Source organism: Oratosquilla oratoria, chromosome 25 (genome assembly GCF_046742065.1).
Source record: "Oratosquilla oratoria isolate Oo_2021 chromosome 25, ASM4674206v1, whole genome shotgun sequence".
NCBI classification, from domain to species: domain Eukaryota; kingdom Metazoa; phylum Arthropoda; class Malacostraca; order Stomatopoda; family Squillidae; genus Oratosquilla; species Oratosquilla oratoria.
Window position 1 is genome coordinate 43,035,323 of NC_134801.1, and position 72,089 is coordinate 43,107,411.

Consider the following 72,089-nt stretch of genomic DNA (forward strand, 5'->3'; position numbering starts at 1 on the left):
AGCCATCTTTTGGTGTTATTGTGCATGTCTGTGTTATATATTTTATTTGTTAGGTTGTGGCGGGGGATAGCATCAAAAGCTTTACTAATGTCTAATGTTATAAGAAGTGTTCTTTGGTGGGGCCTATCTGAATTGATGCCATCTAAAATTCTTTGTGTGAGGTTTGTCAGAAGAGTGTTTGTGGAGTGTAGTGGCCTAAAACAGTGTTGTGAGTCAGCAAGGGGAATATGTGGTGTGACAAGTTTAAGTATTAGGCGTTCAATGACTTTAGAGGGGGTGCAGAGAAGTGTGATTGGGCGGTGCGATGTTGGGATTGTTGGGTTTTTGTTCGGTTTTGGAATGGTGATTATTTTACCATGCTTCCAGATGTCGGGTATAGTGTTGTGTGAATAGCTGTAGTTTGCAATGTTTGTGAGTGCATGTATACCTTGTGGTCCAATGTGTTTTAGGTGGATGGTGCTTATGTTATCAGGCCCACAGGCAGATGAGTGCTTGAGACTATGTATTATGAGTTTTGTCTGACTGTCTATGAAGGGTATATAGTCTGAGTCTGTGGGAAAGTCTTTCTTATGTCGTATGGTGCGTCGGTCGTCAGGGTGAGAAGTGAGATGGCTTGTCTGTGCAAAATGATGTATGAGTGCGTTTGCCTGTTGTCTGTTTGAGGGTAGATTATCTGTTGTTGTGATTATTGCTGCGTGAGAGCATGTAGTGTTATTGTTGGATAGTGTAATGCTGTTGAGTGTTTTGTACAATATGCTGGTGTTTGTTGAAAGTGATGCTGTTTTCTGCATTAATACTTTTCTTGCAGATACTTTCTAAAGATCTCACTCAAAAACACAACCATAACACAAACCCACATGAAACTGGTAAACCTCATGGAAGGCAATCACAAAAGGTTTCATGAATCTCACAGATAAATACTTACACCTCATCAAGAGGACTTACTGAACCTGGGTCTCAGCTGCCATGTCATATCTAAACCTTCTAAATTCCAAAAATGCACTGAATGTGAGCTCCTTATTAACAAAGTTGACCAACTAGTTGGAAAAAGAAAAATCACAGTAGAACCAACGTTAAACAAGAGATGGTGGCTGAGGCTAGTAAAACTAGAGGACACTTTAGGAGCAACATATTGAAGAAAAAACACATAGATGCAGCTAATGAATTGAAAAAAGACCCCAACATTATCATCAGAAAGGCCAACAAAACTGCTGCTTTGGTCATGATGAAAAAGGAAGATTACTTTGATAAACTGAATTCCATTTTAAGCGATACCACTAAATTTAGAAGACTGAACCAAGACCCCACGGAAAACCTAAAGAAAAAGGCCAATAAACTGATTGAGGCCAATAACTCGGCTACCAATGCTATCCATCTCAACAAACTTACTACATACATACATATACCAAGGCTTTTTCCCCCTTCCAAGGGAGGTAGCCACAAAAGGAAAGGCATAAAAACACTCCCACCCATTTCATCCCTAAATACACTCCACACCCTCCCACCCCTCCTCTCATCTGAGCACCTCTGGATGACGGGTCATCCCTGAACCCTGCCCACCGCCCTGGGTCAGAAGCAGTGTCGCAAGACACAGTACATCCACAGCAAGGCCGCTTCATTTAATCGGCGACCCCCCCTCTCCGTCCCCCTTTGCATATAAGGAGAGGACGGGGAGAAATCCCTTCGGGCTGCGTCAAAATTTACGCACACATACTACCCCACCCCCCACCTATTCCTCCTCATGTCGTCACAACAATCATCCATATACAACCATTCTCCACTCACTCTGTCTTGCGTCCTCTCCCTTCCTACCTCAACAGACATTCCCTCTTCCCCAAAGCCCCCTTCACCATCCATCCACCTCATCCTAGGACGTCCCCTCATGTTCACTCCCTCCACATCTGCCTTCCATACCTCTTTTTACTAGTCTTTCGTCACTCATTCTTTCCATGTGTCCAACCATCCTAATATTCTTTCATCAACCCTCTCTCCCAAATCCTTTTTCACCCCTGTTCTCCTCCTCACCTCCTCATTTCTCACTCTATCTAGCCTAGTAACCCCCACCATACTTCTCAGACACCTCATCTCAAACACATTCATCAAACTCCTCCTCTCTTCCTCTCTTGTGTTCCATGTTTCTGCCCCATACAGTGCTGTTGGCACAATCACTCCTTCATACAGTCTCCTCTTCGCATCCATTCCCAAATGTCTGTTTCTCATTACACTCTTTAAACCACCAAGGCATTTACTCGCTTCTCTCAATCTACATTCTACCTCCACCTTCACTCCACCTTTTCCTGCTACACTTGCACCCAAGTATCTAAAAACTATCCACTTCCTCCAGTCGCTCTCCCCTTAATGTTCACTTCCAGTCTACTGCCACTTTCACCCCTTGTACATCTCATCACCTTACTTTTACCCACATTTATCTTTAGCTTTCTTCTATCACATACTCTCCCAAACTCTGGCCACCAGCTTCCTCAATCCCTCCTCTGACCCTGCCACAAGCGCAGTGTCGTCAGCAAACAACAGCTGGCTCACCTCCCACTTTTCTCCATTTTCTTTAACCATCTCCAATCCCTGACTCACTACCCTAGCATTCACCTCTCGCACCACCCCATCCATGTTATAAGTTGAACAGCCAGGGCGACATAACGCATCCTTGACGAAGTCCCACCTTTACTTCAAACCACTCACTCTCTCCATTTCCAATCCTAACACATGCTCTACTACTCACATAAAAACTCTTGACAGCACCCAAAAGCTTTCCTCCTATCCCATAAATCTGCATAACCTCCCACAGTGCCCTTTCTGTCTACCCTATCATAGGCCTTTTCCAGATCCATAAAAGCCCAAAAGACATCCTTCCCCTTTCCTATAGCTTTCTAATATATCTGTATTACTACAAAGATCTGATCTACTCAACCTCTACCCGTCTAAATCCACACTGTTCCTCACCAATTACTCCTTCTGTTCCTCTCCTAATCCTCTCAATTTAAGATTCTCCCATAAGCCTTCCCAACTACACTTAACAAGCTGATCACTCTGAAACTACTACACTTGTCCCCTTTTCCCTTGTAAAGAGGAACTATACAGGCACTACTCCAGTCCTCCGGTACTTTACCCTCTCTCCAGCAAACATTAAATAATCTCACCAACCAGTCCACCATCACTGAACCTCCCTTTTTCAGACATTCTGCATGACATCCATCCAGACCAGGTGCCTTACCTGCTTTCATCATCTTTACAACTGCCTTCACCTCATCCTTCCTTATTTCTCCTCCGTTCTCCTCACTCATCACTCTCATTTTCTTCGTATTTCCCACTGCAGCTATCTTTCCTTCCCTATCCTCCTTCACATTTAGCAACTCCCTAAAATATTCTGCCCATCTTCCCCTCACTGCCATCTCTTCCATTATCAACTCTCCATCTGTACCTTTTACCTTTTCTTCCCTACTTGATTCGCCTCCTCTTCCTCTCTTAATTTCTTTCCAAAACATCTTTTATTACTTTCAAAATTTTCTGTCATACTCCTACCCCATTTCACATCTGCTCTCCTCTTTGCCTCCTTTACCTTTTGCTTTACTTCTCTTTTCTTTTCTTTGTACGTCTCATATGACTCCCCCTGTCCTCTTTTGTAACCAATCTGTGAATGCTCGCTTCTTCGCTTCTACAACCTTCTTTGTTTCCTCATCCCACCATTCACTACCCTTTCTTCTATTTCCCCTTTCCTTCTTGTTCCACACACCATCCTTGCACACTTTAAGACTCCCTCCTTGAACCATCCCCATTCCTCCTCCACACACCATCTCTGCTCTATCCTTTACTCCCTCCCACTCCTCCTTCAGCTTCTTTTCGTACTCCTTCTCCTTTTCCTTTTCATTCAAGGAGTTCACTCTAAGAACCTCCCTACCTTTTGTCCCTTTCCTCCTTCTCCATCTATCCTCCACTCTCAACTTACCTTCCACCAAAAAATGATCTGATATTCCCCCACCTTCTCCCTTAGCACATGTACATCCTTTACTCTTCCTATCATAATCCTATTTACCACTACATAATCCATTAGCGCTCTATTCTACCACCCTTCTCCTCCACCACCCTCTCCCATGTGTACTTATGCTTGACTTTCTTCCGAAACACTGTATTTGCTATCATCAACTCCTCTCTTTCTAGACACATTTCCACCATCAACTCTCCACTACGATTCTTTCCTGGAACTCCACACTTTCCAACCACTCCATCGATTGGACCATTTCCCACTCTAGCATTAAGGTCTCCCAGTACTATTTCATTGACATTTCTACTGGTGAGTATAAACCTGGTTACTGTTATGGTAATGTGAAGATACACAAACCAGGAAACAAATTACGGCCAATAATTGCACAAATTCCCATGCCTACCTACCATCTTAGTAAAAGACTCTGTGCCCTACTCACCCCATACATACCAGCTACCTGTAGTCTTACTTCTGCGAGTGATTTTATAGACATCTTGAAACACAACAACGCTAACAATTTTATTGCTTCGTTGGATGCTGAATCCTTATTTACACAAATTCCTGTAAATAGGACAGCTGACTTTATTTGTGATAGAAGATACAGGGACAACTCCACCCCTAAGATAGAAATCCCTGAGAATATCTTAAGATGGCTACTAACATGCTGTACGAGTGAGGCACCTTTTACTTGCCCACAAGGTAACCTGTACTCCCAGGTCGACAGTGTTGCTATGGGCTCCCCCTTGAGGGTGCTTTTCACAAATTTCTTCATGGGAAGTATGAAGAACTAATATTTCATAGTATGGAAAAAACCGGAGATATACTGCAGGTATACTGATGACATCTTCATTAAAGTTAACAACTACCAAAAGTGGAAAACCTACAAGAAGCCACAGGACTTAAATTCACAACTGAACACAGTGTGGGTAACTCCATGCCCTTCCTAGATGTCCTTGTTACCCAAAGTGGGCATAATTTCACCACCAATGTCTACACCAAACCTTCCAATGAAGGCCAATGTCTCAACGGAAGCAGTGAGTGCCCCAGTTGACATAAGCAATCTACCATTGGGGCTTATGTCCGCCGAGCACTTACGCACTGTGATACCTGGTCAAAAGTCCACCAAGAGCTCGAACGCACTACCCAGGTACTAGTAAATAACGGCTTCAGCAACAAAGAACTTAATAAGGTTACCGAAAATATCTTGAACAAATGGTGCACCAAATCCAACAGTACTCCAAACAATGAAGAAATAAAACTTTTTTACAAGTCACACATTTCTACAGCTTACAAAGAAGATAAAAAGGCCATCAAAGACATCGTCAAAAGAAGCATAAAGCCTATGAATGACAAAACTTCAATCAAACTAATCATCTTTTATAAAAGATAGAAAACCTCCAATCTGCTTCTCCAAAACAACACCCACCAAAAGAGGAATGAGCTGAAAAAGTCTCATGTCATATACAAATATAAATGCACAAAAGGAACTGTGAAGCCCTTCCTTCCTCATACATAGGCATGACGACTATGAAGCTGGAATCCAGACTGGTTGGACACAAATACACAGGAGCCCCAAAGAACCATGCTTTGGCATCACATGGACACCACATTACACGAGAAGAATTAGAACAGAACACAAAAATCTTGGAAACCTGCATGGACCCGAGGAAATTAAAGATAATCAAGGCCCTTTATATCAAGGATAAAAACCTCAATTTGAACATATAGGCACTTGATTTATAAGTGCTACCCAGGATGAGAACACAGGGTAGGCCAGAAGCATGAGATCATTTATGCCCATTTTTCATACTATCATGTGATCTCCCCCGTCTAATAATTTCATGTGGTCAAATACCACTCTCAGTTGACACTTGACACACTCCCTGAAGAAGGCTCAGTTGAGCTGAAATCCGGATCTGAGATTATGTCCGCCTATGCACAAGTTCTACTGAGTTTAGGCCCTGCTACAAGTCTATTAGTGAGATCTTTAGAAAGTATCTGCAAGAAAATTATTAATGCAGAAAAACAGGATCACCTTCAACAAAATTTGTATTTTAGAAGACTTACTGCCTGTATATACTTCATTATTTATCTGTCAATTTATTATCATTTACTATTTACCTGTTTGTTATTTAACTTTACCTATTTATTTATTTTATTTATTACTATTTACATTATAATATTTATTTATCTATTTAGTGATCATTATTATAACTTTTTTCGAATCCAATCTAGTTATGGACCAAAGAGCCTCCTGTTGGTATGCTCCTCCTTTGTAATCCTTCGTATGTAATTGTAATTCTGGAAAGCTCAAATACATATATATACATACATACATGCATTCATATACAGTATATATATATATATACACATATGATTTCCAGATTTCCAGTTGGGGCTGATGACGGGTATGGAAGTGGTGGTTCTGAGAGATGGGTGTCGGAGACCCGTTTCCCCGTCTTCTTCAAAACCCATCAAGACCCTCACCTTCATCTGAATATGATGACACTCAATTTGTGGGTGGGACCGAGGATCCCTCTACATCAATTTAAGAACACATCTCCTCTACTTTCTCACTTAGAGAGCAGACAACTGGTGACTGCTACCCTCCATTCCCACTACTACAAGCCAATGACACAGAACCAATCATATAACACAATAGTCCAACATTTCTTCCCAGAGATCTATGGGAAGGCCTGAGGGCCATTGCCGGCTACTGAGGGGCTGTGGGTTTCCAGTCAGCAAAACTTGAGAGAAAAAAAAATTCTTGTAATGTTTCATAGATATTAACTCTGCCAATGGAATGTACTGCACAACAACAAAACTTTATATCACTTTAAATAGACTGGTTGATGCATGTCATGGAAATATATCATACTATCCATGCTATCATAAGCATAATGCAACTTCATATTAAAATAGTTCATAAAGTCTTCCTACATGTATTATTTATGAAGCAATAACAATAGCTTTTTCTGAGGAAACTGTACTGTACATTTTTTTTTTATCTTTTGCACTAAATTACAGAAGCTTCCTTCATTTTAATTCTAGATATCAGCGTAAGTAATAGCAATAGACTAAAGTAGATCTGATTATCAGTGACAATAAACATTACAATAGCTCAGTCCGCTCGTGACCTCAGCTAGAGACCTCGTTTTTCTGCACAGACACCAGCTAGTGAATACCTGTGAATTTTATATCTCCGAATAGTGTTAAGTGATTGTGTTGTGTTTTTGTAATTGTATACGTATAGCGCTATACAGTTACAGATATAAGATAAAGTGCAGGGTTCTATTTAATTTCAAAACAGTTTTCTGTTACCGTATTCCAAAGGTAGGAGAAATAGTATAAGGTAAGCAGAGTAAGCTTCGCGTATTTAGTTTATTAGAGACCGCTTTGATTTTTTGTTGTTGTTGATTTGTATTTTCTCTTTGCCGTTTTTATTGCTAAGGGGGGAGCGAAATGGCTTGTGAAGGTTGCGTGAACCTAGAGGTCCGTCTCAGGATGTGTGAGGAGGAAATTCGGCTTCTCAGGAGTGCGCTCCGTGAGAAGAGTGAACCCTCCCCACAACCCAAAGAGCGTTCCACTTCTTCACCTACTGTCACTGCCATGAGCGAGTGGCGCTCTGTGGGGTCCCGTTTGTCGAGCCCGCGTTCGGTAGACGTGTGCCCTGTGGAGCAACCGCTGGCTCTAGTCAATCGTTTTGCTCTACTGGAGGATGAAGTGGCTGAAAACCAGGAGTTCTTGGTGGTGGGGGACTCCATGGTTCGAGGCTATGACGACATCCTGCAGCGAAAGACTAAGCGACGTTGCAAGCTTGTATGTCAACCGGGCCGTGGGATCGTTGATTGTACCCGGTCCATCAGGGAGCAAGGACGGAAGAACACGGTTACGATTGTACATACGGGTAGTAACAATGTAGGTAGGGTGAGATCAGAGGAGCTTGTTCGGAATTACAAGGTCCTCCTTCAGGAGATGAAGGAACGTGGGAGCCGTCACGTAGTCTGTGGGATCCTCCCGAGGATCTACGCAGGTTCGTGTTGGAACAGTAGAGCCACAGGGATCAATGATAGGATATCGCAGTTGTGCACACAATTGGGATACCACTTTCTTGATCCTTGGTATCTCTTTTCTAGGCGCCATGACCTTTACGCTTCTGATGGGATCCACCTTACCCGCAGAGGCAAAGATGTTCTTACAAACCTCATTGTGGGAGTTTGTAATGAACCAGCTCCTTTTTTAGGGTAGAAGGCCAAAGGGAAGGGGAAATAGAATGTACTTGGGAAAACAGTGTAGAGTATAGCATTAATGTAGAACAATGTACCAGTATAGGACAAAATATAATTTTAGGATATAATGTCGCTAGAGGACGAAATGTCACATTAGGATATAATGTCATAGGACAAAATGTCGCAATGGGATATAATGACAGTGGAGGACAAAAGATCACGATGGGAAGTAATGATAAAGGAGAACAAAATATCACGATAGGATGTAATGATAATGGAGGAGAAAATATCACGGTAGGATATAATGTCATTGAAGGCCAAAATGTAATTTTAGGAAGGGATACCGGACAGAATGTCAATGAAGGCCAAAATATCATGATAGGATGTAATATCGCTAGAGGACGAAATGACACATTAGGATGTAATGTCTTAGGACAAAATGTCACAATGGGATGTAATGACAGTGGAGGACAAAAGATCATGATGGGAAATAATGATAGTGGAGAACAAAATATCATGATAGGATGTAATGATAATGGAGGAGAAAATATCACGGTAGGATATAATGTCAGTGAAGAACAAAATATAATTTTAGGAAGAGATACAGGTAAACGTCGACTTACGATGGCATTAGGTTTCGATAGAGCCATCGTAAGACGATCTCATCGTAAGTCGATCCCCACTCTGTTCCGTGGTCACTGTACCTAGCCAACCTGTATATTAACCACCAGAGATACTGAATATAGCCTATTAAACATGTACAGTAGTTTATTTAATCATTTTTATCCTTTTTACCATATTCAAACACTATAATATGTATTTTCAGTACGGGACTTAAATCTCGCGGGCAGCAGCCAATGCCAGCCGTACGACGTGACGTAATAATACTCGCATCATAAAATATAGTCACCGCTTATATCCATCGTTCTCTCTTTCACCCGCGAATTTTGAAAACCACAGAGAATGAATCATTTGAGAGAATGTAAAAACACAGGGGCGACTACAATAAATATAATCAAGACGCCGATATGGCAGCGTCGCGAATCCACTTGCTCCTCATGACGCATACGTGTGCGGCACCGTATGGAAGGGGTTAAATTATCATATCGTCGTCGTCGTCGTCGTCGTCATCGTAAAGTCGAACAATCGTAAGTCGCGGCCATCGTAAGTCGACGTTTACCTGTACTGGACAGAATGTCAATGAAGGCCAAAATATCAAGATAGGATGTAATGACAGTGGAAGACAAAAGATCACGATGGGATGTAATTATAGTGGAGGAAAAAATATCACGGTAGGATATAATGTCACTGGAGGACAAAATATAATTTTAGAAAGGGATGCCGGACATAATGTCACTGAACGACGGGAGGCCGGCGTGAATCACGGTGACGTAGGGGGACAAAATGTACAAAATAGATCGGATGACCATAATCGACCAGATGTCCGTGATGGGGGAAATGTTAATTTTGATAGGAGAAATGTTAATGAGGCATTACATGTCAATGAAGGACCAAATAATAATAATATAGAGCAAGGCATAAATAAAAAACAAAATGATAATATAAGACATGATATTGAAACTCAAAATGTGTCAAAAAGAAATAATCAGGAGTTTCTTAAAACTATGTACTTTAATGCTCGTAGTATTAGGAACAAATTTCAAGAAATACAGGCGTATGTCAAAAGCGAAAATCTCGATATGATAGGAATAACTGAGACATGGTTAAATGGTACAGAGTTCGAAGCTGAATTTAAACACTTTCATCAGGATAGAAACCACAAGAAAGGTGGGGGTGTTCTATTGTACGTTAAAAACAATGTTCATGCTTGTGTTTTAGAGAAAGTGAAACAGGATGCATATGACAGTTTGTGGGTTGAGTTAACCCAAACAAATGGACAAAAAATGAATATAGGTGTAATATATAGGCCAAAGACATTATCATTAGCAGACGACAAACTGTTATTTCAAGAACTGTCTAGTTTCTGCAACCGGGATTTATTGATAATGGGTGATTTCAATTTTACTGACATTGATTGGATGACCCTTGAACATGGCCATATAGGTAGTCGCTTGATTGATTTTCTTGGTGACAATTACTTAATTCAGCATGTAAAAGAGCCCACAAGATATGGAAACTTACTCGATTTATTGATCACTAGCCGCGAAAGCATGGCAACTGATGTAGAAGTCGGTGAATCTGTTGCAAATAGCGATCACAACTTAGTCAGATTCAAACTCCTAAACAATTTTAGAATAGATACTTGTGCTTCTAAAATACCCGATTTCAGTAAAGCTCAGTTCATAGAACTACGTCAGGAGCTTCAGCTTACAGATTGGGAGGAAAAATTAAACAAAAGGCCTGTAGATCAGATGTGGGAAATATTTCAAAATACGCTCACTAAGATGATTCAAACTTACATTCCTTTTAAGGACAGACGTCCCCCAAATCAGGCTCGCCCAAAGTGGCTCGACAAAGAAACTGAAAAAAGTATTGCTAAAAAGAGACAGGCTTATAAGAAATATAAGTGCTCGGGTGCATCTAATGACTATGAAAGTTATGTATCAATACAGAGAGATTTAAAAAAGACAATAAGAAAAAGAAAACGACAATACGAAATGAACATCGCTGAGAAATCCAAAGAGAATCCCAAAGAATTCTATAGTTACATTAGAGATAAAAAGGTTGTTAGGAATCACATTGGTCCACTATTATCTGCTGACGGTCAACTTGAATATTCAAATGAAGGAATGTGTAATCTCTTAAACAATTATTTTAGCTCGGTATTCGTAAACGAAACACCTCAAAGTGAATTCCAAACTGAAACCTGTGAAAAGTCTGGGGTATACTTACTCACTACGGTAAATATAACAAAAGAAACAATTAAAAGGTGTATAGACAAACTCAAAGTTAATAAAACACCAGGGCCTGACGGTTGGCATCCAAGAATCTTAAAGGAAATGAAAAATGAGATTGTTGTTCCATTAGAAATTATTTTCAAGAAATCCATCATATCCGGAGATGTCCCAAGAGAATGGAAGCTAGCTAACGTTACTCCCATATTCAAAAAAGGTGACAAAAAGAAACCAAATAACTATAGGCCTATTAGTTTGACTTCGATCGTAGGAAAAATAATGGAAACTATCATCAGAGATGCTATCGAATATCATTTAGAAAGTAACCATTTGATAAATGATAGCCAACATGGTTTCAGACGGAAACGTTCTTGCGTGACTAACTTACTCGAATTCTACAACACAGTTGTCTCGAATTATGACAAAAGAAACAATATAGATTTAATATATCTAGACTTTGCAAAAGCTTTTGATACCGTCCCACACGAAAGACTACTTACTAAATTAGCTTTGCATGGAATAAGTGGTAGCCTATTAGGTTGGACTAGTAATTGGTTGAAAGGTCGAAAACAGAGAGTTGTTTTAAATGGAAAAACTTCTGGATGGAAAAGTGTTGCAAGTGGAGTTCCTCAGGGTTCCGTTCTTGGGCCACTTCTATTCATAGTATATATAAATGATATAGACCATGGACTAAAATCTACTGTTTCCAAATTTGCTGATGATACAAAACTGTGCGGAGTGGCAAATGATCACTCAAACCAATTAGACATTCAAGAAGATTTAGATAAATTACAGCAATGGTCTGAAAAGTGGCTAATGAAATTTAACACAAGTAAATGCAAGGTAATGCACATAGGTAAAAATAACAGTAGGTACGATTACAAGTTATTTGGAAATTCGTTAACAAAAGTGGATAGTGAAAAAGATCTCGGCGTAATTATCAGTAACGACCTCAAATCATCCAAGCAGTGTATTTCAGCCTCTGAGAAAGCAAATAAGATTCTGGGATTGATTGCGCGATCTTTTGATTTCAAAAGTCCATCACTCATTAACAAGCTATATAAATCGTTAGTTCGTCCACATTTGGAATATGCTGTTTCCCTATGGTCACCGAATCTCATTAAAGACATTGACAGACTGGAAAAAGTACAACGGCGAGCCACAAAACTGATTCCAAATATCAAAAATAAATCATACGAAAATCGACTTAAGCACATGAATCTGTTTTCCCTAAAAAAGCGTAGACTCAGAGGTGACTTGATACAGGTCTTTAAGATTTTAAAGGGAATTGACAACATCAAAAGTGACAAAATTTTTACATTGAATGAGAATCAGACAAGAAACAATGGTCTCAAACTGTCCGGAAATAGATTCAATTTGGAAGTAGGTAGAAACAACTTTGCCAACCGTGTAGTTAATGAATGGAATAAACTTCCTGCACAGGTAGTGCAATGTAGTTCAGTTCGAAGCTTTAAGAATCATTTAGATAAATACCTAAGTAAGATGCTGTAATTATTATAATTTATGTTATATTATTTGTTTTTGTTTTGTTATAATTTGTCTGTCTGATTTTCATTTATTATTAGTTATATGTCAATTTATTATCATTTACTATTTACCTGTTTGTTTGTTATTCAACTATACCAATGCATTTATTTATGTATTTTAATTGTCATTTACATTGTTATAGTTTTAATTTATTATTAATATGATTTTTTTTTTTTTTTTGCATCCGACCTAGATATGGATCAAAAGGTCTCCTGTCGGCATGCTTTGCCTTTGTAATCCTTTGTAACAAAAGTCAATGGGTAAAATAGTTTATCAAAATTAGTATGAGAGTACATACCAATACTCCAACCACAGTTCCCAAGCCTCTCTTATTGAGGAAGCATCTGCATACAAACAGCTGTGATTCTCACAGATGATGTAAATTATAATGTTAAAAGAAAAATATATATATAATGCCACAGTCAAACTGAGATGTGATGCACCAAACCTCTTGAGTTTATCAAATGTGGTGAAAAGGGTTCCTGGCAGCCTCAAACCTGGGGAGAATAATTTTACATTCAATATTTTTTTCTTCTTTTCACTCTGTTCAATTACAAAAGATACATACATACATATACCAAGGCTTTTTCCCCCTTCCAAGGGAGGTAGCCAAAAAGGGAAAGGCACAAAAACACTCCCACCTATTTCATCCCTAAATACCCTCCACACCCCTCCCACCCTTCCTCTCATCTGAGCACCTCCTGGATGACGGGTCATCCCTGCACCCTGCCCACCGCCCTGGGTCAGAAGCAGTGTCGCAAGACACAGCACATCCACAGCAAGGCCGCTTCATTTAATCGGCGACCCCCCTTCTCCGTCCCCCTTTGCATATAAGGCGAGGACGGGGAGAAATCCCTTCGGGCTGCGTAAAAAATTACTCACACATACTACCCCACCCCCCTGCCCATTCCTCCTCATGCAGTCACAACATCATCCATATACAACCATTCTCCACTCACCTCTGTCTTCCGTCCTCTCCCTTCCTTCCTCAACAGACATTCCCCTCTTCCCCAAAGCCCCCTTCACCCCATCCATCCACCTCATCCTAGGAAGTCCCCTCATGTTCACTCCCTCCACATCTGCCTTCCATACCTCTTTTACTAGTCTTTCTTCACTCATTCTTTCCATGTGTCCAAACCATCCTAATATTCTTTCATCAACCCTATCTCCCAAATCCTTTTTTACCCCTGTTCTCCTCCTCACCTCCTCATTTCTCACTCTATCCAGCCTAGTAACCCCCACCATACTTCTCAGACACCTCATCTCAAACACATTCAAACTCCTTCTCTCTTCTTCTCTTATGTTCCACGTTTCTGCCCCATACAGTGCTGTTGGCACAATCACTCCTTCATACAGTCTCCTCTTCACATCCATTCCCAAATGTCTATTCCTCATTACACTCTTTAAACCACCAAGGCATTTACTCGCTTCTCTCAATCTACATTCTACTCCACCTTCACTCCACCTTTTCCTGCTACACTTGCACCCAAGTATCTAAAACTATCCACTTCCTCCAGTCGCTCTCCCTTAATGTTCACTTCCAGTCTACTGCCACTTTCACCCTTTGTACATCTCATCACCTTATTTTTACCCACATTTATCTTTAGCTTTCTTCTATCACATACTCTCCCAAACTCTGCCACCAGCTTCCTCAATCCCTCCTCTGACCCTGCCACAAGCGCAGTGTCGTCCGCAAACAACAGCTGGCTCACCTCCCACTTTTCTCCATTTTCTTTAACCATCTCCAATCCCTGACTCACTACCCTAGCATTCACCTCTCGCACCACTCCATCCATGTATAAGTTGAACAGCCAGGGCGACATAACGCATCCTTGACGAAGTCCCACCTTTACTTCAAACCACTCACTCTCTCCATTTCTAATCCTAACACATGCTCTACTACTCTCATAAAAACTCTTGACAGCTCCCAAAAGCTTTCCTCCTATCCCATAAATCTGCATAACCTCCCACAGTGCCTTTCTGTCTACCCTATCATAAGCTTTTTCCAGATCCATAAAAGCCCAAAAGATGAGCTGGCTATAATGTGAGTGAAAGGATGCACACATACCTGCTGTTCCATTTGCAGTTCAAGTGGTTCATCCTTGGAACCTCAAATACTTTCTATGCTGTACAATGAAGCATGATAAAGAAGCTGGCTCCTGTTTGATTAAAAAAACAAGAAAAAGAAACTGTACTTCAGCTAATACTCCTGTAGACATAAATCATTTCTGTTGCAGCAATACACAGATATTGATTTCCTTTACTCATCAGCTGATACTGCTCCATACATCTAGGGGTGTGCTGATTAATCGGCATAGGCAAGAATTAGCACTTTTTTGGTGAATCAGCATTTTTTTTAGAAAGGAATTCGGCATCAGCAATGTTTTGCCGATGTCAATGCCAATTCAGTAATTCACCTATCATTCCTTGTTATGGTGGCTGCAGAGAGCCATGCAACATATTATGTGCTATATGAGATACCACTACCAAATAATCATTGCTTTATTTTATTTTCACATAGCAGCATCACAACTGTGGGGAATGAGGTGGCTTTTTTTATGTATTTTGACAAGTAAACACATAACGATACATCTTTATGCTTTTTGACAATGACAGCTATGACTTTGACTCCTGTTTAGACAATTTGCTGTCAAATTCACAATCACATGAGTCAAATTTGGACATAGTCAAACTTCAAAGAAAAAAAAACATATATCTTCATCTGTTCTGACACTACAAAGCAAAGTTGATCAGTTTTACCCCCTCCCACTGGAACCACAAGACTCGGATTCCTTGAGTTGATGCAGGGACAACCACAACTCATATCCTGAACTTTGAAAAAGTTGCCAACAAAATGCTGTGCTGCTCTCCACCATCTTCAGTGAAGAGTGAACGGCTCTTCAGCATTGGTGGTAATGTCTACACCCCACACTGTAACCACTTGACTTCAGAATCAGGGGAGTTGTTGTTGAACTTCAATTTGTGAATGTTTAACTTTGACTATTAACCCATGGAATGCAGCAGTACAGCATGTTGAAAATTAGGAGAGAGAGAAAAAAAAAAAAAAAAAAAAAAAAAAAATCCTATTTGGATTTTGTGCCCCGACACAGGTTTTGAAAAAGAAAGGAAAATAAAAATTGGCCATTTCCCACATTCCATGCATCAATCATTATAAAGACTGAGTTAAGTTTAGGCTTCACTGTTATGTTAGGATTAAGAAATGGATTGATACATGTGCTTTAATAAAATCTATGAAAAAGGTAATATTTACCTCTTTTTCAACCAATAGAAAATAATACAACCATCCATACATTGATAATCATAAAGTGGTCAATCAATAAGCACTTCATTAACTTCATTCAATCATCAGCATCCAACAGCTCAACAACTGGCAGGTATAAATCTACACAGATTATAAAGCAAGTAATTATATAAAGTGGAACTGGCATTGGCAACTAAGAGTGAATAGGAATTGGGATTGGCATCAGAAAAAAAAAATGTATATATATATATACTGTATATACATACATATACCGGGGTGCGTAGCCAAAAAGAAAAAGGCACAGAAACCACTCCCACCCATTCCATTCCCCTCCACCCTCCTCCCTCCCTCTTGGCACCTCCTGTCCACTGCCCTGGGTCAGAAGCAGTGTCGCAAGACACAGCACATCCACAGCAAGGCTGCTTCATAAATTTGGCGACCCAACCCTCTCCATCTCCTTATGCTGAAAAGGAGAAGACAGGGAGAAATCCCTTTGGGCTGTGTCAAATTTGTTCTCATACATACTTCCTCACCCCCCATCCCCCCACCCACTCCCCCTCATGCATCACAGCATCATCCAAACACAACCCCTCTCCATTCACCCCTATCTTCTGTCCTCTCCTGTCCTTCCTCAACAGACATTCCTCTCTTTTGTAAAGCCCCTTTCACCACATCCATCCATCCATCTCATCCTAGGAGGCCCCCTCACGTTCATTCCTTCCACCTCTGCCTTCCACACCTCTTTTACTAATCTTTCTTCACTCATTCTTTCCATGTGTCCAAACCATCCCAATACTCTTTCATCAACCCTATCTCCCAGCTCCCTTTCCACCCCTGTTCTCCTTCTCACCTCCTCATTTCTCACTCTATCTAGCCTAGTAACCCCTATCATACTTCTTAGACATTTCATCTCAAACACATTCAAACTCCTTCTCTCTTCCTTTCTTATGTTCCATGTTTCTGCCTCGTACAGTGCTGTTGGCACAATCACTCCTTCATATAACCTCCTCTTAGCATCCATTCCCAGATGTCTATTTCTCATTACCGTATTTTTCGGACCATAAGGCGTGGACAAAATCCTTAAAATCGGCCAAAATCGGGTGATGCGCCTTATCGTGAGGGGCACCGTGTGGCTTAAGTGGAAAAAAAAAAAAAAAAAAAAGCCTCGAACAGTGACGTACTATTTTGACACGTTTCGTAGCTAGCCTGCTGACAGCGACAGTGCATAGGCCTAGCAAATGTTACAACCAAGTTATAACCAAGATGCATGTATCTTGACAAGAGAATTGCGAAAACTTCGACAGTTTTCGAGTCCATACCACCGCATTCATTCACGCTATCATGGCTATGACATGATAGCGTCCACAACACAGACAGCCATTTTGCATTGGTCTAGTCTTGCTCCACTCCGACTGTAGTCATTTGGGTATTTTTATAGTTTCGACCATGGGCACAATATAGCAATAGAAAATTAATGATTAATTTTGTAAATTAAAATGTATCAACGTAATGTGCAATTTTGTGGGCGGAAATGAAAATAAAAAATACCTTGCTACAAGCAAATATGCTAATGAACGAAGTCGGTAGCATAGGATCGGGACATCGTCTTATCTGTCAATTGACGGCCTTGGTACTAACGACAGTACCTTGCCAGGTACATTTTCTTGAAAGAATGTTATGGAGCAGAGATACATGCATTCCTTCAAGCTGCAAGAACTTTGTATACCCCGCAATCTGAGAGAGTGGTTGAAAAGCCCGCCAACGTCTCTCACGACGACGACAACGAGGATGAGCCGGATGACATTTAATTTGCAGATAATGATTTATTGAACACAGGTTAGGTTAGGCGAATTCATCATCCTTTCATTTCTTCAATGTCGGCATCTATCATAACAAGCATGGCGTACCATTCGTCCTACATGGCTTCATTACTTACGAAATCTGTTTTAGCACCTTTTGTTTTGTTTTTTATTTCCGCTTACAAAATTGCATATTATGTTGATACATTATGATTTACAAAATTAATAATTAATTTTCTATTGCTATATTGTGCCCATGGTCGAAACTAAGAATTTACCGTCATTTGTAATAAATCTTGTGTTTTTAAGTGAATAGAAAATTGCAGGAATAAAACTGCTAATGTTGGTTTTATTCCCCACAATTCCCGTAACGTGTTTATGTTGTTTTTTAGGGGTATTGGTAGGGCAGACTGTCCATGGAGGTGGTCTGATTTCACTGACCAAAATAAAAAAGTATATAATTTATTTTTGTAATTTTGCTAAATCCCAACCGATTTTTCTCATTCAACAACGAAAATGTTCAGTTCTGAATGCACTCACATATGCATGATTATCCAATGACGAGACCAGGTGTGCCTTATGTAAGGACGGAGAATAGCAAATTACGGGTGCGCCTTCTGGTACGAAGCGCCTTATGATCCAAAAAATACGGTACACTTTTCAATCCACCAAGGCATTTACTTGCTTCTCTCAATCTACATTCTACCTCCACCCTCACTCCTCCCTTTCCTGCCACATTTGCACCTAAGTATCTGAAACTATCCACTTCCTCCAGTTTCTCACCCTTGATGCTCACTTCCAGCCTACTGTCACTCTCTCCCCTTGTACATGTCATCACCTTATATTTGCCCATGTTTATCTTCAGCTTTCTTCTTTCACACACCTTCTCAAATTCTGTCACTAACTTCCTCAGTCCCTCCTCTGATCCTGCTACAAGTGCAGTGTCGTCAGCAAACAACAACTGTCTCACCTCCCACTTTTCTCCATTTTCTTTAATCATCTCCAACCCCTGACCCACTACCCTTGCATTCACCTCTCACACCACCCCAACCATGTATAGATTAAACAGCCAGGGTGACATAACACATCCCTGACGAAGTCCCAACTTTAGCTCAAACCATTCACTCTTTCCATTTCTAATCCTAACACAAGCTCTATTACTCTTGTAAAAACTCTCAACTACTCACAGCTTCCCTCCTATCCCATATATCTGCAGTATGCAGTGTCTTCCTGTCTACCATGTCGTAAGCCTTTTCCAGATCCATAAAAGTCCAAAAGACATCCTTACCTTTTCCTACAGCTTTAACACATATCTGTCTTACCACAAAAATCTGATCTACAGAACCCCTACCTGTCCTAAACCCACACTGTTCCTCACCATTACTCCCTCTGTTCCTCTCCTAATCCTCTCAATCAAGACCCTCCCAACTACACTCAACAAGCTGATCCCTCTGAAACTACTTCACTCACACTTGTCCCCCTTTCCCTTGTAAAGTGGAACTATACAGGCACTCCTCTGGCACTCTATCCTCTCTCCAGCAAACATTAAATAACCTCACCAACCAGTCCACCATCACTGTACCTCCTTTCTTCAGACATTTTGCATAGCATCCATCCAACCCAGGTGCCTTACCTGCTCTCATCATCTTAACTGCTGCTTTCACTTCATCTTTCCTTATTTCTCCTCCATTTTCCTCACTCATCACTCTCATTTTCTTTGCACTTCCGACTGCAATTATCTTTCCCTCCCTATCCTCCTTCACATTTAGCAACTCCCTAAAATCCTCTGCCCATCTTCCTCTTACTGCCTTCTCTTCCATTATCATCTCACCATCTGCACCTATTAACCTTTCCTTCTCTACTTGATTCACCTCCTCTTCCTCTCTTAATTTCTTTCCAAAACTTCTTTTTATTACTTTCAAAATTTTCTGTCATACTCTTACCCCATTTCACATCTGCTCTCCTCTTTGCTTCCATTATCTTATGCTTAACTTCCCTTCTCTTTACTTTGTACCTCTCATACGATTCCCTTGTCCTATTTTGTAACCAATTTCATGCCTGGAATAAAAAAAGGGAAATCAATTGATCCGTTAATACAAATGCAGTACATTTGAAGAAGCTGAGGAAACGAAGTTCTGATGCAAATTTCATGTCTGCAGGTCACAAGAGACGAACAAAATCTCACCTCCAGAGTCAAGCGTCTTTCTTCTGGACCGTATTGATGCACCTCGACTATCAGCAAACTTGAACCAGACTCTCATTTTCCTGAAGACGAAAAACAATGGCAGATTTCTTCAACCATAATTTCAAACAAGGTTCTTCCATTAGAATATATGGCACACTCTCTTAAAAAAAATAAACAAATGATAAAAACAAATAAACAAATAATAATACATACATACATATACCAAAGGCTTTTTGGCCAAAAAACAAAGGCATAAAATCCATTCCCACCCATTCCATCCCCAACATACTCCACTCCCATCCACCCTCTACCCTCCCTCTTATCTTGGCACCTCCTGGATGACGGGTCATCCCTGCATCCTGCCCTGGGTCATAAGCAATGCAGCAAGAGACAGCATATCCAAAACTTGTTGGGTCATCCTAACAACTGCCTGCAATCAATCACGTCTGGCGACTGGTGACGGCTCTGTCCATCTGCAGAGGGCAGCTGACTCTCTCTGTCCTCGGTGGCTGCCGTCTGCAGTTGTTCGTCCATACGGCAGAGAGTTAATCCACAATGGACGAATTCGAACTTACAAAACCATTCCGAGACCCTCTACCTTACCTTCACGGTTGTCATCACACGCTCCAACACACGGTGCATCTGCCGAGAGGCGAAGGAGGGTTTGACCTCTTCAATACGAGTCAAATATTCGCTTCAACGTCAGGTTGCCTGATGTACAACGATGCATCACAATGCATGTATTATAAAATACGTAGTGGGCACATGTAAAGTATGTTGTATTTGTACATACATGCATAAATACATATACCAAAGGCTTTTTCCCTCTTACACGGGAGGTAGCCAAAAAGAAAAAGGCATGGAAACCACTCCCACCCATTCCATCCCCACATACTCCACTCCCATTCACCACCCCTCCCTCCCTTCCTCTTTTCTTGACTTCTCCTGGATGACAGGTCATCACGGCATCTCACCCATTGCCCCCCTGGATCAGAAGCAATGCAGCAAGGCCACTTCATTATATCGGCGATCCCCCCTCTCCGTCCCCTCAAGCAGAAAAGGAGAAGACGGGGAGAAATACCTTCGGGCTGTGTCAGATTATTTTTCACACATACTCCCTCACTCCACCATCCCCCACCCATTCCCTCTCATCCATCACATCATCATCCATACACAACCATTCTCCATTCACCCTTATCTTCTGTCCTCTCCTGTCCTTCCTCAACAGACATTCCTCTTTTGCAATGCCCCTTTTACCCCATCCATCCATCTCATCCTAAGTCGCCCCCTCATGTTCACTCCTTCCACCTCTGCCTTCAAAACCTCTTTTACTAGTCTTTCTTCACTTATTCTTTCCACATGTCCAAACCATCCCAATACTCTTTCATCCACCTTATCTCCCAACTCCCCTACCACCCCTGTTCTCTTCCTCACCTCCTCATTTATCACTAAATCCAACCTAGTAACCCCTACCATACTTCTCAAGACACCTCATCTCAAACAGAAAATTAAATAAGTAAAATAAAGAGTCATTTTCCACCTTATTGACAGGACCCTGCCTGTCCATGAGCGTCATTTCCTCCTGATAAGCAGCAATCCAGCCCAGATGGTGCTGTACAGTGACGTCGCAGTCATCCTGAAAGCAGAGAAACATTCTTATTCGACAGTGTGGCCACTCTTTGGCTTTTTTCCCAAGATCTTGGGATTTTTGCCATCATCTTGGAATCTTAGATATAAATGGTAAAAAATGAACAAATCTTGGTGAAAAAAATAAAAGATGTTACTTTTTTACAATTTATATCCAAGTTTCCAAGATGATGGCAAAAATCCCAAGATCTTGGGGGGAAAAGCCAAGGAGAGGCCACACTGTTATTCGGGACGTAATATTCAGAATGTCTCCACCCCCGTTCCTTGTACTGACTTTCGCCCGAGCAAACAAGAGATTTTCTTCACGTATTAAGTCGCAGACATGCAGATTATCCTTTTTCTTTTATTTATTCAATTATCATATTTATTTTCTAAATCCTGCCCTAGCTACAAATTCATGTGTGGTTTCATCTTGGTTTATATCTTTAAATTCCAACAGTCATATCAAGATTTGGGTTATATCATCTAAGTTATTCCAAGTAGAAATATTTAAGGTATCAGTCTGGGGGTATTTGCATTTGGGGACAGAGATGATGGTGGTGGTGGGGGGTACTGTAAGTGAATTGGCCCTGCTGCATATGTGCTGTGCCTTGCTGCATTGCTTCTGGCCCAAGGCATTGGGCGGGAGACAGGATGACCCGTCATCCAAGAGGAGCCAAGATGAGAGGGAGGAAAGGGTGGTGGAATGGGTGGGGCTGGGTGCGTGCCCTTTGATTTGGCTACCTCCCTAATAAGGGGGAAAAAGCTCTTGGTGTGTATATATATAGATCAAACTGAGTAAATACAACAGGCATGATAGTGGGTAAAAAAAAATAAATAAATAAATAAATAAATAAATCTACATTGGCCAGGGGTCCAGGGGCAGGGGCAGAGCCTCAGTGGGGGTCAGGGGGTCTGTGGGCCCAGGCTGAATCCCTGGGGGGCTGAATCACTAGGAAACAAATGCATGCAAGCTGTTCCGTTGATGTTGCTATCGATATAATTCAGCCAAAATAAAATCTACCCCAGTCATCACCTTGCTATACATACACATGCGCACCACACCACGTAATGCTCCACAAAACGAATCACTTGCGGGCCAGCACAAAATAAACTGCTTACACACAGGTACAGCTGACATACGATTCGCCCAAAACTTCACATCAACCAAAAATCATTCGACCACAATTTTTTTTTTTTATCAAGATCATTTATTAAAATCATTAATGACAATCAGGAATTAATGACAAAAAATCGAGCTCATTGTCAGGAAAAGAAAAAAATCGGAATTCCTGTATATATGTGTATGTATGTATGTGTGTATATATGTATATTTGTGTGTAGATGTGTATGTATGTATCATACTAACATGTAACAAAAATTAATAAATAATTTTTTTCCCTTAAAGGGAGAGCAACTCCCCATAAGCTTTGCTTCTCGCTCTCCCTTTTCAACAACTAATTTTGTAAAAATTTTGTATATATGTATGTCTAAATTGTATTTTATATTGTTGAATAAACCTTAACTAACTAACTAACTAAATCGGAAGAATATCATGCCTGATACAAGATGAGTCAATAACCCACCATTGGATAGCTCTGTAGAACTCTGTGCCCTAGGTCCGTGGAGGTGTAGCCAAGCCCTTCCTTACATAATTATTGTATATATTTATTGTATATGTATCTAGTAACCCCCACCATACTTCTCAGACACCTCATCTCAAACACATTCAAACTCCTTCTCTCTTCTTCTCTTATGTTCCACGTTTCTGCCCCATACAGTGCTGTTGGCACAATCACTCCTTCATACAGTCTCCTCTTCGCATCCATTCCCAAATGTCTATTCCTCATTACACTCTTTAAACCACCAAGGCATTTACTCGCTTCTCTCAATCTACATTCTACCTCCACCTTCACTCCACCTTTTCCTGCTACACTTGCACCCAAGTATCTAAAACTATCCACTTCCTCCAGTCGCTCTCCCTTAATGTTCACTTCCAGTCTACTGCCACTTTCACCCCTTGTACATCTCATCACCTTACTTTTACCCACATTTATCTTTAGCTTTCTTCTATCACATACTCTCCCAAACTCTGCCACCAGCTTCCTCAATCCCTCCTCTGACCCTGCCACAAGCGCAGTGTCGTCCGCAAACAACAGCTGGCTCACCTCCCACTTTTCTCCATTTTCTTTAACCATCTCCAATCCCTGACTCACTACCCTAGCATTCACCTCTTGCACCACTCCATCCATGTATAAGTTGAACAGCCAGGGCGACATAACGCATCCTTGACGAAGTCCCACCTTTACTTCAAACCACTCACTCTCTCCATTTCTAATCCTAACACATGCTCTACTACTCTCATAAAAACTCTTGACAGCTCCCAAAAGCTTTCCTCCTATCCCATAAATCTGCATAACCTCCCACAGTGCCTTTCTGTCTACCCTATCATAAGCTTTTTCCAGATCCATAAAAGCCCAAAAAACATCCTTCCCCTTTCCTATAGCTTTCTCACATATCTGTCTTACCACAAAGATCTGATCTACACAACCTCTACCCGTCCTAAATCCACACTGTTCCTCACCAATTACTCCTTCTGTTCCTCTCCTAATCCTCTCAATTAAGATCCTCCCATAAGCCTTCCCTACTACACTCAACAGGCTAATCCCTCTGAAATTACTACATTCACACTTGTCCCCTTTTCCCTTGTAAAGAGGAACTATACAGGCACTACTCCAGTCCTCCGGTACTCTACCCTCTCTCCAGCAAACATTAAATAACCTCACCAACCAGTCCACCAGCACTGTACCTCCCTTTTTCAGACATTCTGCATGACATCCATCCAGACCAGGTGCCTTACCTGCTTTCATCATCTTTACAACTGCCTTCACCTCATCCTTCCTTATTTCTCCTCCATTCTCCTCACTCATCACTCTCATTTTCTTCGCATTTCCCACTGCAGCTATCTTTCCTTCCCTATCTTCCTTCACATTCAGCAACTCCCTAAAATATTCTGCCCATCTTCCCCTCACTGCCATCTCTTCCATTATCATCTCTCCATCTGTACCTTTTACCTTTTCTTCCCTACTTGATTCGCCTCCTCTTCCTCTCTTAATTTCTTTCCAAAACATCTTTTTATTACTTTCAAAATTTTCTGTCATACTCCTACCCCATTTCACATCTGCTTTCCTCTTTGCCTCCTTTACCTTTTGCTTTACTTCTCTTTTCTTTTCTTTGTACGTCTCATATGACTCCCCTGTCCTCTTTTGTAACCAATCTGTGAAAGCTCGCTTCTTCTCTTCTACAACCTTCTTTGTTTCCTCATCCCACCATTCACTACCCTTTCTTCTATTTCCCCCTGTCCTTCTTGTTCCACACACCATCCTTGCACACTTTAAGACTCCCTCCTTGAACCATCCCCATTCCTCCTCCACACCCATCTCTGCTCTATCCTTTACTCCCTCCCACTCCTCCTTCAGCTTCTTTTTTTTTTTTCTGAGAAGTATGGTGGGGGTTACTAGGCTGGATAGAGTGAGAAATGAGGAGGTGAGGAGGAGAACAGGGGTAAAAAAGGATTTGGGAGATAGGGTTGATGAAAGAATATTAGGATGGTTTGGACACATGGAAAGAATGAGTGAGGAAAGACTAGTAAAAGAGGTATGGAAGGCAGATGTGGAGGGAGTGAACATGAGGGGACGTCCTAGGATGAGGTGGATGGATGGGGTGAAGGGGGCTTTGGGGAAGAGGGGAATGTCTGTTGAGGAAGGAAGGGAGAGGACGGAAGACAGAGGTGAGTGGAGAATGGTTGTATATGGATGATGTTGTGACTGCATGAGGAGGAATGGGCGGGGGGGTGGGGGGTGGGGTAGTATGTGTGAGTAAATTTTGACGCAGCCCGAAGGGATTTCTCCCCGTCCTCGCCTTATATGCAAAGGGGGACGGAGAGGGGGGGTCGCCGATTAAATGAAGCGGCCTTGCTGTGGATGTGCTGTGTCTTGCGACACTGCTTCTGACCCAGGGCGGTGGGCAGGGTGCAGGGATGACCCGTCATCCAGGAGGTGCTCAGATGAGAGGAAGGGTGGGAGGGGTGTGGAGGGTATTTAGGGATGAAATGGGTGGGAGTGTTTTTATGCCTTTCCCTTTTTGGCTACCTCCCTTGGAAGGGGGAAAAAGCCTTGGTATATGTATGTATGTATATGTATCTCCTTTATTGTATATGTAACACTTCTTTATTATACATGTGTACGTAATATCATCATATATTCATTGTAAATGTTTTGTATAAGTAAGCCTATGTAGTCATTACATTATATAAGTGCCCTATACATAATTATATAACCGAATATATATACGTCATTAGGCGTACGCTAAACGCGTATGCGTCTATGCCAATTGTACACGTCATAGAATTAAGGTCCTAAATATATGTTACCCTTAACCCTTTTGCATGCATATTCATCAGTATATGTGATTGTTCTCTTGTTTCTGAACATTCTTATGTATATACCTAGATATGTTAGTATGCATTGTTTTGCTCAATCTTTTTCCCGCCTAGCAACAATGTATCAGAAACTAGGCCACGGGCGCGTCTTAATGCCCAAGCTAGGCCCCCCAAGCATTCACTTGTGACAGATCACTTCCTGCCATACTTGTGTGTAGACCTCCGCAATAAACTCCTACCAAAATACTGCGTGTTTGGCACTTACCACAGAGGAACTTGTCGAGTACCTCTTCTCCAAGTTGTCCCACTCCAGTCGAAGATTCTGCTGGTACAAACGGACCTCCCTGTGGCTCAGGATTTGGCTCGTGCTGTACGGAGAACCACAAGAATTATAAGGCACCTTAACTTACACTCTCTGGAAAGATGCAGAGTGCAGGGTGATCTAATAGAGGTGTTCAAGTGGATCAAAGGCTTTAACAAGGGTGATGCAAACAAAGTCATCATATCTTAACAACAGGGCAGGACTCGCAGTAATGGTCATAAACTGGACAAAATTAGATTTCAGAAGGAAATAGGCAAGAATTGGTTTACTAATAGGGTGGTCGACAAATGGAATAGACTTAGTAACCATGTAGTGAGTGCTGAAACTATCAATTGTTTTAAGAAACGGTTAGACAACTTTATGGATGGGGATGACAGGTGGTGATGGATACGGAGCTGCCTAGTGTAGGCCTCATGGTCTCTTGCAGTCTCTTTCATTCTTATGTTCTTATGAGAACGATGCAGATTTGCAAATAAATACAAATGCACTTTGGTGTGGCTCGGCTTTTGGCTCATGCTGTCGGAGAACGTGATAAGACAGAAGATCCGTATATTTCGACCACTATCTGTGGTCTTCTTCATCGATCTGCTGAAGAGGACCACAGATAGTGGTCAATATATATGGATCACCGGTCTTTCTTATCTCATTCTTCAACATCGGGTTAACGAGTCTCGAGGACAAGAATGATGAATATTTGCAATACCCTCAATCCCTTCCACAAAACGGCAAACTTTTGCGGTTTAATCCAATCCAGCTTACGAGACAGCAATGACGATATGGTTTAACATCACAAACTTGCCCCCTATCAGGAGGCTAGGACGGGGCCCTGTAGTGGACTTTGTAGCGTGGAATCTAATGAACCATGCCTTTGCTTCAACTCACCCTACACCTTCCCAAATTCTGTCACTAAATTCCTCAATCCCTCCTCTGATCCTGCTACAAGTGCAGAAAATGAGATGACAGAGAGAAATCCCTTCGGGCTATGTCAAATTATTAGTCACACATAATATATATATATATATATCGTATACTGATGAAACGTAACTAACCTCAAGGGAAGAACCTGTGGTGTAGAAAAAGGTACGACTCACCTGACCTCCAATCCAGTTTCTTGTACGGTACGGTACACTTCGGAAGACTGCCTTTCGTTACCGCTGGCTCCTGAGACTGGGGTCACTGTTGCGGTAGGTGCCCCGTGCCAGCCAAAGAGTGGTTCCTTGGTAAAACCCTGAGGTCTCTGAGGATGAGTCAAGTGTCTGCCTGGTCCCTTCTTCCCTTTGAAGTTGTACCTGGCTTTGGTTGTCTTGGGTGAGGCCTTCTGGCACGGGGATGTGGATCGCACTCGAGAGGAGCAGGTCTCCGATGGTGGGGAGACACCAGGTGGATGGGACGGTTGGACGACAAGTCCCTGGGATGGTTCTTGTGCACACTGCTGGGCCAACACTCCGCTTGGCCGAGATGGTAACGAGCACAGTCGGGACCGAGGTTCACAGGAATGGACTGAAGACAACGGTGCGAGCTGCTGAGTCGGTGACACGTGAGGATGAGGCAGTGAAACAAGTGGCGGTGGTGGGGACACGTACGGTTGGTGTGACGAGAGAGGAGCTTGAAATCGGGGTGACACACAACTTTGGAATGATGATGCATACCCTTGGGACGAAGGCATGTGTAGCAGAGGTGGCAGGGGGCACGGGTGCGAGGGTGATCCGATGGGGTTGGGTAGAGGGGGGCAAGGCTGACCTGTCGTAATATACCCCTGGTGTGTCGGCATGCACGGCTGTGGAGAGGACCCAGAGGGACAAGGGTGTACTGTGGAGGGCTGGGATGAAGCCTGTGGCTGTACTCCATCCTCCTCCTCCTCCTGGAGCAGCACGATATCCGAAGAAGAAACAGTACTCCCATCCCTCGTAGTTGGCTCTTTGTATGCCACACGACTCTCTGTAACGGAACAATCATCTACTGCAGCCGTCTGTCCGCTACGATCCGGGAGATTCATGTCCAAAGGTGGCGGCTCCTCATGTTGCGGTTCCTCGCCTTCCAACAGGTGCTCTTCTGACAGGGTAGGTTCCTCCCAGCTTGAGTACAAGTCCATCACCAAGGATTCTGGCGAAGGAGGACCGCCGCTCTGCCTGTCCCCGTGGTCGTCCGATGGAGGTTGGAAGGTCAAGGTGTCCACCTGAGGGAGATTTTAGATATTGCCATTAGGTCTCTATATACCAGGGGTGGCCAAACCGTGGCTCTATATGCTGCTCATGGAAATATGATGGCTGATTTTTTTTTATCACAGTTAACGTAAAAGGTACATACAAACATATACTAAAGGCTTTTTCCCCCTCACAAGGGAGGTAGCCAAAATACAAAGGCATAGAAACCACTCCCGCCTATTCCATCCCCACATACTCCACTCCCATCCACCCCACCTCCCTCCCTCTTATCTTGGCTCCTCCTGGATGACGAGTCATCCCTCACATCTCTTGTGTACTGTAAGGTCTCCATTTACCACCAAGGGCCACTTGCCACATTCTGTTGACTCCAAACAGTTCTTGGAGTTCTCTGCCCCAGCCCCAATCCCACAGAACCTGAAATGGAGAGGAACCTGTACATTAGTGGTGGGCAGCTACCGGTAAAGTTACCGGTTTTATCGGTAACAACCTTAACGGTAGCTTACCGGCAAAAATTCTGCTACCGTTAAGGTTCCGTTAACCGATAAGCTATACCATAACACTCGGAGAGCGGTAAGCACATCTCGGCTTGGTGGTACTGAGTGACGGTACTGACGGTAGTGGTGGGCAGCTACCGATAGTTACGGGTTTTATCGGTAACAACCTTGACGGTAGCTTACCAGCAAAAATTCTGCTACCGTTAAGGCTCCGTTAACCGATAAGCTATACCATAACACTCAGAGAGCGGTAAGCACGTCTCGGCTTGATGGTACTGAGTGACAATACTGACGGCCCACTGTACCGCTAATTTTACTGGTTAAACTTTTACCATTAAGCAAGTATGTACCGCTAAGGTCTCAGTAATTATTTTACCATTAAAACCGTTTTTTTTCTTTTGCATTTTTGTCAATTTCTCAATAGAATTAATGTTATTTCTGTGATCAGCATACGAAATTATATTAATTGTGAAAGTTTCATCGAAAAATTCCGCGTGTCGCCAAATGAACTAATATATGTATATATGTGTATATATATATATATATATGCTAGTGATGAAAATGCCAATATGCTTCCGTTTCTAAATAAGAATATGAACTAATTTGTATGAAAAGATAATTGAGGAAATAAATAAAAAATATGCTAACAATGAAATCTAATATATCCTTGAGTATTCACCTTGGTCTTTGGATCACGTGCTGGGCTAATTTGTATGAAATAAGTATTAAAACAAGGGAACATTAAAAGCAGTTTTTAGGAAAACATCTATTACAAATTAGTCAGTTTAGGTTAGTTTTTAAGAACACATTTATTACAATTTAGTCAAAGCTTTATATGTGTATGTGTGTGTATTAACAAAAATCCCACTCCCACATGCACCCTCCAAACATAGACCCATGCATGCAGAGGCGGACAAAAGTTTATACACCACACCCACCCTCAGACACCCTCCTTTCACTCACTTGCGTGGTAGATAGCATACTAAAGTAGCACCAATTAAAGTATGACTTTTTCCCTTTACAATGACATAACAATCAAATTTACTGTTGAGAATCATAGCTTGCTTCCGATTGGTGGGAGGAGTTGCCAGATATCTCCATAAACACAATATCGTAAACAAAATAGAACTGGCTATCGAAATTTTTACTTTATTTCAATATACAGAATATGCAATGGGGTTGTGACTACACACCATTGTAGGATGAAATTTGTTTAAAGATTAAAGTCATAAAGGCGACTACTACCTCACGAGTCTTTTACCGGTAAAATACCGGTAATTCCGGTAACGGCATTGTTGTTTACCGGTAATTCCGGTACTGAGATTAGCAGTATTTGTCCAGCACTACTGTACATTCAAACTCCAAACTGTTCTTGGAGTCTCCAAACCGTTCTTGGAGTCTCTGCCCCAGCTCCCATCCCACAGAACCTGAAATGGAAAGGAACCTGGACATGCCAACTCCAAACCGTTCTTAGAGTCTCCGCCCCAGCCCCAATCCCACCCCCACACAACTAGAAATGGAGAGGAACCTCCGCGTGCACAATAGGCAGTGCAGGGCTCCTCCAAAGTGCCGTCAATAAATACCTGGAGAGAGAGAGAAAGAGAAGGTCATTTTTCCTTTCTTAGCTCAGGAAAGCTCTTTTGAAACATTTTGAAGTGAAAGGGGGGAGGAGGGAGGGTGGGGGGAGAGAGGGAGGGAGGAGAGAGAGGGAGGGGGAGAGGAGGGGAGGGAGGGGGAGAGAGGAGGGGAGGGAGGGGGAGAGAGGAGGGGAGGGAGGGGGAGAGAGGAGGGGCAGGAGGGGGAGAGAGGAGGGGCAGGAGGGGGAGAGAGAGGAGGGGCAGGAGGGGGAGAGAGAGGGAGGAGGAGAGGAAGGGAGGGGGAGAGTGAGGGGATGGGGTAGGAAGGGGATGGGGTAGGAAGGGGATGGGGGAGGTGGAGGAGGTGGGGGAGAGGAAGAGGATGGGGGAGAGGGAGGGGGTAGGGGTGAGGGAGAAGGAGGGGGTAGGGGGAGAGGGAAGGGGTGGGGAGACAGGGAGGGATGGGGAGCGGGAGGGAGAGGAAGGGGGTGGGGGAGGGAGGGGGAGAGAGGAGAGAGGGGAGAGAGAGGGAGGGGGAGAGAGGAGAGAAGAGAGGGGGAGAGGAGAGAGAGGAGAGGAGAGAGAAGACAGAGGGGAGAGGAGAGAGAGGAGAGGAGAGAGAAGACAGAGGGGAGAGGAGAGAGAGGAGAGGAGAGAGAAGACAGAGGGGAGAGGAGAGATAATGGGAGAGAGTACAGGGGGAGAGATGGGGGAAAGAAGAGAGGGGGAGATAAAAGAGAGAAGGGGAGAGAGGAGAAAGGAGAGAGAGGGGGAGACAAGAGAGAAGGGGGAGAAAAGAGGTAGGAGAGAGAGGAGAGGGGGAGAGAGGGGGGAGAAGAGAGGGAGAGGGAAAGAAGAGAGAGGGAGAGGGAAAGAAGAGAGAGGGAGAGGGAAAGAAGAGAGGGGGAGAGGGAAAGAGGAGAGGGGGAGAGGGAAAGAGGAGAGGGGGAGAGGGGTGAGGGATAGAGGAGAGAGGGGGGAGGGGTAAGGGGGAGAGGAGAGAGGGGGAGAGGAAAGAGAAGGGGAGAGATGGAAAGAGGGGAGAGATGGAAAGAGGAGAGAGAGGGGAAGAGGGGAGAGGGGGAGAGAGGAGAGGGGAGAATAATAATAATAATAATAATAATAATTCCTTTATTCCAATTTTCATTGGGTATTCTTTACATTATTTACAATATTCACAAGAGCATTACATAGTGATACATATTTTTGTACACATAAAACATGAAGGTAAAAACTAAAGATTTTATAATAGTACAAAATGATATAAGCTTAAAAACTTGTATTAGCAGTGCTTATCAACGCAAGAACATGGAGGTAAAAAAAAAAAATTCACAATGTTACAAAATCGAATATGCTTAAAAACCTTGTGTTACTAGTGCATATTATACGCTAACAAATGTTTGCTGACTTACATTTGATTATCTAGAAAATATTTACGCAACCTATCTTTGAACACATTTATTGATGTTATGTCTCTAATAGCGATAGGGAGTTTATTCCATGTCTTAGGCCCTCTTACAGGTAGCATTCTTGTGCCTATTTCAGTATTAACCCGATTAACATAGAGATTCTGTCTTTGCCTTGATGGCCTATCTCTTGTTATACTGATGTCGAAGATATTTCTATACAACCATTCGGGAATCTTCTTTTTTATTATATATAAAATACTAAACATACATATATCAAATGAACACTTATTTTCTATTTTGAGCCAATTCAAACGTTTAATCGCGGGTGAGACGTGGTCGTATTTACCTATTCCCCCTACAGCAACTCTAGCAGCAAAGTTTTGTAATTTTTGTACTCTTTCAATCTGGGTTTTATTAGCTGAGCCCCATACATTTGAGCAATAATTTATTATGCTTAGTACCAGTGCGTCAATTACCATAACAATCCTTTATTGTGTGAGTTACATAATAAGTATCCCCGTGACTTTCTTATGTATATGATCCTATATCGAAGACAAATATTGGTCCATATACACCCCCAGATTCTTAACTATTTTACAGGTTTAATGAGATGAGCCGTTATTTAAAATTTAGGATTCTTGATATTACTTGATATCGAAAACCTACAAACATACATTGAGTTTTCTTTTTCTTTAATAAGCAGTCGTTTCTTTTCGTTCTAATTTAACTCTTATCAATTTCAGCTTTTTATCCCTTTCAGTATATTTCCTTCATATTTCCTGTCATGATGATTTGCGTGTCAGCGTATTGAAAAACTAAAGTGTTAGGAAGTGATTTGGAGAGATCGTTTACATAAATAGAGAATAAAATTGGTCCCAGGATAGACCCTTGTGGGACACCAAAGTTTATGCTTTGTAAATTTGATGTGACTTTTCCTAAACGAACTGCTTGCAATCTATTAGATAAATAATTATCTATCCAAGTAGGGTCTATACTAACTTCCACACATTTCCTAAGCAAAGTATCGTGATGTACGCTGTCAAAAGCTTTAGATAGATCAAGAAGAATAAGAAGGGAGAATTTGTTTGTTGTCAATGTTATGGAAAAGAGTATCGGTAACTTTCAGGAGAGCTGTTTCTGTAGAGAGCTTTGAACGGAAACCGTGTTGTGAGCTTACTAAGAGTTTATTGGACTCGAGGAATGAAGCTAGCTGCTTGGCTACTACCTTTTCTAGAATTTTAGATAGGACGCAAATTAGAGAAATTGGCCTATAATTATTTATATCAGCATTATTTCCACCTTTATGAATTGGAATGACATGAGTTGTTTTCCATATGTCAGGGAAAGTGTTGGTTACAATTGACGTATTGATAATTAAAGTAATATAAAAGGCAAGTACAGGTAGTGAGTCACGGATAAAGCGCACAGGTATTTCGTCAGAGCCATAAGAACTAGAATCGCTGAGCTCTTTAACAGAGGGGAGAGAAAAGAGAAGGGGGGAAGGGGGAGAGGAGGAAAAGAGGGAAGAGAGAGGGGGGAAAGAAGAGAGGAGAAAGAGGGGGGAGGGGAGGGGAGGGGAGAGGAGGGAGGGGGAGGGGAGAGGAGGGAGGGGGAGAGGAGAGGAGGGAGGGGGAGAGGAGAGGAGGGAGGGGGAGAGGAGAGGGGGAGGGGAGAGGGGGAGAGGAGAGGAGGGAGGGGGAGAGGAGAGGGGGAGGGGAGAGGAGGGAGAAAGGGGGAGGGGAGAGGAGGGAGAGAGGAGACAGAGGGTGAGGAGATGAGAGAGGGGGAGAGGAGAGGGTGAAAGAGGGGGAGAGAGGAGAGAGGGGAGGAAGAGAGGGGGAGGGGAGGAAGAGAGGGGGAGGGGAGGGGAGAGGAGGGAGAGAGGGGGAAGGATAGAGGAGTGGGGGTAAGGGGGGAGGAGAGAAATGAGGGGAGAGAAATGAGGGGAGAGAAATGAGGGGAGAGAAATGAGGGAGAGAAATGAGGGGAGAGAAATGAGGGGAGAGGAGAGAAATGAGGGGAGAGGAGAGAAATGAGAGGGGGAGAAGGGAGAGACGGGGGAGAAGGGAGAGACGGGAGAGACGGGGGAGAAGGGAGAGATGGGGGAGAAGGGAGAGACGGGGAGAGGAGAGAGGGGGAGACGGGGTGAAGAGAGGAGAGGGGGAGAGAGGAGAGAGGGGAAGAAAGAGGGAGAGAGGGGGACGGGAGAGGAGGGAGAGAGGGGGACGGGAGAGGAGGGAGAGAGGGGGACGGGAGAGGAGGGAGAGAGGGGGAGGGGAGAGGAGGGAGAGAGGGGGAGGGGAGAGGAGGGAGAGAGGGGGAGGGGAGAGGAGGGAGAGAGGGGGACGGGAGAGGAGGGAGAGAGGGGGAGGGGAGAGGAGGGAGAGAGGGGGAAGAGAAAGGAGAGAGAAGAGGGGGAGGGGAGAGGAGGGAGAGAGGGGGAAGAGAAAGGAGAGAGAAGAGGGGGAGAGAAGAGAAGAGGGGTACGAAGGGGAGAGAGTAAAGGAGAGAGGAGCGAGAGGAGGAGAGGAGAGAGAGAAGGGGAAGAGGAGAGAGGGGAGAGGAGAGGGAGAGAGGGGGAGAGGCGGAGGGGAGAGGAGGGAGGGAGGGGAAGGGAAGGGAGGGGAAGGGGAGAGGAGGGAAAGAGGGGGAAGGGAGGAGGGAAAGAGGGGGAAGGGAGGAGGGAGAGAGGGGGAAGGGAGGAGGGAGAGAGGGGGAAGGGAGGAGGGAGAGAGGGGGAAGGGAGGAGGGAGAGAGGGGGAAGGGAGGAGGGAGAGAGGGGGAAGGGAGAGGAGGGAGAGAGGGGGAAGGGAGAGGAGGGAGAGAGGGGGAAGGGAGAGGAGGGAGAGAGGGGGAAGGGAGAGGAGGGAGAGAGGGGTAAGGGAGAGGAGGGAGAGAGGGGTAAGGGAGAGGATGGAGAGAGGGGGAGGGGACGGGAGAGGAGGGAGAGAGGACAGAGGGGGAGGGGAGAGGAGGGAGAGAGGGTGATGGGAGAGGAGGGAGAGAGGGGGAGAGGAGAGAGGGTGATGGGAGAGGAGGGAGAGAGGAGAGAGGGTGATGGGAGAGGAGGGAGAGAGGGGAGGGAGAGAGGGGGAGGGGAGAGGAGGGAGAGAGGGGGAGGGGAAAGGAGGGAGAGAGGGGGAGGGGAAAGGAGGGAGAGAGGGGGAGGGGAAAGGAGGGAGAGAGGGGGAGGGGAAAGGAGGGAGAGAGGGGGAGGGGAGAGGAGGGAGAGAGGGGGAGGGGAGAGGAGGGAGAGAGGGGGAGGGAAGAGGAGGGAGAGAGGGGGAGGGGAGAGGAGGGAGAGAGGGGGAGGGGAGAGGAGGGAGAGAGGGGGAGGGGAGGGGAGAGGAGAGAGGGGGAGGGGAGAGGAGGGAGAGAGGGGGAGGAGGAAGGGAGAGAGGGGGAGGGGCAAGGAGGGGAGAGAGAGGGGGAAAGGGGGAGAGGAGAGAGAGGGTGGGAAAGGGGGAGAGGAGGGAGAGAGGGGGAGGGGAGAGGGGAGGGGAGAGGAGGGAGAGAGGGGGAGGGGAGAGGAGGGAGCGAGGGGGAGGGGAGAGGAGGGAGCGAGGGGGAGGGGAGAGGAGGGAGCGAGGGGGAGGGGAGAGGAGGGAGCGAGGGGGAGGGGAGAGGAGGGAGCGAGGAGGGGGAGGGAGAGAGGAGGGAGGAGGGGAGAGGAGGGAGAGAGGGGGAGGGGAGAGGAGGGAGAGAGGAGGGGGAGGGGAGAGGAGGGAGAGAGGAGAGGAGGAGGGAGGGGAGGGGAGAGGAGGGAGAGGGAGAGGAGGGATAGAAGAGGGAGAGAGGAGGGGAGGGGGAGGGGAGAGGAGGGAGAGAGGAGGGGAGAGAGGAGGGAGAGAGGGGAGGGGGAGAGGAGGGAGAGGGAGGAAGAGGAGGGAGAGAGGGGGAGGGGAGAGGAGGGAGAGAGGGGGAGTGGGAGGAGGGGAGGGGAGAGGGAGGAGGGGGGAGGGGAGGGGGAGGGGGAGAGGAGGGGGAGGGGAGAGGAGGGAGAGGAGGGAGAGAAGGGGAGGGGTGAGGAGGGAGAGAAGGGGAGGGGTGAGGAGGGAGAGAAGGGGAGGGGTGAGGAGGGAGAGAAGGGGAGGGGAGAGGAGGGAGAGAAGGGGAGGGGTGAGGAGGGAGAGAAGGGGAGGGGGAGGAAGGAGAGAGGGGGAGGGGAGAGGAGGGATAGAAGGGGAGGGGGAGGAAGGAGAGAGGGGAGGAGGAGGGATAGAGGGGGAGGAAGGAGAGAGGGGGAGGGGGGAGGAAGGAGAGAGGGGGAGGGGAGAGGAGGGAGAGAGGGGGAGGGGAGAGGAGGGATAGAGGGGGAGGGGAGAGGAGGGATAGAGGGGGAGGGGAGAGGAGGGATAGAGGGGGAGGGGAGAGGAGGGGGAGGGGAGAGGAGGGAGAGGGGAGAGAGGAGGGGAGAGGGGAGAGGGGAGAGAGGAGGGGAGAGGACGGGGAGGGGTGACGAGGGGGAGGGGTGACGAGGGAGAGGGGGAGGGGAAAGGAGGGATAGAGGGGGTGGGGAAAGGAGGGATAGAGGGGGTGGGGAGAGGAGGGATAGAGGGGGTGGGGAGAGGAGGGATAGAGGGGGTGGGGAAAGGAGGGATAGAGGGGGTGGGGAGAGGAGGGATAGAGGGGGTGGGGAAAGGAGGGATAGAGGGGGTGGGGTGGGGAGAGGAGGGAGAGAGGGGGAGGGGAGAGGAGGGAGGGGAGGGGAGAGGAGGGAGGGGGAGAGGAGAGGAGGGAGGGGGAGAGGAGAGGAGGGAGGGGGAGAGGAGAGGGTAGAGGGGAGAGTAGAGGGGGAGGGGAGAGGAGGGACAGAGGGGGAGAGGAGAGGAGGGACAGAGGGGGAGGGGAGAGGAGGGACAGAAGGGGAAGGGAGAGAAGGGAGAAAGGGGGAGGGGAGAGGAGGGAGAATGGGGGAGGAGAGAGGAGGGAGAGGGGGAGGGGAAAGGAGGGAGAGAGGGGGAGGGGAAAGGAGGGAGAGAGGGGGAGGGGAGAGGAGGGAGAAAGGGGGAGGGGAGAGGAGGGAGAAAGGGGGAGGGGAGAGGAGGGAGAGAGGAGACAGGGGGTGAGGAGAGGAGACAGAGGGTGAGGAGATGAGAGAGGGGGAGAGGAGAGGGTGAAAGAGGGGGAGAGGAGAGAGGAGAGAGGGGAGGAAGAGAGGGGGAGGGGAGAGAGGGAGGGGAGAGGAAGGGAGAGGGGAGGGGAGAGAGGGAGGGGAGAGGAGGGGAGAGGGGAGGGGAGAGGAGGGAGAGAGGGGGAAGGATAGAGGACTGGAGGTAAGGGGGGAGGAGAGAAATGAGGGGGGAGAGAAATGAGGGGGGAGGAGAGAAATGAGGGGGGAGGAGAGAAATGAGGGGGGAGGAGAGAAATGAGGGGAGAGGAGAGAAATGAGGGGAGAGGAGAGAAATGAGGGGAGAGGAGAGAAATGAGAGGGGGAGAAGGGAGAGACGGGGGAGAAGGGAGAGACGGGGGAGAAGGGAGAGAAGGGAGAGACGAGGAAGAGGAGGGAAGAGAGGGGGAGACGGGGTGAGGAGAGAGGGTGAGAAAGAGGAGGGAGAGAAGGGGAGGGGGGGATGGAGAGGGGAGAGGAGGGAGAGAGGGGTAGGGCAGAGGAGGGGGAGGGGAGAGGAGGGAGAGAGGGGGAGGGGAGAGGAGGGAGAGAGGGGGAGGGGAGAGGAGGGAGAGAGGGGGAGGGGAGAGGAGGGAGAGGGGGAGGGGAGAGGAGGGAGAGAGGTGGAGGGGAGAGGAGGGAGAGAGGGGTAGGGGAGAGGAGGGAGAGAGGGGGAGGGGAGAGGAGGGAGAGAGGTGGAGGGGTGACGAGGGAGAGGGGGAGGGGAAAGGAGGGAGAGAGGGGGAGGGGAAAGGAGAGAGAGAGGGGGAGGGGAAAGGAGGGAGAGAGGGGGTGGGGAAAGGAGGGAGAGAGGGGGTGGGGGAGGGGAGAGGAGGGAGAGAGGGGGTGGGGAAAGGAGGGAGAGAGGGGGTGGGGAAAGGAGGGAGAGAGGGGGTGGGGAAAGGAGGGAGAGAGGGGGTGGGGAAAGGAGGGAGAGAGGGGGTGGGGAAAGGAGGGAGAGAGGGGGTGGGGAAAGGAGGGAGAGAGGGGGTGGGGAAAGGAGGGAGAGAGGGGGTGGGGAGAGAGGGGGTGGGGAGAGGTTGGAGAGAGGGGGTGGGGAGAGGTTGGAGAGAGGGGGTGGGGAAAGGAGGGAGAGAGGGGGTGGGGAGAGGAGGGAGAGAGGGGGTGGGGAGAGGAGGGAGAGAGGGGGTGGGGAGAGGAGGGAGAGAGGGGGTGGGGAGAGGAGGGAGAGAGGGGGTGGGGAGAGGAGGGAGAGAGGGGGTGGGGAGAGGAGGGAGAGAGGGGGTGGGGAGAGGAGGGAGAGAGGGGGTGGGGAGAGGAGGGAGAGAGGGGGAGGAGAGAGGGGGAGGAGAGAGGGGGAGGGGAGAGGAGGGAGGGGGGGAGAGGAGGGAGGGGGCGAGGAGAGGAGGGAGAGAGGGGGAGGAGAGAGGGGGAGAGAGGGGGGAGGGGGAGAGGGGGGAGAGGAGGGAGGGGGGGAGAGGAGGGAGGGGGGAGAGGAGAGGGGGAGGGGAGAGGAGGGAGAAAGGGGGAGGGGAAAGGAAGGAGAGAGGGGGAGGGGAGAGGAGGGAGAAAGGGGGAGGGGAAAGGAAGGAGAGAGGGGGGAGGGGAGAGAGGAGACAGGGGGTGAGGAGATGAGAGAGGGGGAGAGGAGAGGGTGAAAGAGGGTGAAAGAGGGGGAGAGAGGAGAGGGGAGAAAGAGGAGAGAGGGGGAGGGGAGAGAGGGGGAGAGAAGAGAGGGGGAGAAGAGGAGGAGAGCGGGGCGAGGAGAGAGGAGCGAGAGGAGAGAGGGGGAGGGGAGAGGAGGGAAGGGGAGAAAGAGGAGAGAGGGGGTTGGGGAGAGGAGGGAAGGGTAGAGGAGGGAGGGAAGGGTAGAGGAGGGAGAGAGGGGGAGGGGTGACGAGGGAGAGGGGGAGGGGAAAGGAGGGAGAGAGGGGGTGGGGAAAGGAGGGAGAGAGGGGGTGGGGAGAGGAGGGAGAGAGGGGAGGAGAGAGGGGGAGGGGATAGGAGGGAGGGGAGGAGAGAGGGGGAGGGGATAGGAGGGAGGGGAGGGGAGAGGAGGGAGGGGGAGGGGAGAGGAGGGAGGGGGAGAGGAGGGAGAGAGGGGGAGGGGGAGGGGAGAGGAGGGACAGAGGGGGAGGGGAGAGAGGAGACAGGGGGTGAGGAGAGGAAAGAGGGGGAGAGGAGAGGGTGAAAGAGTGGGAGAGAGGGGGAGAGGAGAGGGTGAAAGAGTGGGAGAGAGGAGAGAGGGGAGAAAGAGGAGGGAGAGAGGGGGAGGGGAAAGGAGGGAGGGAGGGGAGGGGAGAGAGGGGAGGGGAGAGGAGGGAGAGAGGGGGAGGCGATAGGTGGGAGAGAGGGGGAGGGGAGAGGAAGGAGAGAGGGGGAGTGGGGGAGGGGAGAGGGGGAGGGGAGAGGAGAGAAATGAGAGAAGGGGGAGAAAGGAGAGGGGGAGAAGGGAGAGACGGGGGAGAGGAGGGGAGAGAGGGGGAGACGGGGTGAGGAGAGAGGGGGAGACGGGGAGAGAGGGGGAGACGGGGAGACGGGGAGAGAGGGGGAGACGGGGTGAGGAGAGAGGGTGAGAAAGAGGAGGGAGAGAGGGGGAGGGGAGAGGAGGGAAGGAGGGGGAAGAGAAAGAAGAGAGAAGAGGGGGAGAGTAATAATAATAATAATAATAATAATAATTCCTTTATTCCAATTTTCATTGGGTATTCTTTACATTATTTACAATATTCACAAGAGCATTACATAGCGATACATATTTTTGTACACATAAAACATGAAGGTAAAAACTAAAGACTTTATAATAGTACAAAATGATATAAGCTTAAAAACTTGTATTAGCAGTGCTTATCAACGCAAGAACATGGAGGTAAAAAAAAAGAAAATTTCACAATGTTACAAAATCGAATATGCTTAAAAACCTTGTGTTACTAGTGCATATTATACGCTAACAAATGTTTGCTGACTTACATTTGATTATCTAGAAAATATTTACGCAACCTATCTTTGAACACATTTATTGATGTTATGTCTCTAATAGCGATAGGGAGTTTATTCCATGTCTTAGGCCCTCTTACAGGTATCATTCTTGTGCCTATTTCAGTATTAACCCGATGAACAGAGATTCTGTCTTTGCCTTGATGGCCTATCTCTTGTTATACTGATGTCGAAGATATTTCTATACAACCATTCGGGGAATCTCTTTTTTAATATTTTAAATATAAACATACATATATCAAATGAACACTTATTTTCTATTTTGAGCCAATTCAAAAGTTTAATCGCGGGTGAGACGTGGTCGTATTTACCTATTCCCCCTACAGCAACTCTAGCAGCAAAGTTTTGTAATTTTTGTACTCTTTCAATCTGGGTTTTATTAGCTGAGCCCCATACATTTGAGCAATAATTTATTATGTTGAGTACCAGTGCGTCAATTACCATAACTCGCGTTTCATAATCAAGACAATCCTTTATTCGTGTGAGGTACATAAGTATCCCCGTGACTTTCTTATGTATATGATCTATGTGACTATCGAAAGACAAATATTGGTCCATATACACCCCCAGATTCTTAACTACTTTTACAGGTTTAATGACTGAGCCGTTAAAATTTATGATCGTGTCTTCTGGTTATTCTTGATATATACTGCCTAGAACCTACAAACATACATTGAGTTTTCTTTTCGTTTAATAGCAGTCCGTTTAATTTGGAAAATAGGTTTTAACCCTTAGCAGTATATTTTCAGCTTTTCTTATCAACTCGTCTAAGCCTTCAATATTTCCTGTCATTATGATTTGCGTATCGTCAGCGTATTGAAAAACTAAAGTGTTAGGAAGTGATTTGGAGAGATCGTTTACATAAATAGAGAATAAAATTGGTCCCAGGATAGACCCTTGTGGGACACCAAAGTTTATGCTTTGTAAATTTGATGTGACTTTTCCTAAACGAACTGCTTGCAATCTATTAGATAAATAATTATCTATCCAAGTAGGGTCTATACTAACTTCCACACATTTCCTAAGCAAAGTATCGTGATGTACGCTGTCAAAAGCTTTAGATAGATCAAGAAGAATAAGGAGGGGGAGAAAGGAGAAAGGGGGAGAAGGGAGAGAGAGAAGCAGGAGATGAGAGGGGGAGAGGAGAGGGAGAGGGGGGAGAGGAGAGGGGAGAGGGGGAGAGAGGAGAGTGGGGGAAGAGAGAGGAGAGAGGGGGGGAGAAGTGGGAGAGACAGAGAGGGGGAGAAGTGGGAGAAAGGAGAGAAGGGGAGAAAGCAGAGAGGGGGAGAAGGGAGAGAAGGGGAGAAGGGAGAGAAGGGGAGAAGGGAGAGTAGGGGAGAAACGGAGAGAGGAGAGAGTGGGGGGAGAAGGGGGAGAGTGTGGGGGAGATGGAGAGAGGGGAGAGTGGGGGGAGAGAGGGAGGAGAGATGGGGGAGAAAGCAGATAGAGGAAGGGGAGAGGGAGAGAGGATAGGGGATGAGGGAGAGAGGAGAGGGGGAGAGAGGAGAGAGATGGGGAGAGAGGAGAGAGGGGGAGAGAGGAGAGAGAGGAGAGGGAGAGAGGAGAGAGAGGAGAGGGAGAGAAATGGGGGAGAGGGGGAGAGGAGAGAGAGGGGGAGAGGAGAGGAGAGAGAGAAGAGAGAGGGGGGAGAGAAGAGAGAGGGGGAGAGAGAAGAGAGAGGGGGGAGAGAGAGAAGGGAGATGGGGGAGAGAAGAGAGGGGGGAGAGAGGTAACAGATAGAAGAGAGGGGGAGAGAGAGAAGAGAGGGGGAGAGAGAGAAGAGAGGGGGAGAGAGAGAAGAGAGGGGGAAGAGAGAAGAGAGCAGGGGAGAGAGAAAAGAGAGGGGGGGAAAGAAGAGAGAAGAGAGGGGGAGAGACAGAAGAGAGATGGGGAGAGAGAAGAGAGGGGGGAGAGAGAAGAGGGGGGAGAGAGAAGAGAGGGGGAGAGAGAAGAGGGGGGAGAGAGGAGAGGGGGGAGAGAGGAGAGAGGGGAGAGAGGAAAGGGGGGAAAGAGGAGAGAGGGGGAGAGAGGAGAGAGAGGGGGAGAGAGAGGAGAGACGGGGAGAGAGGAGAGAGAGGGGGAGAGAGAGAGGAGAGACGGGGAGAGAGGAGAGAGAGGGGGAGAGAGAGAGGAGAGAGGGGGAGAGAGGAGAGAGAGGGGAGAGGAGAGAGGGGGGAAAGAGATGAGAGGGGGAGAGAGAAGAGGGGGGAGAGACAAGTGATAGAAAGGGGGGAGAGAGGAGAGAGAGGGAGGGAGAGAGGGGAGAGAGGAGAGAGGAGGAGAGGGGAAAGACAGAGGGAGAGAGAGAGAGACAGAGAGAGAAAGAGAGAGAGAGAGAGAGAGAGGGGGGGGGGGAAGAGAGAGAGGAAGAGAGAGAGAAACCATACCTTGCTCATCAGGTCCCCACTCTTCTTCTTGGGGGCGGCCACAGCGTGACCCCGTCCGTAGCCCTTCACGATGATTTCTTGACCACCGATGTCGCGCGCGCGCCCACGTTCACCTGCAAAGTCTGTTACACTTCTGTGGATGCACCCCCTCCCCCCCTGATGCCCCCTTTCTGGGCAATGGACGGAGTGATCATCTTACGTAACTGGCGACGAATGCCAAGGGCCTTGCATTCAAGATGATTCGATTCCTACATAAACGTCACGAGGTGCGAGTGGGTATGTGTGGATGCCGGTGGCGTCAGCGTCTTGATTATACATTTTCTTTTTCGTAGTTGTACACAAGTTACCCCCAGATTCTGTGAGCTGGTTTGATCACCTTTCCTGGGTTTATTATTACTCGGAGTAAAAGAGAACAAGTAATACGGCAGCAGTGGCTTTATATTTTAGAATGCGAGTAGTGTGATGCATTGTACATATGACAGCCAATGCTCCATGCGAGAATTTGACTCATACTGAAGTGGTTAATACGTATCTGGGGACGACTGCCGAAGGCACTGCACTCAAGAAGACTTTGTATTTAAATGCGGGAGAAAGGAAGTTGAGGGGGGTGAGGGAGTATGCGTGAGAAATAAATTTGGCGCAGCCCGAAGGAATTTCTCCCCATCTTCTCCCTTTCTGAATGGGGGAACAGAGAGAGGGGGGGGTTGCCGAATTAATGAAGCGACCTTGCTGAGGATGTGCTGTGTCTTGCAACACTGCTTGTGACCCGGGGCAGTGGGCGAGATGCAGGGATGACCCATTGTCATCCAGGAGGTGCCAAGATAAGAGGGAGGGTAGAGGGTAGAGGGTGGAGGGGAGTGGAGTGTATCAGGGATGGAATGGGTGGGAGTGGTTTCCATGCCCTTTTCTTTTTGGCTACCTCCCGTGTGAGGCCTGTGGTAGATGTATGTAATGTATAGAAAGGAAGATCCATAATACGGGGTGGGATTCAGAGGAAGGAAATGGCTAACCTCTTCAAAACGAGTCAAATCCTCTCTCACGCAGCATCAGATGCCTAATGCAAGATGCATCACACTACTGGCGTCATAAAACATGAAGTCACTGCTGGTATTAATCATTCTCTTTCACCGAGTATTAACAAACGCAGAAAACACGATCAAACCAGTTCACAGAATGTGGGGTTCACTCGGCTACGACTACAAAATGAATATAATCAAGACGCCAACATCCTCGTATATCCACTCACGCCTCATGACGCCTACGTGGGCGTCATCACATCGAAGAGGTTAATTAAGAAGTACGGGGTGCACTGCAGGTTACGAGGATAGATACGAGAAGAAATGTGGAAGTGAGAGCAGGGGGTCAGTACATCTGATAAATTGATAAAAGTGCATACCTAATGCAATATAGCAATAGGAAATAAAATTTTAATTTTGTAAATCATAATACATCAATGTAATATATGGCCATTGTTGGCAGAAATTAATAATAGAAAAGGTTGCTGAAAACTATAAACAAACGTAACCACTTTGGTTAGTTGAGACACCATCTTTCTTTTGGCAGTGGAGGCTGAAGAAATTAAAGTATGATATTTTTGTCTATTCTAGCCCTTACCTAACCTACCAACCTAACCAAACCTGCATTTAGTAATGCAATACCTGTAATTCTTGAGGTCATTAGGGTTGTCATCATCTCAGACCTCCAAATCTATCAAAACAAAGTTGGCGTCTAAAGGACTCAAAGCGACTTTGTTCATTTCTGTACAGGTTACAACGTTTTCTGATAACGATTTCTGCCGAGAAAAATATCTATTACATTGATGTATTGTAATTTACAAAATTAATTTTTTTTTCTGGTGCTATACCACTTCTAAGAAAAATAGGGTACGTCCGTGTTACGAGAACTTACCTGGACAATGCCGTCTCTGTAATCTGGATTCCCAATGCAATGAAGCTCCAGCTCTTTGCCTCCTCTGAGCCTCTCCGTGAGCCATTCCCGTCCCTGCATGGTGAGAGGAGGTCGTGGTGAAAGACAGTGACGGTGTCCAGAAGTGATGGGGATCTTTCACTTCTGGCATCGTAACTCTTATGGCCATTGATGTTACGCCCCAAGAAAACCATGCAGGAGGGCCCTCACATGGGGGTGCATTTGCCATAGGACGGTACATTTAGGGGGGTGGCGGCAATTCTAGTCTGGACATGCCACCCAGAAGGCTGACAAAATAATCATAATAAATAAAAAGGTCAAAGGAACCCTCAATATTTTACCATAATATACGAATTTTGCGTTAGACTCAACAGAATACGAAATGTTTTTCCCTTAACCTTTCTGCAATAGGGACATTAAATAATATTTATAAATCTGTTTAATTATTTCGCGAGCCAACAGCTATAATAGGCATTAAGGGATGGTGGAGATGGTAAGTGGTGATGGGGGAAAGGAGGGGGGCATCCCTGAGTCCTTTGCTCGGTGGGGAGGGGGGCATTTAGGCACGTAATGGCTCTGAAACTATGAACTTTGTTCCAACTTGTAACGAGGCATCGAGAATCGAGAGGGGTAAATGCCACACCTCCTCCTCTGCACGGAAATAGGGTTCTTAAAGCATCTGACGTTAACCTCTTCAATACAAATTAAATACTTGTGCCTGACGTACAATGATGCATCACAATACTTGCACTATAAAATGTAAAGCTACAGCTGCTGTTATATTCATTCTCTTTCACACAAAATGTGTCCACAGAAAATGTGATCAAGCCTGTTCACATAATACTGGGGTCACTAGTCAACTACATCTAAAAAATAAATATTATCAGGACACTCACAGCAGCATCTTAGTATACTCACGTCTCATGACGCCTATGCAGTCACATCGTATTCTAGGAGTTAAGAGGCAAGATGTCTTACACATGATGCCCGCATTTTCCCCGATTGTAGATGCCTCAAATGCATTCGTGATCTTTGTCAATTCTGCATTTCCCCCTTTCAATTCTAGATGCACCAAATGCATTCATGATCTTTGCCAATTCCGCCATTACTGTCAAAAGGTTTTCCTCATTTGATCTCTTGATTATCAATCACTGTTGCCGTTAGGTTCAACTGTGATCTTGGAGTGAAGGAAAGGAGGGGGAAAGGGAGGGAAGGAGACATGAGGAAGAGAGGGAGACAGGTAGGGAGGTGTTTGATAATAAGAGAGAGGCAAGAGGCATTGAGAGAGATACGAGAGAATGATTGTGATGATGCCATTCGGTTCAACATCACAAACTCCCCCCTATCAGGAAGGCTAAGACAGAGCTCCTTACGGTGGGCTTGTAATGTGGAATCTAATGAACTATACCCCAAGCAGGGTTCGAATCGTCATCATCTCTACCTTCGCCGCAAGTGATTTGGTTTAATGTCACAAACTCCCCCTATTGGAAGGCTAGGACAGTGCCCCTCAAAGAGGACTTTGTATCGTAACGACACCCTAACCCACTTGGCTAGTGAGATACAAGAGAGAAACACATTATGACATCAACCCTTAGAGCAAACTTTAGACAGACAAGGAAGTCTGTAGTAGGTCGCGTTACCTGCCGCAGAAGGTCTGGATCTGCCTTGCGTAGGGGGCTGACGTTCTTGAGCGCCAAATCCATCAGGAACAGAGTGAAGTCCTTCGTGCTCCTGGGCAGGAGGGGCAAGTCGTCCTTCCTCGCGACAACCGAACGACCGTTGTCGACCAAAGTCACCAAGAACTCCTCCACTTCCCACAGCTTCTCTTCCAGTTCGCCTTCCTGCCATTTCCCTTCCTCTTTGTCATCCTGCTGCACCTCCTCTTTACGATCCTCCATCCCGGGGGACACAATTTGCACTCATTCCAAATGTCCTCGACCTAGAGTCCATAAATCTGAAAAAAAAAAAAAAAAAAAAAAAAAAAAAAAAAAAAAAAAAAAAAAAAAATAAATAAATAAAAAAAATGAACCACAAAGGTTACATATTTACCTAGTTGTATTTTACGGGATGAGAGCTATGCTCGTAGTGACCCGTTTTCGTATCTCTCCGCATCCAGTTTATTCTTAAAATTGTGTATAGTTTTGGCATTCACTGTTTCTCCGTTCAGTTTGTTCCAGACATCAATCACTCTGTGTGGGAAGCTATTCTCTTTCAGGTCTCTTCTGTAACTGTCCTTCTTTAGTTTCTTTTTGTGTCCTTTTGTTTATCTTCTGTCCCACTTTAGCAAGTTGTCTCTATCGAGAATTTCCATCCCTTTCATAATTCTGTAAATTACAAAGGATTACAAAGGCGGAGCATGCCGACAGGAGACCTTTTGGTCCATATCTAGGTCAGATGCGGGGAAAAAAATCATAATAATAATGAAATAATAATTATAAAAAAAAACTATAATAATGTATGCAACAAACAAAATACATAAACAAATGCATAGGTATAGTTGAATAATAAGCAAACAGGTAAACAGTAAATAATAGTAAATTGACACATAACTAATAATAAATGAAAATCAAATAGACAAATGATAAAGCAAAAACAAATAATATAAAATATAAAATGGTCAACAAATCACCTCTTTCTCTTCTCTGTACCAGTGTTGACAGATGTAATTTCTCCAATCTTTGTTTGTATGTCAGATTTGACAGTGCAGGTGCCATTTTTGTCGGTGCTCTTTGGATTCTTTCAAAAAAATATTTGTGCTTTTTCTCCTCCACCCAACTTACAATGTACCAAATTCCTCACCCCGCTATTTATATAAACGACATGGATGAAGGAATTAAATGCTACATAAACTTCTTTGCCGATGATGCAAAACTACTGAAGAGAGTGAGTAACGAGGAAGACTGTAAATCTTTTCAGGGAGATCTGGACAACATCTGGAATTGGAGTAAAAAGAACAAAATGGATTTCAACATTCAAAAATGTAGTATAATGGAATTTGGAAAAAGCAAAAATAGAATATCCTGTAAATACAAAATTGGAACAAAAAAGTTACAAAAGTAAATTCAGAAAGAGACCTAAGAGTGATCATTTCAAATGACATGACACTAGACAAACATGTGAACAAAATAGTTGGAGAAACCTACAACTTAATAAGATCAATGAAAGTGGCTTTTGACTACATAGACGAGGAGATGGTGAAGAAAATCCTAGTTATACTGATAAGACCAAAATTAAAAAAAAAAAAAAAAAAAAAAAAAAAAAATCAAAGAGCACTAACAAAGATGGCACCAACACTCAGTATGCTGACATATGAACAAAGATTGGACAAACTAAAATTAATAACTCTGGAACAAAGAAGAGAAAGAGGAGATTTGATATCCATATATAGAATTATGAAAGGAATGGAAATCCTTGACAGGGATGATCTACTTAAATGGGACAATAGAAATACAAGGGGACACAAGAAACTTAAGAAGGACAGTTACAGAAGAGATATGAAAAAGAATAGCTTTCCACATAGAGTGTTAGATACATGGAATAAATTGAAAGAGAAAACAGCGAGTACTAAAACTATACACGACTTTAAGAAAGAATTGGATGCGGAAAGATACAACTGCGGGTCCCTAGGGACGAGCATAGCTCTTCTCCCGCAAAATACAACACGTAAATACACACACAATAGAATATAAGGACAATATAAAATTGGAACTAAGGAGGTAAAGAAAGTGGGATCCGAAAAAGATTTGGGAGTAATTATCTCAAACGACTTGTCCTATAATAAACAAATAAACAAAATTCTCAGAGAATCCTATAACTTGTTAAGATCAATAAAAGTGACATTTACATATTTGGACAAAGAAATTATTGAATAAATATTAGTCACACTGATAAGGCTAGACTACAATATGCAGCGACATTGTGGTCACCCAGTACCAAAAAGAATATAAAGAAAATAGAAAGAATCCAGAGAGCAGCCACAAAAATGGTCCCTGCATTTTCAAAATTGTCATATGAAGAGAGACTGGCTAACTTGGAGTTACCGATTCTGGAGCAAAGAAGAGAGAGAGGCACCCTACTGACTATCTATAGAATCATGAAGGGCATAGAAATACTTGATAGAGAGGACTTGTTAAACTGGGACAAGAGAAACACAAGAGGACATGGAAAGAAAGTAAAAAAACAGTTATACAAGAGATCTGAAGAAAAACAGTTTTCCACACAGAGTAGTGGACACTTGGAACAAACTGGACAAAAAAATAGTGTGTGCAAAAGCCATTCATGAATTTAAGAGCAAACTAGACACTGCGAGATACAAAGGCAGGACACCATGAGCGTAGCTCCCCCTTCCCGTAAAATACAACTAGGTAAACTACAAAGTCCTCTGTGAGGGGCACCGTCCTAGCCCTCTAATAGGGGGGAGTTTGTGATGTAATACCATATCATCATTATCATTATTAATCAATGTAGGCCTAATCATACTATATATCAAATCTTCTAGTTTCTGGAAAACTCTTGACTGCCTTGGGGCCTTTAAAGGCTTTTTACTGCCATGCAAAACTTCTTTTGACATTCCCGGTGACAGATCATACAATTCCCAAGTAAATGCTCTTCAGGGCTCTGAAGTCATGAACACACTTAAAACAAGTGCTCCAAAGCCGGGGATGTTACTTATTTTCTTTTTAGATAATAAGACAGTGCTGTCACTATTGACTTATCATTTGTTTCTTTACAGAACTGAAGAAAAGGTGAAAAAATCTAACTAAAAATATTTGCATTAAGGGAAGCAAAAACCTACCCAAATCTTAAAATAGAAATTATTCCCATACCATATGAGCAAGTTTAACAATAACCACAAACTCAATAATAAAAAATCAAATAAACTAAGGAATAAAATACAACATATTTAAGATATTAATATAAATGTGCCATTTACCTAATCTTCAAATTAGACAAGACTGGATAACCTTTTATGTACAACTCTCATTGATAACTGCAACCTCTGCCATTTTTGTACAAAGATTTAATTTAATCAAAATAATCTTACTTTTGTAAATTGTACTGACAGTCACCAGTAGAAAGCTACTGGGCAATGCAGCCAATACTATACAGAATTACTGTATTCACAAAATTAGTGAAAATACATATTTCTGCATTGCATTACTATTTACTTTTACATGTCGTAAGCCAATATTCAGTATTTAAATCATGATTTTAAATCTTATATGAATTGACCGACACAGCAATCAACTGGTCCTCCATTTGTTTTGTATATAATTTTGTGACAAGTAGTTCCATAAATTTTTAGTTTTGTTGATTAAATAATTCAACTTTACGTTAGCTATTGTTGATGTCACTATTTCTTACCTCTGTAATATCCGGGGGAAGGTTTTCAGTCTTTATGCTTGGATATTTGTACCATTTTCTTTCCATTTTGAATAATTTTGTATCCATTCACCTACGACTTTCAGCCTGTCACTCACTTCCGCCTGCATTGTTTCTATGCGCAATCGCATTTGCTAAAAATGCAACGTTTGATATATGAAATTAAATAGTTCATGAATAGTTTTCACTGTGAAGAAATACTTGGGAAAATAAGAGTAGTTATTTATTAAAGCTAGCGTGACAAAAGTAAAATAATATGAATGTGTACACACACACATATAAGGGAGCAGAAGGTATTGCATGACAAGTTGGTATTTATCGAATTTTGTAAGGGAATGGGAATCACCTGTTATGAAAGTGAGATAGAAGAAATAAGGAGATTGGGAAAGTATGAAGGATCAGATGAAGGCAGAGTGAGACCTATCTTGGTGACTCAGTATTATATGTTTGGTTCTCTCGCATTACGGACAAGAGGGCAGTTAAATTACATTTGGGACTGGGGGGGGGGGTTGTCGCATAATTTTGGTCGCATGGAGATTTTAGTCCAACGATTTCATTTGCTTCAGGCCATTTCGTTTGATACCAATACTGATTCGTGAATTACGCGATATGGTGGGGTCCATCTGGAAATATTTTCGATTGTTTTTGATTACTCCAAGTTCAATCCTTATTTATCTAATAGATTGCAAGCAGTTCGTTTAGGAAAAGTCACATCAAATTTACAAAGCATAAACTTTGGTGTCCCACAAGGGTCTATCCTGGGACCAATTTTATTCTCTATTTATGTAAACGATCTCTCCAAATCACTTCCTTACACTTTAGTTTTTCAATACGCTGACGATACGCAAATCATAATGACAGGAAATATGGAAGGCTTAGACGAGTTGATAAGAAAAGCTGAAAATATACTGCTAAGGGTTAAAACCTATTTTCAAATTAACGGACTGCTATTAAACGAAAAGAAAACTCAATGTATGTTTGTAGGTTCTAGGCAGTATATATCAAGAATACCAGAAGACACGATCATAAATTTTAACGGCTCAGTCATTAAACCTGTAAAAGTAGTTAAGAATCTGGGGGTGTATATGGACCAATATTTGTCTTTCGATAGTCACATAGATCATATACATAAGAAAGTCACGGGGATACTTATGTACCTCACACGAATAAAGGATTGTCTTGATTATGAAACGCGAGTTATGGTAATTGACGCACTGGTACTCAACATAATAAATTATTGCTCAAATGTATGGGGCTCAGCTAATAAAACCCAGATTGAAAGAGTACAAAAATTACAAAACTTTGCTGCTAGAGTTGCTGTAGGGGGAATAGGTAAATACGACCACGTCTCACCCGCGATTAAACGTTTGAATTGGCTCAAAATAGAAAATAAGTGTTCATTTGATATATGTATGTTTATATTTAAAATATTAAAAAAGAGATTCCCCGAATGGTTGTATAGAAATATCTTCGACATCAGTATAACAAGAGATAGGCCATCAAGGCAAAGACAGAATCTCTATGTTCATCGGGTTAATACTGAAATAGGCACAAGAATGATACCTGTAAGAGGGCCTAAGACATGGAATAAACTCCCTATCGCTATTAGAGACATAACATCAATAAATGTGTTCAAAGATAGGTTGCGTAAATATTTTCTAGATAATCAAATGTAAGTCAGCAAACATTTGTTAGCGTATAATATGCACTAGTAACACAAGGTTTTCAGCATATTCGATTTTTGTAACATTGTGAAATTTTTTTTTGTTTACCTCCATGTTCTTGCGTTGATAAGCACTGCTAATACAAATTTTTAAGCTTATATCATTTTGTACTATTATAAAGTCTTTAGTTTTTACCTTCATGTTTTATGTGTACAAAAATATGTATCACTATGTAATGCTCTTGTGAATATTGTAAATAATGTAAAGAATACCCAATGAAAATTGGAATAAAGGAATTATTATTATTATTATTATTGTGATATGCATTTTCGGTGACTGGGTGATCTACTCTATGTATTTTTCAGGAGTGTAACGGTTACTGGGGTTACCTAACCCAGTGTACCAAGTATGCCCTTGTTATATATAGATTTCCTGTTGCTGCCTCTGCATTACCCTGATGACGAACCCCGGACTGGACTGGGCTCGAAACGTAGGGCTAGAATTCAAACGACGAGTCCAGCGTGTGCTTTCTTCCAAAAAGTATGTGTTTATGCCTGCATGAATTTGTGCATGCATGTACTGTATGTATGTATGTGTATATGGGTTATACCCACCCACCCACCTACTGTACTGTATGTGGACATTACAGGCAGAGGTCCGGAGGCCGGGCGGGCGTCGCGTCGCGTCGGTCAGGGGCTGGCTGCCGCCGCCTGGAGGCGAGTTGAGTGAGAAGAGGGCTTTCAACGGGTCTTGGGAACGGAACGGGCGGCAGCTCTCCCTTGTGTCGTCCATCTTGCAGCCCGACACCGGTCCCTCAAGTTGACCTGCATCGTTCCACTAACGTTGACACCCCCCCCAAAAAAAAAAAAGTATTAGGGTTGATTCACACTATCGGTCCGGTCACGCTCCACTCTCGGTCTGGTCTCGGTTCTGAGGCATTCACACGTACGGTCCGCTCTCGCTCCCGTCATCGCCCCTCCCTCGATACCAGAAGTCTTACCATCAGTTACGAAGGAAGTGTGACTTTTCTGACGCCGAGTTGGCAATATTCGCTATTGCACTTGATGAAGAAGAAGAAGGAAAACAAAATAGAAAAAGAAAGAGATTGTGGGTTCATCCTATGTTGCAAGATAGGAAGACTGAAGGAGAATTTCATACTCTGTATCCTCGTCTTATTGATGATGAGAGTAAATTCCACAGCTATTTCAGAATGAACAAAGGAACATTTGAGAAAATACTATCCAAAATTGAGGATGACTTGAAATGTACAAGAAGATGCTGCACTTCCTGGCACTGATGTGCTTGCACCATACGTTTTAGTGGGAGATGAGGCTTTCCCGCTGAAGAGAAATTTGATGAGGCCCTACCCAGGTTCACAGACTGAACATAAGATAGAGAAGAGGATTTTTAATTATAGATTATCTAGAGCCAGGAGGATAGTTGAATGCACATTTGGTATTCTAGTGCAAACCTTCAGAATATATTTAAGGAAACTTAAAGCTATGCCTTCTAACGCTAATGCAATCATTACAACAACATGCATACTTCACAATCTGATACACCCAAATGCTGTTGCATTACCAGATACTGTTGTCATGCCTCCATCAAACACAGTACGTCCAATGAGAGGAAGAGGGGGAAATGCTACAAAGGAGGCTTTTGGCGCGAGAGAAACACTGAAAGATTATTTCAGCTCCCCAGCTGGTTCAATGCCTTGGCAAAATGATAAAATATAAGTAGACAAACAAACTTGTGTAGGAATATTTGTTGAGTGAGCTAAGGAGATGCATTTCCGCAGTGGATAATAGGTTGTTATTATCCATATGGAATTTCTTTCTTCGGTTAATAATGTGTATTTTTTCTCTCGGTACCTTGGCAATATGATAAGTATGCAAACATTATCACTGTAGTGCAGCGAAGTCAGGTCATACAGCTCTGGTTTACCTTTTGACTAATTCTATTAGCATTTCATCTAAATCCACAAAATTAAAGTAAGTTTTGTAGGTTATATTGTATTCAGTTGGTGCTTATGAATATCCTCGCTGTACGCATTGTCATTGTATCAATGATAAATAAAAAGAAAATGTATTTTTATCATTTTTCTAACTTTCTCATGATCCCATTGTGGTGTTTCCTTTGGATTATCCATGGTTTGGTAGGACAGAGGGTAACACTACTTGCTTATATGAAGGCTGAATCTCGACTGGAGTGGAGCAGGACCGTGGCAACTGAGTTCACACTGGCGCTCACGGTCCAGTCTCGCTCCAGTAAAAATATCTTTTGACGGAACCGTGACCGGAGCGAGACTGGAGCGAGAGCGCCAGTGTGAATGCTTCCATTGAAATTAATGAGACAATATTGGACCGGACCGAGAGCGTAGCGGGAGTGGAGCGCGACCGGACCGATAGTGTGAATCAACCCTTAACGGTGAGCCCGAAGCGAGCTCTCTCGCTCGTTCCCACATCTGTGTCAGATGCGGGGGCGAAAATGTGCTGCTGCTGCCTGACGCTGCCACACGTACAGTACACCCACATGCGCGCGGACGCACACTCACACACTCTCGGTTGCCACTACGGCGGTCTGAGTTCGAATCCCACCCAGGGGTGAAATAATTTTAGTATCGCTGCGCTGCGGGTCGTTACTCCAACTCTCGTGGGCGGGGAATTGTGTTTGTGTGTGTGTGTGTGTGTGTGTGTGTGTGTGTGTGTGTGTGTGTAAGGTCAGCATTACCCATAGATCGGTCATATGTGAGCTCTCATCCTGGAGGGTAATAGGTGTCAATCACGAGTCCAACACGTGATCCAAGACCATAGTGAATCACAGACACACACCATTTGAGACATACTCGTATACAGAGAGAGGGAGAGAGACAGACAGAGGGAGAGACAGACATAGAAGCAGAGAGACAGAGACGAATAGACGGACAGGTAGACAGAGAGACGGACAGAGAAACGGACAGGTATACAGAGGGACGGAAAGACAGGTAGACAGAGTCTGACAGAGACGTACAGATAGACAGACGTACAGACAGAGACGGACAGACAAATAGACTGACATACAGAGACACGAGCAGACTGACAGAGACGGAAAGACAGACAGACAGGCAAACAGATATATAGATAAGGAATAATAAATAATATAATCTAGTTATATATGGCGTCTTCAACCTAACAGCTGCTATATTTACTGAGCTATAGAAACGTAGAGAACAAGAGCCGGAGAAAGAATATCGAGGGTTTGAGGAGTAGACTTGGAACGCGTGCTAGTCGTCACTCTTTACGAAAAACGTAAAGTAAAAATAAACGACTTGTTCTTCCTTTCACGTCGTTGACTACATCCCTATGTTCCCAATGCCCCTCCCTCCCTCCCTCCCTACTTCACTCTGTCACACTTTGGAAATGCCTTTCGGGTGCTCGAGCATCATCTGAAGGAAGAAAGTTGCTCCCGAGTCCCGCGTCGCGCCAGTCAGTCCTGGGCGTTCGCGTCGGCGTCGCAGGGATGCCGTGTTATGGGAATTTCCCACAAATTTGTGGGAGAAATTTACTCACATGGGATGTTTTGTGGGAGGACTTTAACACCTCAATATCTATGGGATTTTTTAGTGGATATTTTGCATTTTTGTTGGAGGTCTCATGGGAATTTTTATTTTTGAGGAATTTTTATGGGATATCAAGTAAATGTTAAAATAATAGTAATAATAATAATAGTGCAAAAGTACATACACAGCTAAATAAGGCAAGACACCCCGTCAATTTTCAAATATGTATCAGCCAAGTATCAACAGAAACTGTTATAGCTGGCCCGGGCCTGGGGGTGGGGTGGGGTGGCATTGGTGTTCTCATAAATTCGTATTTCGTGTTGCCACTCCTCGTGTTTTCCTTCTAGATCTAGTATTTTTTGCTTTGATCTTGGAGTCTTGTAGTTTTTTTTCTGAAAACACCACAAATCTTGTAGTTTTTCATTAACCAAGACAAAAATGTGACAAGTGCCCTAAATTTGTAGATAAATAGGCACTGGACTGGTAAAGAAATTAAGACTACCGAATACCGATTATATTCTAGCTAAGTCTACCCTAATACGGAAAACATCACATTTAATCTTTGTTGCTTAATGTCTAGTTATATGATGTATGTATACGTACAGAACCTATAGAGATTAAAGAAGGAGAACGTTTTGCACGTCTCACGGGACCGCAAGAAGCGTGATTTCACATAGAGCGTGTGAGAGCGGACAGTGGAGAGTAGGACCAACGTACAGAACGAATTACGAAATTTGAATTGAGTGCGCAGTAAGACTCGGACGTACCAAACGACCTTCAGTGACGACATACAGTTTACATAAAGTAGGTGGACAGGAACAATCACTTTTTACCGTTTAGTACCTCTAAGGGATGCAAAAGCAGACACCATTTATATAACTGTCAAAAACTGTTTGATGGAAGATGGATTAGATGTTAACAAATTGATAGGTATAGGCACAGATGGGGAAAATTGAATTGTAGGTCGTCATCACTCACTCATAACATTATTGAAGAATGACAACCCTGAAATAACTCTTATTAGATGTGTGCGTCATTCCCTGCATCTAGCTGCAAGTAAGGCATGTGAAAACCTTCCCACTGTTCTTGATTTTTTAGTTACAGAGACACACATGGTTCTCTAATAGTCCATATATGATCAACAAATATACATAGCTTTACAAAGTTCTTGAGGATCGTGTACCCAAGAAAGTGCCTGCAGGGTTAGCTAGCTAGCACACGTTGGTTGTCCCATTTGGAGGCAATCAGTGTTACCCTTGTTTGATCAATGGGACTCCCTAAAACTGCATTTTGAAATGTGCGAAACAAGTGAGCGTTGCTACACAGCAAAACATATCCAAGCATACAATGATCATCATAATAAGTTGTACCTTTTATATGTTCGGAAAGTACTTAAGGAGATGATGAGAGTCAACACACTTTTCCAAGGGCAAAATGTTGAGGTAGCTAAACTTACTGAAGACCTGATCGATATGTATTGTAATATTATGCATATGGTGGTAGAATCAGCTCACTTATCAAAATGTGCCAAAGATCTCCCTTCTTTAAAATTTCAGAATTATCTTTTGCCTTTGAATGCTATCAATTTTGGTTATGAATTCAACACATTTGCAGACTTGTGTACCTTAACCAATAAACAGATGATTAACGTCAAAGAGAAATGTAAAGAGTTTGTACTTGAGTTGATTAATCAATTCAGCTGCGCCTGCCAGATAATGTTGACACCTTATTTCTTTTACAGATATTGCATCCTCGTGTAGCCACTTCTCAAATCAAGGGTTCTATTGCAAGTATTGCTTCCAGATTAAGATCTATAGTCAGAGATATAGATGAACTAGAAAATGAATGGGGTGTACCTAGCATTGAGCAATGGCCAAAATCATGTTTGGAAAGCAGTGTTGCATTTTGGGCAGAGGTATATGAAAAACTAGATTCTGCAGGTAACTGGAAGTTCCCTAATATTTCTGCCTTCGCCTTGGCATTATTGCCTTTGCCTTTCTCAAATGCAAATGTGGAAAGGGTATTTTCGGTTATGAACATCGTGCACTCAAAAGGAACAAATTTAGTGTAAAATCTGTTGAGGTTATTTTGCAAATTAGGTATGGCTTGTCTCTTCAGGGTTCATCTTGTGTTGACTTTATTCCCACTGAAGACATGTTAAAGAACTTTTTTGCTAAGGCTGAAGAAAAAACACGAGAAAATCAAGATATTGTTTATTTGGAAGTAGACATAGAATGAAATTGTGTTTGAAAACTTTTTTTTTTAATAATTTCAATGCAGTTTTAGAAGAAATCATTACGACTTAATTTCAATGTAAAAGACAATACTTTATTTTTATTCTGAATTATATCTTTCATACAAAAGTAAACTTTAAGTTACTGTCACAATTTTTTAAATCGTGACACCCAGCTCGCTGTCTCCCCTTCCCATTTTGTCTCGTCTGATTTCTCACCGTTTCGGCCCTTCATTCCCTATACTCGGGGGAATTACCAGAGTCCTTAAGACTTCTAGTAGCTACATCCTGTCCTTTCTCCTTCTCTTTATCCTCATCAACTGTTGTGCCATTTTTGGCAATCATTTAAAGTGCCTTAACGAAGGGAGAGACTTCTAATTATCTAGAAACCCCCCCCCTTTTTGACTCGTGTTCCCATAGCCAAGCTCAACGGTTTTCGCGCCCAAACAAAGCGGCCTTGTCCAGCTCCAATTAAGTGCGAACACACCCCCTCCCCCCCTGCGCGCTGCCACATATTTTTTTTAAGCTAGGCAATTAGAATAATTAGGATTGTATCTAACACGCTCGTGAACAGTGTCTACCTCATGGAACAATTGGAACTGCGTCACCTCCCACATGAACATTATTCGTAGTACCCTTCACAACTAGGGACGGAGACGTAGAACTATTGGCAACGTCGGAAGCCGGCTAGCGGGCATTTTGACCTGACATGCCGCAGGACACAGGTCAGTCTAAACATCGAGTTCATCAAAGGAGGTCGGACCGCTCATTCTCGGAAGTCCAATCGTGTCCTTTCCTCCCTCATGTGACTGTTGGAGATTTTCATCCTTGAGAGCCAATCGAGTGTCGATTATTTGGGTACAAACCCCTCACGCAAGAACTCTAAGGGTTGATTCACACTATCGGTCCGGTCGCGCTCCACTCTCGCTCTGCTCTCGGTTCTGAGGCATTCACACGTACGGTCCGCTCTCGCTCCCGTCATCGCCCCTCCCTCGATACCAGTAGAAGTCTTACCATCAGTTACGAAGGAAGTGTGACTTTTCTGACGCCGAGTTGGCAATAATCGCTATTGCACTTGATGAAGAAGAAGAAGAAGGAAAACAAAATAGAAAAAGAAAGAGATTGTGGGTTCATCCTATGTTGCAAGATAGGAAGACTGAAGGAGAATTTCATACTCTGTATCCTCGTCTTATTGATGATGAGAGTAAATTCCACAGCTATTTCAGAATGAACAAGGGAACATTTGAGAAAATACTATCCAAAATTGAGGATGACCTGAAAAAAGGAATCACACCATTCAGAGAAGCACTCACTCCAAAGCAACACTATTTGCTTATATGAAGGCTGAATCTTGACTGGAGTGTAGCAGGAAGCAGGGTTACAGCGTTTTCTACACTGCTGTGTAGAATGGGAGTGTTGCCATACCGGGGCATACATTTTTCTCGGGCGTGTGCAGACTTTTATAGCAAGATATACTTGTCAAACTTTGACAAAATGTTGGTTCTATTTTTTTATTCTTGGATATATATAAGGCCCCCATGCCCTAACATATTCAGTAAGATATATATATATATATATATATATATATATACATATATATATATATATATATATATATAATCATTATTATCGCTAAAAGAAAGCTGAAACTTTAGCGTAGATTTTTTTTCTACACCGTAAAAACGTATCTTTTGGGGTACAATATTTTATAAGTAACACAATTACCAATAAAAGTCATATTTTGATGTACACAAACAAACTTGTGTAGGAATATTTGTTGAGTGAGCTAAGGAGATGCATTTCCGCAGTGGATAATAGGCTGTTATTATACATATGGAATTTCTTTCTTCGGTTAATAATGTGTATTTTTTTTCTCTCAGTACCTTGGCAATATGATAAGTATGCGAACATTATTATATAGGAAAATTGTTTAGTGAGGATAGGAAATGCATTTCCACAGTGGACATTAGGCTATTGTATGGAATTTCGTACCTTCACAACCCAGCTGCCTGCTTATTTCAACACAGCTTCTTCTTTTTCGCCACGTTATCATTGTAGTGCAGCGAAGTCAGGTCGCACAGCTCTGGTCCTTTTGACTAATTCTTTAGCATTTCATCTGAATCCACAAAATTAAAGTAAGTTTTGTAGGTTATATTTTATTCAGTTGGTGCTGATGCATATCCTAGCTGTACGCATTGTCATTGTATCAGTGATAAATAAAAAGAAAACATATTTTTATCATTTTTCTAACTTTCTCATGATCCCATTGTGGTGTTTCCTTTGGATTATCCATGGTTTGGTAGGACAGAAGGTAACACTACTTGATTATATGAAGGCTGAATCTCGACTGGAGTGGAGCAGGACCATGGCAACTGAGTTCACGCTGGCGCTCACGGTCCGGTCTCGCTCCAGTAAAATATCTTTTGACGGAACCGTGACCGGAGCGAAACCGGAGCGAGAGCGCCAGTGTGAATGCTTCCATTGAAATTAATGAGACAATATTGGACCGGACCGAGAGCGGAGCGGGGGCGGACCGCGACCGGACCGATAGTGTGAATCAAGTCTAAGAGTGCAGTGCGATTGACCGGGACTACGTCGGTGAAGTGACTTGCAAGCCCATCTCAGCGCCCGCCCAGGCCGTCACCCCCCGCCCCCACCAAAAGCGGAGCAGGGCCGGTCGGAGCTCAGCAGGAGACCGCGCTAATTGAAGACGTCTCCACAAGCAAGACATATATTAAGTACAGATACTTTAACAATTTCATAAGCTAGGAACGCGCGCAGGGAATAGATAGGATGTATGTATGAAAGCCAACTGTTAAAACCCTTATTTAATGTCAAGTAGCATATTTCTAGTGTTTAATTATTTAATTCATTAAAACTCACAATAGGAGTTCTGGGTTTCATTAGCCTAGGACGGTTCACTTAATGAGTTGTCCCATCATACCCCTCCCCCCTCTTTGATCTACTCTCACGCTTGCCTTGGAGGGAAGGCGAGTGGTCCCGAGATGTGATACAAATCGCCTGGACTTCGGTTCCCCAACTGCAGCTATCTTCCCCCTCCCTTCATCAATCACTTAAGGTACGTGTTACCCACACCACCTCATCTACCACCTTCTTCCACTGTCCAGGAATTTGCGTCAGTTACTGTAACTTCCAACCTATCATGCTTACCATTATTTTTGTGTAGAATATGATTAAATATATGTTGCAGTGAACTTATTTGTGTTTATAGTAATTCCTTTTTTTGTGGGAAAAAATATGGGAATTCAGATTTCCTTGTGAGAATTTTGTGGAAAAAAAACTCACTCATTTGTGGGAACTGGCATGGATCACAATGCGGCCCGTGCCTGTTTGTTAGACAAATTGAACGAAAGTGACTGGAGCATGCATATACCGAAGCAGTTTGTATTTGAAAAGTCATTGTACTACTACTGTAAATGGTGCTACTACTGAGCAAAGGTATTCTTACTTGAGAAAACAGAGAAGGAACGAAATTGATGATGATGTCTTGTAGCCGTACATTTGCTCTAATTCGGTTGTGACGAGACACAATAGAATTGTAGGCCCGTATATGACTGACTAAGGGGGCAGGCAGGCCCCGACCCCGGTATTACAGGAAGCTGAACGTTCCATTTGATGTAATTATGCAGATGATGATTTTGAATGGGTGTAATGCTATGGTGTAAAAATCAAGTCAAGTAGGGTTGTGATAACAAGTAGCCAAAAAATGACAGCTTGAAAATATGAATTTAAAATAGTCGTGAATGTTCAAACAACTCCATTTCTACGCAGATCAGTGAAGTTAAGCATCGTTAAGTCTGGTCAGTATGTGGATGGGTGATCGCCTGGAAACACCAGATGCTGTTAATATATTCTCTTTGTGTCCTCTATAGAATTCTTGTTTCATTTATACTTTACTACAAACAAATGGCTCATATTTCAGTTTCTCAGTCTACTCTATCCTAGGATTCTTGGTCAGTCTAAACCAGCTTCACTACAAATAATTAATTATCGAGCTCGTAATAAACCTGTGGTAAGTGCCAAACACGCAGTATTTTGGTAGAAGTTTATTGCGGAGATCTACACACAAGTAAGACAGGAAGTGATCTGTCACAAGCGAATGCTTGGGGGGCCTAGCTGGGCATAAGACGCGCCTGTGGCCTACTTTCTGTTACATTGTTGCTAGGCGGGAAAAAGATTGGGCAAAACAATACATACTAACATATCTAGGTATATACATAGAAATATACAGCAACAAGAGAACAATTACATATAATGATGAATATGCATGCAAAATGGTTAAGGGTAACATATATTTAGTTCCTTAATTCTACGACGTGTACAATTGGCATAGACGCATACGCGTTTAGCGTACGCCTAATGACGTATATATATTCGGTTATATAATTATGTATAGGACACTTATATTGTAATGACTACATAGGCTTACTTATACAAAACATTTACAATAGATATATGTTGATATTAAGTACTCATGTATAATAAAGAAGTATGATATATACAATAAAGGAGATACATATACAATAAATATATACAATAATTAAGTAAGAAAGGGCTTGGCTACAGTACTCCCCCTTAAGAGAGTAGCGTCAGTGAAGAAAGTCTTTAGTAGTAGTAAAAATCAGATTTATTGTGAAATCTGACTGCCCTGCCTGAGCGACTTTTGTATGGGAGAGCGGAAGTATGAGGGTGGGAGGGAGGGGAAGATGTGATAGGGTGGCCGAGGTCATTGGCATTTGTGGGTGGTATGGGATTCGGTGGGATGACAGTTGAAGTGTCAGAAGTGGACGAAGTAGGAACAGGAGGAGTGGAAGGTGTTGAGGGTATGTCTGGGGTTACATGGAGACGGGTCTTAGGGCGAGGAGAAACAGGGAGGAAAGCTGGTTTCAAACGATCAATGGAAACTGAGGTTTCGCCTTGAGGTAGTTTAAGGATGAAGTACTTAGGTTCACGTCGAATGACGTCATATGGACCAGAGTACGGAGCCTCCAAACTCTTACGAATTCTGTCGACTCGTAACCAAACTTTAGAGCAAGAGTGAAGGTCGTGAGGGAGATAGGGTGGAGGTGGTGTATGGCAGTCACCGGATGCAAGATCTTGGAAATTGACAGACTGCATTTCCTTGATGAGACGGAGGATGGTTGTGTCATCCGAGGAGTGGGTGTGTTCCTGAGTAATGGCGACAGAAGGGCATAACATGTGAGCGCCAGTAACGGCGGTAAATGGGGAAAATTTGGTGACGTGAGGTGTCATGCGATAGCCAAGAAGGACGATAGGTAAGGAGTAAAACCAGTTATCTTGCCTAGCGCGGAGAGCTGATTTCAGAGAACGGTGGAAACGTTCAATCATGCCGTTAGCTTGAGGGTGATAACTAGTAGTACGCATATGGTGGAAACCAATGATAGATGAAAGCTTAGAGAAAAGTTCACTCTCAAATTGGGAACCTCTATCCGTAATGACATGAAGTGGAACACCGAAACGGCATATCCAGCCATTTACAAAAGAGATTGCTACAGAAGTGGCAGTAGTGTCAATGAGGGGAATTGCTTCAGTCCAACGAGTAGCTCGGTCAATGCAAGTCAACAAGTATTTGTATGGGAGAGGGTAAGGATAGTTAGGAAGAGTAGCAGGGGGCAACGGTCCTACAATGTCGATGTGTACTGACTGGAAGCGGTCAGTAAGAGTAGATATAGGAGAAACAGGAGAGGAAGTGTGACGGGTAGTCTTAGACTGTTGACACCTAAGGCAATGTCTTACAAATGTCTTTACATCTCTGTCAATGTGTGGCCAGAAGTAACGTTGTTTGACCAACTTAGAGGTAGACTGAACACCAGGATGAGAAAGGTTATGCAAAGAAGAGACTACGTCATTACGTAAGGGTAATGGAACAAAAGGTCGAGGAGTGTTAGTAGAGGTATCACACCAGAGTGTTAAATCAGAGGGTAAAGTGAATTTAGAGAGTCTAGGCTTGAAAGTTTCCAGTTCGTCATCTGTTGTCTGACTTTGAGCTATGCCACTTAAGTCAAAAGCGTCGAGTGTAACAGCGCATGACGTGCGAGATAAGCAATCAGCGATGACGTTAGTTTCGCCACGAATGTACTCGACTGAAGAGACGTATTCAGAAAGAACAGAGAGTTGTCGTTGTTGTCTGTCAGTTTTAGCAAGAGATTTAGAGTAAAAGGCAGCTACGAGGGGTCTGTGGTCAAGAAATAGGGTAACTGTATGTCCGTCAATGAGAGTCCTGAAATGCAAAACTGCGAGGTAAGCAGCTAATAACTCGCGGTCGTAGGTGGAATAGATGCGTTGTGCGTCAGAGAGTTTCTTCGAGTAGAATCCTAGGGGCGTTGGCTCGCCGTCTATAACTTGATAGAGAGCGGCGCCAACGGCTAGGCTTGAACTGTCAGTCACGAGTTGGTAGTTTGTCGGTAATAGGGAAGGGTAAGCTAAGGTTGGACAGTCCAGTAAGGCTTGCTTCAAATTATTGAAGGAGTCCTTTGCTGCGTCAGTCCAAGTGAGACACTTTGAAGAAGGATATTGTTTAAGAAGCTCAGTAAGGGAATAGGCTACGGTTGCAAAATTAGGAATCATGGGCCGAAAAAAAATTGATCATACCCATGAAACGGCGCAAAGCCTGTGAAGTCTGAGGCAGAGGGAAATCGGAAATGGCCGTGGTGCGGTCTTTAGGTGGCTTAATCCCTTGTGAGCTAATCTCGTAACCGAGAAAGGTAAGATTTGACTTGAAAAATTGACATTTGTCAAGAGAAAGTCGCATGTTATGCTGAGCCAAAATAGAGAGAACAGTTTGAACATCTGAAATATGTTCTTCAAGGGTCTCACTAGCAATCAGTACATCATCAAGGTACGTAAACGTGTTGTTTACGTTAGCTAAGAGGGTATCTATAAAGCGCTGAAAAGTGGCTCCAGCATTTTTCAATCCAAAGGGCATGTACAAAAATTCAAATAAACCAAATGGCGTGCATATCGCAGTCTTAGGAATATCTTGTTCAGCTACAGGAATCTGCAGATATGCACGTTGTAAGTCTAACTTAGTGAATATAACCTTATTCTTAAGTGACATGGTGAGAGAGCGCAAGTGTGGTATGGGATATTTGTCATTTACAGTTACATTGTTGAGACCTCGGTAATCTCCGCAAGGTCTCCAGGAATGAGGTTCTTTCTTGGGAACCAAATGAAGTGGGGACGCCCAAGGTGAGTTGGAGCGTCGTATGATCCCTGCATTAAGCAAAAATTGAAACTCATCCTTAGTAGCTTTGAGCTTCTCACCTGTCAATGGCCTTACTTTAAAGGATATAGGGGAAGAATCACCTGTATCAATATGATGATAGGTTGTAGTTTCTACTGGTGGAGGATCAGACAGTTGTCGGGGTGCGGTAAGTACGGGGAATTTTGAAAGAAGAGCAATGGCTCTTGAATCAATATCCCCATAATGTACCGCATGTGAAGAGATAGGGAGAGGAGAAGCCTTAAGGGGAATGGTGCATGCAGTGGAAGGATCAGAGAGAAGGCGATTTCTACAATCAACTACTAGTGAATTATGGGTTAAAAAATCGGTACCAAGAATTGGGCGGACAACATCAGCAACGACGAATGACCATGGGAGAGAACGTCTGATACGTCGAATCCCAAGTTCCACGTCGACTTCGCCGTACGTACGAATACGGGTACCGGAAGCAGTAGTAAGTTGTACTACCGTGGAACGGAGCAGTGGAGTTAAGCCTGGGTCGTAGGGAATGAGCGATACTTGAGAACCGGTATCTATAAGGAATTCATAGTTCTTGCAACCTATAGTGGCACTAATGACGAGAGGCAGTCCTGCGGTTGCAAGGGATACTTCTACAGACTGCCCATCAAGTTTCCCGACGTGTTAAGCTGAGGTCCTGGGGATGAAGAACGTGAGTTAGGTCGTGAACTGGGCAACACGTTAGCACTAGTGTGGGACAATATGCACCATTGTTTGCAAGATCTAGCACTGTTGCCGTAGAAGAGGTGGTAACGGCACACTCGTGGTCTTTGACCGTCGTAGAAGGGAGTTAATCCGAGTGGTAAGGTAGTGGGTACTGAAACACGTGTAGTGGGGTTACCACTACGAAACACTGGCACACTATCACTATGCGGAGCCCTTGGCACAGGCTTGTTCACTGATGACGCACTTATCCCTTTGTTTCCGTGGCCATGGGCCATGAGAGTGTCAGCGACACGGGCCAACTCATCTAGGGAACCGGCATGTGTAACAAGTAGTGGTCGTATGTCACTTGGCACTGCACGTAAAAATTTTAAGCGGATGAAGTCGTCGTCGACACCGAGTTGCTTACCTATGGTGCGAAGTTCTCGTAGGAAGGTCGTCGGCTTATCATACATGATATTGTTCTGGTGGACCAAGGCATCGAAGAGTTCCGGCGGAGACCTGGTAAGGACGTTGATTAGCGCCTTCTTCAAGCGGTCGTAGTCACCGGAAGTAACGACATCGTCGTCGAGCTGGTTGAGCACAGGGATGGTTAAGTTCGCAAGTGCATGGTTGAACTTAGTTTGGGGGACGGTTATGTTAGCTAGTGCAAATTGCGCCTCTAGCAACGAAAACCATCTTGCCGGCGATGCTTCGTCGAATGGTGGTGGTCGAACAGCGACGGCGGCGGAAGTCGTGGAATGCGTAGAGGAAGAAGTGCTTCCTGCTGCTGCTGTCGTTGTTGAAGTAGCTACAGTGGTTGTAGGCGGAAGAGGGGAATTCATGTTGTTGTTGTCGGATGTTTCCCAGTATACGTGTTGTGTATCGTATACGTGTTGCGTGTAGATCAGGACTGTTAACAATGTCGCACACTCCGATTATTTCATGCGCACTTTGAAGTTCGTAAATGCGTAATTCCATGCGCGTGCCGAGTCACAGTTTATGAATACGCATAGGCACTTAACCACGTAATGTGTATGACCCTAAATCACTTAGGTATGGAGCACTGGGTATTAGGGTCACTTGGGCACTGTCACTCCAGGAGGTCACCACTGTGGTAAGTGCCAAACACGCAGTATTTTGGTAGAAGTTTATTGCGGAGATCTACACACAAGTAAGACAGGAAGTGATCTGTCACAAGCGAATGCTTGGGGGGCCTAGCTGGGCATAAGACGCGCCTGTGGCCTACTTTCTGTTACATTGTTGCTAGGCGGGAAAAAGATTGGGCAAAACAATACATACTAACATATCTAGGTATATACATAGAAATATACAGCAACAAGAGAACAATTACATATAATGATGAATATGCATGCAAAATGGTTAAGGGTAACATATATTTAGTTCCTTAATTCTACGACGTGTACAATTGGCATAGACGCATACGCGTTTAGCGTACGCCTAATGACGTATATATATTCGGTTATATAATTATGTATAGGACACTTATATTGTAATGACTACATAGGCTTACTTATACAAAACATTTACAATAGATATATGTTGATATTAAGTACTCATGTATAATAAAGAAGTATGATATATACAATAAAGGAGATACATATACAATAAATATATACAATAATTAAGTAAGAAAGGGCTTGGCTACAAACCCTATGAAGAGCGTTAAGTCTATTTAGCTTATTCACGGCTTCGTTATCATCTATATATAATATTGTTTTGTTGTGGACCGTAGTACTGTCACAAGAAAAAAATGGCTACAAAATTGTCCATAAGAGATCAAACACCAACGAATCTTTGTTTCTTTTCTTTAACCGCATTGTAAACGTTTCCAACAAACTACCTGTTCAAGTTGTAAGTTTAAATACAATTGACAATTGAAGTCAGTCAGTGGTTCTTAACGGTTTCCACTGCTTGCACCCCCATTCAATTCGCAATTAAGCAGCCCCCGTAACGACCAATATGTCTGCTGCTCTTTACATCTCCTTTATTCATTCATTCATTCACTACCTCACTCACTGCCAAGTCACCATTTCCAAATATATGTATAATTGCGCCACACATGCACTTACTGCTCCATAGATTCTAAGTCTGAATAAACCTCTCCTTCTGAGGACCACAAGTCAGCTTGTATCACTAGTTGCATATGTAAGTTATGTAATAATTATTTCCCATAATTTTCCTTCTATTTCTCTACTTTCTGATCGTGGGAAGACCAACTACCAATTTTTTTTTTCTTCTTCAGCGTTTTATCTTTTCTCTTCAAGTTCCCCCCAATGAATCTTGGAGATTTACTTTTTCCTCTCTCCCCTCAGCTTGTCATAATTTGCACAACGACCGAAAAACAATCTCCTGCCGCGCATCTCCAACATATGCATATAGATATGTTTGCATATACACATATATTCTATATTTGCTATATATCTCTTAAGCTCATCATTTGTATATTGTATGTAAAGCTAGAATTTTGAAATAACTTATTGGATGCATAAACATAATCTATGTAGGATTTAAGTTCCTATATATCTATCTATCTATCTATCTATCTATCTATCTATCTATCTATCTATCTATATATATATATATATATATATATATATATATATACATATATATACATATATATATACATATATATATATATATATATATATATATGTTAACATCTACACATACTCGTTTATTCTACATTTGTTATATGTCTTAAGCTTATCATTCTTACACTGTGTGTATAGGTAGAATTTCAAAAGTAACTTGGACGCACAAACATAATTTCAATAGCATTTAGCAAGTTTACTTCTATAACCATCGAATTCACTAACTCATTGCTTCCAATACATTGGCCACAGATGCATAGTCTTTCCTGAAACACATGAACTATCTTTTCGTTTTGTGGTCATCACTTGTATTCTTATCACGCTGTCTATCATTTGATTTGGAGAACATGGCACTTGACATTTGTACATGTAAATGCTGTTATTAGTTTGCTACATTGGGCTGCTTTGGTGAATCAGCGTTAATCAATCTTCCATATTCCTAGCACTGAAAAAAAGACAAACAAAATAAGTCCTTATAATGAATTTTATGGTACTCGCTGATCGAGGCAAATATACACAAACACACTTTTAATTACTTATATACCCGGTAGCGCGGTTGGTATAGTCTCGGACTATCGATACGTTAACCCGGGCTCGAATTCTGCCCAGGGCTGAAATAATTTCAGCATCGCTGCGTTTAAAGTCGTTACTCCAACTCTCGTGGACGGGGAGTTGGGTGTGTGTGTTCGTGTAAGATCACAACATTACCCATAGATCGGTCATACGAGATCTGAGCTCTTCCGGGAGGGAAATGACTGTCGATCACGAGTCCAACACGTGATCCAAAGACCAAGGTGGATGTATAACACCGATAAACTAATGAGAGTTCGTTGTCGGCTGGCGGGTTTCCCGCCTGAGCCCATACCAATGGCCAATGCTGCCACTTTCAAGCCTTTAAATAATTATACTGCTGTGACCGAGTCTCCAGCTGGTGGGGATGTTCTTTTGCAGGGAAATTAATTTTGTCCTGCTTGGAGTTTCTTTCCAGCTTTGAACAGCGGGACTGAGTCCCTTAAGGGCTCCTTGATGGCCCTTGACTGGCGGCGCAACAATTTGTCTCCGCCAGGAGACGAACGTGGTGGCCGAGGCTCCAGCTGGGCGGGGATCTTTCTCGCACGCCTCTAAGAATTTTTTTTTCCCAGCTCCAGCCAACAGGACTGAACCCTGTGGCCGATACTACCTACCGCCTCCATATTGTGCGGTGCAGCAAAGCTGTCGCATCTAGAAGAATCGAATGCAGATGTTGTCACAGAGAGCCTCCCTCGCTGTCGGAGGTCACGTAGCAGGCTCCCTCACAGGCTCCTTATTGGGCGCTAGCTACGCAAGGTCTCCTGCAGAGAAACCAGACGATCAGATGCAAACCGCTGGCTCCAGTTGACATATATGGGGCCAGTGCTACTCGTTTTTCCATGATAATCATAGCGGGTAACTTCGCTGTAAACACCGATAGAAAATAATTGTTAAACTCCTCACTCATTTTTTCTTCCGATTCAATCATGACATTTTCATCGTTTTTAATTGGTCCTATTCTTTCTTTATTTTTTGTTCTATAGAGGTGAAAGAAACCCTTTGGGTTGGATTTTGCTTGACTGACAACCTTGATTTCATAATTACGTTTCGCTGAACGTGTATTCCTTTTAACCAGCTTTGCCATTTCGTTATATCTTGATCTAAGGTGTGATTCCCCGTTTTTCATTTTTACGTAAAGTCCTCTTTTAATTCCGATCTCATGTTTTAATCTGTCCGTCATCCATTTGGGAGTATTACTATTTTTCCGTATTGACTTTAGGGGGATAAATGTATTTTGTGCATTAATAATTAGATCAGTTAGATTATTATACATTTCATTTAAATTACTGACCTGACTGTTGGGCCCTCGCCCCCAATTGACCTGACCCAGACCTGACCTAAGGTATGCATATTACCCTCCATGACCCACACCTGACTAGCCCCGCAACGAGAATAAAGAATGTCTGAAACGTCCGCCTGGCTTTTCGTATTCAATTTCAAATAGGTTTTTATATTGTCAAAGTTTGCTTTCCTGAAGTCTGGTACTTGAACGTTATTCGTACTTTTTATTTTTTCCCAAATAACATTAAATCTTATTTCTTGATGATCGCTAAACCCTAGACTATCTCCCACTATTACGCTGCTAATTTGGTGCTCAATATTTGTTAGAATTAAGTCCAGGGTATTTTGTCCCCTCGTAGGATCGGTAATCATCTGTTTTAGGAAATTATCCTGCACCACATCTAGGAATTTCTTCGCTTCATGATCTCCTATTAAAGCTTCCCACTCAATGTTTCTATAGTTAAAATCTCCCATGATTACAACTTTTTGTACTGGGACGCTCTGTGAATTTCATGAATCAGGGAATCAGTCTGCTCAATGCTGAGGTTAAGAGGTCTATACAAGACGCCAATAATAACTTTCTTATTCTTGTCTATAATCTCTACCCAAATAGATTCCGTACAGTCCTCTTCCTTAATCGAATTGTTGATTATACAGTTTAATGTAGTTTTAACGAAAAGTGCTACACCTCCCCCATTCCTGCCGACCCTATCCTTATGAAAAAACTTATATCCTTCTATTTCGATTTCCGGAAGGAAATGTTTATCAGCCATGTTGATCCAGGATTCAGTAATAGCTATAATATCAAAATTTTCTACGCATGCTTTACCTCGCAGCAAATCAATTTTGTTAATTATGCTCCTGCTATTTGTATATTAAACTTTAAGTTTATCTTCCCTCCACCCGCTTTGGTGATTTTTTACACAGTCCTCTAAGTTGTTTCTATTGCCTAAACTATAGTCCGATACTTCCCCCCCTACTCCCACATAATCTACCCGAAAAAACCCTGTAGGATGCCTACTTCTCGCTCAAGGGATTCAGCAAGGAGCTGAAATCCTTTGGGAGACAAGTGCACTCCGTCCCTTGTGTATAGGTGATTCTTACCATAAAAGCGGTCCCAGTTGTCGACAAATGCCCATCCATTGGCCTTACAATGTTTTGCCAGCCTGCAATTCATTGCAATAGCCCTGGAATGCCACATGCCTCCAACTCTACGCCTCGGAAGGATTCCACATACTTCAGGAACACCTCCCCTATTTCTGATCTTGTCTAGCGCATCCCGGTACCGCGCAAATAATTCCTCACTCCCTAACTTACCTATATCATTTCCTCCGGCACTTAAGCAAACTACTGGGTCCTTACCTTCCCCTACTAGACACTCTTCTATCCTATCTCTAACATCTCCTATGCCCGCGCCAGGGAAACACACCTGCGTCCTATGTTTCCTATCTTTGTCGCAGAAAACCCTGTCTAAATACCTCACTTGACTGTCTCCTACTACCAAAATCTTACCTGTGGGAGATAGATCGTCTATATGCAACTATAGGCCAATCAGTTTGACATCGGTTATAGGAAAAATGCTTGAATCAATAATAGTAAATAGACTCAGAGAACACATTGAAGGGCATAATTTAATTCGTGTTTCACAGCATGGTTTCTCCAAGGGTAAGTCATGTGTGACTAATCTTCTATCCTTTTACACTAAGGTATATAAGGCGGCAGACAACAATGAAAATTACGATGTTATTTACCTTGACTTTAGCAAAGCGTTCGACAAAGTGCCACACCAGAGACTACTAAATAAAATCAAAGCCCATGGCATAGGAGGAAAAGTGTTAGAATGGATTAGAGCTTGGATTAGTAACAGAAAACAGCGGGTCACCATAAATGGAATAAAATCTAGATGGGGCAATGTTACTAGCGGGGTCCCCCAGGGCTCGGTTTTGGGTCCCTTGTTGTTCATTATGTATATAAACGACTTAGACGAAGGGTTAGATAGTGATGTTAGTAAGTTTGCGGACGACACTAAAATAGGACGCCTAATTAGGTCAGGAGACGACGCCCAGATTCTGCAGGATGACCTTAATAAGCTGTTAACATGGTCGGTGAAATGGCAAATGAACTTCAATATCTCTAAGTGTAGCGTGTTAAACGTAGGGCTACACAACCCCAAAAATAGATACAACTTAGATAACACGTTTTTAGAAAAATCTGAGTGCGAGAGGGACTTGGGAGTTCTGGTGAGTCCGGACCTTAAAACCAGGAAGCAGTGTATTAGCGCCAGAAATAAAGCTAACAGAGCATTAGGCTTCATTGCTAGGACGGTAACGAATAGAAGTGCAGAGGTAATTATTAAACTCTATCTAGCGATAGTTAGACCCATCCTTGACTATGCGGTACAGTTTTGGTCTCCGTCCTACAGAATGGACGTAAATTCACTAGAATCAGTACAGAGAAGAATGACCAAAATTATACAAGGACTCGAAAATTTGCCTTACGAAGAGAGGCTTAGGCACCTAAACTTACACTCTCTGGAAAGACGCAGAGTGCGGTGTGATCTAATAGAAGTGTTCAAGTGGATCAAAGGCTTTA

The 72,089-nt window shown here is 43.8% G+C and overlaps 1 protein-coding gene across 6 annotated transcripts; it reads right to left on the bottom strand.

Moving 5' to 3' along the window:
• Positions 1 to 12,474: 12,474 nt before the first annotated feature.
• Positions 12,475 to 49,773, bottom strand: LOC143038923 (uncharacterized). 6 transcript variants are annotated; one of them, XR_012967618.1, is made up of 11 exons: positions 49,652 to 49,773; positions 45,928 to 46,241; positions 44,270 to 44,362; positions 42,362 to 42,483; positions 27,356 to 28,440; positions 26,208 to 26,310; positions 21,416 to 21,511; positions 19,876 to 20,586; positions 19,634 to 19,748; positions 14,698 to 14,788; positions 12,475 to 13,126 (listed from the first exon to the last, which is right to left on the bottom strand). XR_012967618.1 is itself a non-coding variant. In XM_076208681.1 (8 exons), the coding sequence occupies exons 3-8, from the start codon at positions 46,133 to 46,135 to the stop codon at positions 21,335 to 21,337; spliced, it is 1,788 nt and encodes a 595-aa protein (XP_076064796.1). In that variant the 5' UTR covers positions 46,136 to 46,241; positions 46,337 to 46,611; positions 49,652 to 49,763; the 3' UTR covers positions 20,827 to 21,334. The 6 variants fall into 6 exon arrangements, 5 of the variants coding, with proteins under 5 accessions (XP_076064796.1, XP_076064797.1, XP_076064794.1 ...); XM_076208681.1 differs by lacking the exons at positions 12,475 to 13,126; positions 14,698 to 14,788; positions 19,634 to 19,748; positions 19,876 to 20,586 and adding an exon at positions 46,337 to 46,611 and having other exon boundaries at positions 20,827 to 21,511; positions 49,652 to 49,763; XM_076208682.1 differs by lacking the exons at positions 12,475 to 13,126; positions 14,698 to 14,788; positions 19,634 to 19,748; positions 19,876 to 20,586 and having other exon boundaries at positions 20,827 to 21,511; positions 42,362 to 42,474.
• Between the last annotated feature and the right edge of the window lie 22,316 nt (positions 49,774 to 72,089).

Excerpts from the sequence above, each read along its gene's own strand:
- LOC143038923 (XM_076208679.1), bottom strand. The coding sequence starts at position 46,135 with ATGGCAGGAAGGCGAACTGGAAGAGAAGCTGTGGGAAGTGGAGGAGTT. Across the intron at positions 44,363-45,927 it reads ATCCAGACCTTCTGCGGCAG|GGACGGGAATGGCTCACGGA; the intron begins GTAACGCGACCT and ends CTCACCATGCAG. Across the intron at positions 26,311-27,355 it reads GAAACTGGATTGGAGGTCAG|CACGAGCCAAATCCTGAGCC; the intron begins GTGAGTCGTACC and ends TTCTCCGTACAG.